This window comes from Aulostomus chinensis, chromosome 8 (assembly GCF_037954235.1).
Source record: "Aulostomus chinensis isolate RoL2024-O1b breed Wild chromosome 8, RoL_Achi_v1.0, whole genome shotgun sequence".
Taxonomy (NCBI): Eukaryota; Metazoa; Chordata; class Actinopteri; order Syngnathiformes; family Aulostomidae; genus Aulostomus; species Aulostomus chinensis.
In genome coordinates, this window is record NC_141327.1 from 29969764 (window position 1) to 30040685 (window position 70922).

The 70922-nt window shown below is 47.3% G+C and overlaps 3 protein-coding genes across 7 annotated transcripts; 1 reads left to right on the top strand and 2 right to left on the bottom strand.

Annotated features, from left to right (window-relative positions):
- Window positions 1-1810: 1810 nt before the first annotated feature.
- etaa1a (ETAA1 activator of ATR kinase a) lies at window positions 1811-6114 on the bottom strand. 2 transcript variants are annotated; one of them, XM_086210306.1, is made up of 6 exons: window positions 5772-6114; window positions 4874-5005; window positions 4428-4498; window positions 4211-4323; window positions 2609-3837; window positions 1811-2118 (listed from the first exon to the last, which is right to left on the bottom strand). In XM_086210306.1, the coding sequence occupies exons 1-6, from the start codon at window positions 5932-5934 to the stop codon at window positions 2030-2032; spliced, it is 1797 nt and encodes a 598-aa protein (XP_086066432.1). In that variant the 5' UTR covers window positions 5935-6114; the 3' UTR covers window positions 1811-2029. The 2 variants fall into 2 exon arrangements, with proteins under 2 accessions (XP_086066432.1, XP_086066433.1); XM_086210307.1 differs by lacking the exon at window positions 5772-6114 and adding an exon at window positions 5343-5757.
- Window positions 6115-8952: 2838 nt separating this feature from the next.
- meis1a (Meis homeobox 1 a) lies at window positions 8953-49402 on the bottom strand. Of its 4 annotated transcripts, XM_086212362.1 has the most exons (15): window positions 49068-49402; window positions 46793-47028; window positions 45353-45494; window positions 44668-44718; window positions 44488-44538; window positions 43970-44116; window positions 41054-41165; window positions 34523-34668; window positions 25698-25774; window positions 20327-20385; window positions 18117-18206; window positions 17509-17622; window positions 13417-13514; window positions 10122-10329; window positions 8953-9706 (listed from the first exon to the last, which is right to left on the bottom strand). In XM_086212362.1, exons 1-12 carry the CDS (start codon window positions 49077-49079, stop codon window positions 17564-17566), a joined length of 1182 nt encoding a protein of 393 aa, XP_086068488.1. In that variant the 5' UTR covers window positions 49080-49402; the 3' UTR covers window positions 8953-9706; window positions 10122-10329; window positions 13417-13514; window positions 17509-17563. The 4 variants fall into 4 exon arrangements, with proteins under 4 accessions (XP_086068488.1, XP_086068490.1, XP_086068487.1 ...); XM_086212364.1 differs by lacking the exons at window positions 8953-9706; window positions 10122-10329 and having other exon boundaries at window positions 13264-13517; XM_086212361.1 differs by lacking the exons at window positions 8953-9706; window positions 10122-10329; window positions 13417-13514 and adding an exon at window positions 15194-16290 and having other exon boundaries at window positions 49068-49401.
- A 3641-nt stretch (window positions 49403-53043) lies between these two features.
- On the top strand, window positions 53044-68619 carry spred2a (sprouty related EVH1 domain containing 2a). Its single transcript, XM_086210308.1, has 6 exons — window positions 53044-53291; window positions 61985-62159; window positions 62764-62932; window positions 63189-63253; window positions 65805-65960; window positions 67644-68619. Exons 1-6 carry the CDS (start codon window positions 53266-53268, stop codon window positions 68334-68336), a joined length of 1284 nt encoding a protein of 427 aa, XP_086066434.1. The 5' UTR covers window positions 53044-53265; the 3' UTR covers window positions 68337-68619.
- The last annotated feature ends 2303 nt before the right edge of the window (window positions 68620-70922 follow it).

Consider the following 70922-nt stretch of genomic DNA (forward strand, 5'->3'; position numbering starts at 1 on the left):
CTATCTATCATCTATCTATCTATCATCTATCTATCTATCATCTATCTATCTATCTATCTATCTATCTATCTATCATCTATCTATCTATCTATCTATCTATCTCTCTATCTATCTATCTATCTATCATCTATCTATCTGTTTATTTCAATGACAGAAAAAGTCACTGCAATCTCAAAGTGATGCTCTAACTTTCTCTCTCTTCTTGTCCATCAATCCCAGAGATGGACAAGAAGAGAGAGACCCTCCTCTGGAGGCTGGAGACCCAGGCTAGTTAGCTTAGCACAATGACTGGTGGTGGGTGGGAAGTGTTAGCATAGCTCCCCAGAGGAGGGTCTTTATCATCCTGTCTGTCTCTGGGGACGACGGAGGACAAGTGGGTGTGTTCCCTGAACGTCAGTCCAGTTCAACTTACTCTTATTTTACATTTCAACCGGAATGAAAACCTCAGCTGACCTTTGGTGACCATGTGACTGCGAACGGCAGAAAAGAGCCTCAGACTGAAGCTTGTCCTGCTCTTTATCAGCTTCAAACATCCAGACAGACGCCAACCTGTCCTATCACTCTCCTCTGTGATTGGCTGGGAATAATTCATGGAGGTCACTTGAAGTTAAGCCTCATTCTCAGGTGACTTCAGGTGAGCGACCGCAGCTGCAGAGAAACCGATCCACGAATACCTGGGTCCATGATGTCGTCGGAGTCACGTGGGTTCGCCAAACTGCATCAACAACCATCGAGGATGAGTTACGTGTCTCCTGCACAGGAGGACGGCCTGCGACAGACATGTGACCCGGTGTTTGCCGGCAGCGGCGTTTGTCAGTACAAACACGCAGAGCATTTCTCCTCTTGATGAAATGAACTGATGCCATCCAGACGACGCGTCTGCACAGTGGATGGAAAAAGCCATCATTGATAAAGAGCCGATAACACGCGGCTCCTGGGCACGGGCGGAGCCAAGTACTGCAGCCTTCACCTACAGCTGGACGATGCTTTGGCCCCACCCACTGAGGTTGACACAGCAGCTCTGCTCACGTTCCAGACTCCCACTGATAAAAGGTGACTACTTAAAACGACAGTGACAGCTCAGTGGAATGTCCTTCACAAATGGAGCAGAGCGAATCCTGGACGGGTTCTTGACAAAGGTGGCGTGATTGAACGGCGTCTGATAACATCAGCGTGTTTGTGATTGGACGCCGGTGACTCACCTCTCCGCTGATAACAAGGCTCCATTCACCTGTCGTGACCAAATCTGCTCCATCAGACAGCTGCTTCACTGTGAATGAAGAGGTCTGACGTGGACGAGCCGACCGCCTGGCTGCACAGGACAGGTGAGCCTCAGGTGAGGGTTCGCAGGGCAAAACACTCTTGATGGGCGGCGTATCGCTTTGAAGACGACATCAAAGTTGGATTTCAGAACGTTCTGATGAGCCAATGCAGAGCGACATTCACGGAACAGATGTGGTTAAACATGTTTGTTTCCTCTGTATGAATAACGGCGCTGACGCGGTTAGCCTAGCTTAGCATTGGGACAAGAAGCCCAGCTAGCACCGCCTCCAGATCTGAATTCAGAGGAAACAAGTCTGAAGCATTCCAGACAGGTGGGCGCGTCAACTAGAGCTCACCTTGTTGGACAGGATTAAAGAACTTAGCGTTTCCACTTGACCTGCATCCTGAGCTGAGTTCAGGCCATGAAACTGCTTTCTCAGCGTTGTGTGGAGGAAGGAGCTGCTGTGATGTCATAAGCATGTTTCCTTCTTTGATCTGTATAGAAACATCAAAGCAAACACGAGGAATGTCTTTTTTCTTTTTTTACTTTTAAACTTTTTATTAAAAAAGGCTGGATCTTAAAAACTGCAAGAAATCTGACAGGAAGTGACGTCGTAGTGCGTTTTCAGTTGAACTGTCACTTGTTTGTAGAGGGATTTTCAGCTCTGGAGGTTAAATGACCAATATATCTAAAATAAAGAGTTTCTGTCTGCTTTCACCCCCCAGTTAACGTGGGTTGAGTCACCCCAGTCTCTCAGGTCAGAGGTCAAAGTGTTTGAAGGGCCTGCAGCCGCAGTCGCCGTCTCTCCATGGCCTGCTGCTTCTTCCGTTCGATCTCGGCCGCGGAACATTTCGCTGCAGAACAAACGAGGAAGACCTGAGTTTTCAACTGAGACACATTTCTGAACTGAAAATCTCATTCTGAGCTGTGAGCTTCTCTCCTTCGTCTGACTGGTGGTTCGGGCGGCGCCCAGGAACCCTGAACCACAGTAGAGGTGCGGTGCATCTACATCATCACTCTGCTAGCTAGCAACGCCTCCCTGTGTTCGCCATCTTCCTCCCTGGGCATTTTTCTTCTACTTTTTACAATAATCCAACTCTGGAGGGTCCATGTCTGGTGCACCCCCCGGTGGATCCCCCAGAAGCACACAACAGTGCGCAGCAGGGGTCTCTCTCTGTCCGTGAGGCAGCCATCCTGGAGCAGGTCCTGTTGGACCGGCCGGCCCACCCCGACACGTCCCTCTAACCAGGAGCCCCCCCACCCAGGAGACCCCCACCCAGGACTATGGTGAAGGTTGAACTGGATTTCATCAATACCAAACCAAAGTGGGAAAAAACGTCCTACCTTTGTTGGTCACCATGGAAACCAGATTGTTTGTCTTGCTGAAGGTGAACTGATCTTTGTTGGGTCTTCCCGGCGGTGCTACAGCAGCCAATGGCGTCCTGCTGCTCCCCCGCGGCCACGCGGAGCTGCTCCTGGTTCCTGATCGGGAGGCAGGAGCAGCAGACAGTCCTGCTGCCGCACCGGTGACAGCTGTGGCTGGAAAAGCTGCCGGCAGCTGACAGGCTGCTCTCTGGCTCCTGTTGTCCCAGGCTCTGTGGGACGTCTGCAGAGCTGGTCTCTGCTGGGACGTATGACCGACAGGACGAGCCGGTGCGGTGGACACATTCCCTGCTCTCTGGATCTCGTTCTCCACGTCTTCACACATTTCACACAGCAGCTCGTCGTCGACCGGGTCGTCCCAAACAGACTCCGACGAGAAGAACGAGTCCAAGCCGTCATCCTGGAAATCGGAGACGGCAGGAGTCTTGTTGTTCTGAAGGTTACAGGCCACTTTTGTTTCTGTAGAAGACGGCGAGTCGCAGCATCCCGGGCCATCCCACTCTGGTCTCTGAGGACTGGAGCCGACTGCGGATGAAGGCGCTCGTGTCTCCTTCGGTTCAGAGTTCTTGTCCGCGGGTTTTGAGCGGGAACTGGAGAGAGAACGGAGGTTTGTGTTTGGGTTTTTTCTTTCCATGGAGATTTTAGGGTTAGACTCCAGATTATCGGTCGTTCTGTGTTTCACGTTTTCCTGGCTGGAGGCAGCTGAGCGGCCGGGTCCAACACCTGGAGGAACCTGCAGCCTACTTGGTTCTCTCTCACTGGGGGGTCTCTGGGTGGAACAGTGCTTGGGAACCATGACGTTCTGGGGATGCTGCGTCATCTCGACCACCAAAGAGTCATTCAGCAAATCATCGTTTTCCCAGTCGTCCTCGAACTCGTCGTTCGCTAAGGGGCCGCCAGCTTTCCCACAAGCCTCTTTAGAAGCTGACGGACTCAAACCTCCACTCAGACGCTGAGTCGGTCCGTCAAACAGGAAATCCAAATCTTCGTCCACGTGGCGACCCAGACAAACCTGCCCGTCCATCCCCGCTGGGACATCACCTGGACCGCCGTTCTCAAAGTCAAATATGTCCCCAGACAGGAGCTCTAGACTCTGCTGGTGCATGTCCTCCACTTCCTCCTCGTCCTGACGAAACATGTTGAAGTCAAACTGTTTGGCGAGTTTCAGCAGGTCGTCGACTCCGTTTGGCCTGAGAACAGAAAAATCTAGAATCACGCATCAACCAGTGAGGTTCAAACTCTGACGTGCTCGTCTCGCGTTCTACTTATGATCCATTTCTGAAACTTTTGATTAAACTGGATCTTTATTGGTGTTTTCTTGTCATTGATGATGGAAGAACAGGCCGACACTGGTTTATTTGGAATTTGATGAATGTCTGCTGATCCCGATGGCGTGCGGATGTTACCGCGAGTCCCTCGAGGGCGACATCACGTCAGGAAGAACAGCACAGAGCAGAGACGTTGGCTTCGCTGCTAACATCAGGAGAAAGCGTCCCGCAGCAGGTCGGGTCAGGTCCTGAAGTTTCTGCAGTTCAAGATCAAGAGTTCTACTTTTTGAAGTACCTCGGTGATTTCTTCTTGGGTTTTGGAGCTTTGATGTCTGGCGTGCAGGGGATGGCGGCGCTGTCTCCGATCCACTGCTGCAAAGTCGGTTCCACCACCTTTGGTCTGCCATGCTGCAAAGAAAAGAAAAGAAAAAATAAATAAATAAAAACACTGTTTTCTATTCATAAATGTTCTGGTCTGGAAGGAGAGGAGTGGAGGAGCAACGACCTCTGACCTTTGGAGCGATCCGGCTAACAATCTCAGAGATGTCGACACGTCCGACAGCAGGTTTCTTGCCTCTTTTACCTGACGACAGATGACACATACCCCACAGCTATCAACCCAGATAAAGGAGCTGCTCAGTGGATGCAGCACAAACCCTGAACCCATTTTCCTGAACTTTGATGAGCGGACACACAGAACAAAACCGCTGGACTAGATAAAGGGGCGGAGCCAGGATGGTGTGAGGCACCATCAAGAGAGAGAGTTCAGGAATCTGTGTCAAGGCTTGGGAATTCCATCTGGAATTCTGGATGGACTTGTGGATTTTGTGCATCGGGATCTGTTTTCTGTTTTTGGGCTCCATGTTTCATGAACGTGTGGGTGCTTCGGGTCGTCAGCCGCCAGTTTCCAGTGAATCAGAACCTGATTGGCTGCTGCCCTGGACACAATGCTGTTTACCGAGTCTCTGAGGTGAGGGAGAGGTGGCGTCCCAGACGATGTCCTGCTGGAGGTCTGAGTCGTTGTGGGGAGACTCTTCGCCAAACCCTCCCGCTGCCCTGGATCGGGGGATTCTGGTCGGGGTCTTAAACTCTGGAGAGGAAACACATCCGGAACATTTCACTGGCTGGTTCTGATCCTGAAGAGGAGCGAAGCGGGTGGGGGGTTGTCATATTGATACCCAACAAACTGACCCGTTGTCAAGTTATGGAGGTGCTACACTCCTCTTACTAGTACTACTGATATTACTAATATGTAATATTACTAATGTGAATACATCAATAATTCCTGCTTCCATTTACTGGGGTGAATTATAATCATATTGATTATTGGAGAATCAACGCCCCCCCCCCCCCCCCCATCCTCTTGTTACTTGGGGCCTAGTACCAGTCCCAGGTTTCCAGCCAGTTTGTTGAGCTGAACCACAAACCTGGATCTCTAATGAACACAGTTTTCTGTTTATTCAAGACTTTTCCAAACTTTCCAGGCCTGGAATGAGCCCCTTCAGTTTCCATGGAGAACATTAATCAACAGCACTGCAACTTTCTCCTGTCCTTTTTAGGCTGAAATCGTGACATGAAGGCGCAGAAGTTGTTCCACTGTGTTTCACGCACGTGACGTCAGCCCGGTGTCCGCCGAATCAAACGACGAACCTTCCGGTTTGTGGAAATGTTTATAAACTTGTAGTTTGACGTTAATTAGGTTCGAAGTTTATGAGACAACTCTTAAATCACGAAGACTGTGGACGCAGTCTGGCTCCGAGGTTAGTGTCGGTCTCCACGGACACGGAGGCGGGTGACAACGGTCACTCACCCCGACCACCGGAATCACGGACATGAAGGCAGGCAGACTGACTGACCGGGCTGCTGGCACTCGGGAGACAGAACCTCCGCCGAGGCTGCTTGTGTCTGCTGGGTCCGTCTGAAGGTTCGACTCAAGCGGTTGGGTTTTGCTGTGACTGCCGGCTCGTGGTCCTCCGGCGGGGGGCGGGCCGGAGCGGGTCGGCCCCGGTGTCCGTTCATGGTCGCCGGCAGTTACCGGTCGATCTGGCGGCGGACTGGACTCGCTGTTGTTGGTGAGACTCGTAAACATGACGGTTAAGCGAACTTTGAAGGTGGCGCCATCTTTTTTGTTATGACGCACTTCCTCGTTCCTCGGCTTCTTCTTCTTGGACTTCCGGCTAGGTTGATGACGCATTTCCTCCTGCGTTGTTTTTAATTGAAACCATGGCAGCTGCGCGGGAGATGCGCGACTCCAGCTGGAGTTTCTTTTATTTCTCGTTGCTTCTCAGCGACAGGTTCCTGCTGGCTTGAGAGTCAAGTCTTGAATACCAGTGAACAAGTACACGTGAATAAACTAGTCAGTACATCGAAGTACATCAGAACATGAAATACTAATTAATTACGTAATGTTTGCCACCATATTTATAATGTACTGATGAAGTGAGACATGAAATATAAACATGTTTGGTTCATTTGCATATTCGTTGACGAGCGTAACAAAGCTTTTATGTCACGTGATTTTCGCCTCTCTCTCTCTCTATATATATGTATATAATTTTTTAACTGAAATTGACTTTGTTCAAGTTTAGTCAGTGCAAAGTCCAAAGGTGTCAAGCACCTCCTTCTCTCCAGACGAAGGATGTTTCTTGGAACTTACCAAACTCTGAACAAGTGTCCTCGTGTCAGAGGTTGTACAGGAAGTTACTGGCGTCGTGAGGCTCCTTCAGGGGCCACAACGTCGGACTCAAACCTGTGAACCCGCGAGGCGGAGCGAAGGACAGCAATGGAGACGTGAGGTCGCTGGCGTGCAGCTGCAGGTGGAGGCCTTCAGCAGACGCCAGCAGCAGCGGGAGTTGTTTGGGAAGCTGTCAGCAGCGTCTCTCCGTCTCCTCCATCATCCGCCCCAAACGCTGGATGAGTGCGTCACATGACGCCGGGACCACCATCTATCCACCCTGTAACATGAGCGCCACTGCACCCCCCCCCCCCCCCCCAGCTCTGGAAATATGACTCCTGACTGTTGGTTTCATCTTTTGCCATCGCTGCATTTCATGGGAATTTGACAAGATAATAAAAACAGAGCAACGTCTCAGGGAGGAGACGGAGAACAAAGAGGAACCACGTGACTGAAGTCTGAGGGTCGTCTCCAGCAGCATCAGGCCCCGAACATCAGCGGCTCACTGCGTTTGACGTATTTCTGCCTTTTGTTCTCACACTAGAAGCTCAGGAAATCAAATCATATCATCATTGTAATAATAATGATAATAATAATAATAATGACGATGATGATAATAATAATGATGATAATAATAATAATGATGATAATAATAAGAATAATAATAATGACGATGATGATAATGATGATGATGAAAAAATAATAATGACGATGATGATAATAAAAATAATAATGATAATAATAATAATGATGATGATGATAATAATAATAAAGATGATAATATAATGATGATGATGATGATAATGATAATAATAATGACGATGATAATAATGATGATGATAATAATAATAATGATGATAATAATAATAATAATGATGATGATGATAATAATAATGATGATGATGATGATGATAATAATAATGATGATGATGATGATAATGATGAAAAAATAATAATGACGATGATGATAATAAAAATAATAATGATAATAATAATAATGATGATGATGATGATAATAATAATAAAGATGATAATATAATGATGATGATGATGATAATAATAATAATAATGACGATGATAATAATGATGATGATAATAATAATAATGATGATAATAATAATAATAATGATGATGATGATAATAATAATGATGATGATGATGATGATAATAATAATGATGATGATGATGATAATGATGAAAAAATAATAATGACGATGATGATAATAAAAATAATAATGATAATAATAATAATGATGATGATGATGATAATAATAATAAAGATGATAATATAATGATGATGATGATGATAATAATAATAATGATGATAATAATAATAATAATGATGATAATAATAATGATGATGATGATGATGATAATAATAATAATGATGATGATAATGATGAAAAAATAATAATGACGATGATGATAATAAAAATAATAATGATAATAATAATAATGATGATGATGATAATAATAATAATGACGATGATAATAATGATGATGATAATAATAATAATGATGATAATAATAATAATAATGATGATGATAACGATGATAATAATGATGATGATAATAATAATAATAATAATGATGATAATAATGATGATAATAATAATAATGATAATGATGATAATAATGATAATGATAATAATGATGATGATAATAATAATAATGATAATAATAATAATGATGATGACGATAATAATAATAATGATGATGATGATGATAATAATGATGATGATGATAATAATGATGATAATAATAATAATGATAATAATAATAATGATGATGATGATAATAATAATAATGATGATGATAATAATGATGATAATAATAATAATAACGATGATAATGATGATAATAATGATGATGATAATAATAATAACGATGATAATGATGATGATGATGATAATAATAATAATGACGATGATGATAATAATAATAATGATGATGATAATGATGATGATAATAATAATAATAATGATGATGATGATAATGATGATAATAATAATAATGATAATGATGATAATAATGATAATGATAATAATAATAACGATGATAATAATGATGATGATAATAATGTTGATGATGATAATAATAATGATGATGATGATAATAATGATGATGATGCCGTCTAGTAACTGAAGGGTCGCTGGTTCGATCCCCTCTTCCCCCAGTGACCATGTCCAAGTGTCCTTGAGCAAGACACTGATCCCCTCATTGCTCCTGATGGCCCTGTGATGGACTGGTGACTCGTCCAGGGTGAACCCGCCTCTCACCCAATGTCAGCTGGGATAGGCTCCACCCCCAAAAAACCCTTCACGCATAAGCCAAATAGAAAATGGATGGATGGAATATCGGTATTCAACAATTTTATTTGGAGCAAAGATATTGAAGTAATACTTCTCCCATAAAGTGTATTCAGTCGTCCCAGTACTCACTAACAGGTGCTTTGAGCTCACAAACACATTTTTCCCCTCTGGCTTTATCTCTTTGTGACTGCAGAAAGAACCAAGCACGTGGGCTCCATTTAGCTTGAAGCTAATGGAAGCTGGCAGCTAACAACAGCTAAACTGTCCAAAAGAACCACAAACTCTCCAGGTGGAACCATCAGGTCTACTTGTTCCAGACGCGGATCAGAGATTGGGACTGACTCCAACGTTTCTGGTTCCACAGCTGAAAGTTCAGCTGGTTTTCAGAACCACCATCTTGAGTTTGTTTGTCTTGTTTTGGTGAGTGCGGGTGTTTTCCTTGAAGCTCCAGTTTTTCTTCTTCTCTCTGCTGCGGCCTCCGAGCCGCGCCGCTGCAACACCACCAGCAATGTAACGCCCTCTTTAAATATGAAGATCCCCAAAATAATGTTGTGGACTGCAGTGAAACCTGAGCGCCGACACATGGAGCCGCCGCCTGGCTCACTGCCAGACGCACATATGCACGATGTTTCATGGACAGAACATCCTGCTGCTCTGAAGGAAACTGGGCTTCGCTGCTCTCGGAGGAACCTGAGTCGGGACGGACGGACGACCTGGTTTCCACATTTCAGCGCCAGCGAGGACGATGTCCTCCGTCTCTGGTCCGTCTTTGAAATGTGAGCCGGGACTCTGGCGCAGGCTCGTTCTAGAGACAGCAGATATCAGTTAATTAGCTCAGCGAGAATGGGACTTTAGGAGGTTGATGACACTGTGAAGCAGCAGGGCATCATGGGAGTTGGTGTCCTGCCTCATCAGCGCCATGTTAATGAATCTGACATTCAAGCAGAAATCATCTTCATGAACTTTGTGAGATTTATTAACGTATTGATAATCCCAACAAATGACACATCAGCTGATGTTTACTTGCTGAAAATTGACACAAAATTGAAAAAAATGAATATCAAGAGTTACAGAAAGGAACGACTATTTTGTCCTCAATCAATCAGCCAACTGTTTTCATGTTATTAAGAAGTCACTCTGCTCTGATGTTTTATCATAAAAGAGTGGAACTGTTTCCTGACTCACGTTTGTGGTTTTTCTCTAAGTTAATTAAAACTCACCAGAGGCGAAGCTGAAGCTCTGCCAGGGTGACGCCATGGCAACAGACTGACGCGCTCAGCTGGACACAATCAACAAGTAAATGTCCAGGTGTCGGAGTGACGCACAGCAGCACCATGTCACCGCAACCTCCTCCAGCACAATAACAACACACACAAATAACAACACACACAAATGTGACGCTCCAGACACTCTCTTCACCTGCAGGACCTGCAAACAAGGTAACACAACATCGATGAGCACCTCTGGAGCCCAACACAACCTTTCAAATCTAATTCAGGCTTTTCTTCTGATTCTTTTCTTCTTACCGCTACCGTTACCGTCCCATTACCGCTGTTACTGTCCCGTTACCGCTACCGTCCCGTTACCGCTGTTACCGTCCCGTTACCGCTGTTACCGTCCCGTTACCGCTGTTACCGCCCCGTTACTGCCCCGTTGCCGCTGTTACCGGCCCGTTACCGCTGTTACCGGCCCGTTACCGCTGTTACTGCCCCGTTGCCGCTGTTACCGGCCCGTTGCCGCTGTTACCCCCCCGTTGCCGCTGTCACTGCTCTCACGGGTAAACACTGGATGTTAAATCAGAGCCGGTCGACTTGCAGGGATCCACCTGGAAACGCGCAAACTTTTCTGTAGGTTTTCCTTGTTGGTTTTGATCTTTCACATTTCTGCAGAGGAAGAAGAATTCTAAACCCCAAGTATGGACATCACTGGGACCAGCGGGTTGTCGGTTCAATCCCCCGGACCGCCAGGATAAGTCTGGGTGGGGCAAGTGGTGGTGCCCCTCCACTGAGGAGGCTGATGGCTGCCTTGCACCTCGGTGACCAGCAAAGCTGATCAAGAAAACTGGTGGATCCCGTAATATCACAGTAACAGAGTATTTTCTTTGGACAGGATGGGATCTAATTCAAAACAGAGCGGAGATAAAAGAGGACAACTGTTGTAGGAAGATATTTTTAGCACGATTGAAGCTGGAGAGTGAAACTGTTCTCCCCTGTGAGTCTCTCCTACCAGATGGAGCTGGACAGGATCATGAGCTTGAAAGGAATCTGGTCGATTTGCTCCTCAGCCAGAGGGACGAAGAAACCAGAATTCCCAGTTTCCATCTCGCTGCTCCTCCATCCTCCCGTCAGACTTCCCTTCAACACCCTCTTTAATGCCTCCAAATGACTCCAGTTACTGTTTCATTGCTGCAATATAAAATCTTTGATGAATGACTTTGTCACGTCCAAGGCCTCACCAGCGGGTCGGCCCCCCTAAACTCTGTCAGATGGACACAGATTTTTGTCATTCGGGGAAATAAAAATAAAAGAATCCTCTTTGATCAAACAGCATCTCTTCAACAGGCAGAGGAAAGATCAGAATTCAAGATTGGTTCCTTTCCACACGTCAGTAGATTGTTGGTTTAACTCAACTGACAGACGTCCTGCAAGTGCAAGTGATCTAGTGAAGGAGCTTCTGTTTGCTTGTTTGTTTGCTGTTTCCGTGTGTGTGTGCGCGTGCATGTGTGTGTATGTGTGTGTGTGTGCGTGCGTGCGCGAGTGTAACATCTGATATAGGTGATCTTTGCAAGGTCGTGATCCCTCATCAAGCTGCATCCATCCTAGTTCCTGGTTGGAGGAAGTTCTCCAACCAGGAAGTGACAAATCAGACGAACGCCAGCGTTTGGCCAGACAGTCAGAAGACTGTTGGGGACTGAGAGGAGGTGCCAGAGCTGGTGAGTCTCCTCCTGAGGCGACGGCTGGAGACTCAGAGGCAGAACTCCTCCATAACGACTCGCAGACCAAATGGTACGAGACAAAGACCTGATGAGACGAAGGAGGAGTCTGACGGTTCTTGAAGGAGGATGTTTTAGAGAGCTAATTACAGCAGCCAATACATTGGAACATTTATCAGCCGTCTGTTTAGCCCCCAAACCTCCAGCAGCCGCAGGAATGCTTTCATTGCTGGAGTGTAACTGCTGCTGGCTGGTCTGTCAGCACTGGGCTGCTGACAAACAGCATTAGAGAGAACAGTGTCTGAACACGCAGCGAAGCAGTGAAACCAGTGGGCCGAAACCCTCCTTCTTCCCATGATGACCATGATATTTTGTTCAAATAAAAGCCCAAACTGTCCGCTCTCCTCGTCTGACAATCCCCGACGTCTCTGGCAGTTTCTCATGTCGTCCGCCAGTTCTTCCAAAAGCGATTATTGTTCAGATTTATAGACGAGCTTTACTAGGCAGCTGGGAATCGCTGTGCAATCACTGCGCTGCCATGAAACCCTGAGATTATTCTGCTTTGGCCACAACCGGCTTCATTCTGACCCAAGTTGAGACATTCAACCAATTAGAGGAAACTGCATGTCTCTACGATACCTCACGCTGCAGCTGCATAACTTTTATAGACAAACTTGTGCAGCGTTTCAAGAGGGGGGAGGGAGGGGGGGCAGGCGAGAGGCCTCGGAGGGGAGGGAAACTTCTCAGACTCTCAGGACAGATAGACAACAGTGTTTATTGAAGTCGTTTTCAGTCTGGTCTCAACAGTCTTGAGGCCTCATGTCAGTCTGGTTGGTTCAGCCTAGCTTAGCATGGAGGCCCAGGTGATCTCAGGTCTGACCCTCCACCCCGAATGTTCAACCGTCACGCCCAGTTTAAACTGCAGTTTCTGGACTTCTTGTTGATTGGCTGAGGTTCCAACAGTCATCAAAAGGCCAGGACGTTTAACAACGCTCTTTTCTCTTGAGGGTAAAACCCTGTGATATTTCACTAAAAACATTTATTCTGTCTTGTTTTTTGATTTGACACAGAAGTCAAAGCTGCATGAGACAAAAGTTGGTGAGTTCCTCAACGTGGGCGACGTGTTTGACGTCTGAGCTGCGACGAGGCTCCTGAAATGACACTGATTATGATGCCTTACCTGTATTTCCAGGTGACTGGAGGTTGCCCCCCCCCCCCAAACACACACACAGACACCTCCTCTCAACAATGTTTCGCTCCTCCACAACTCTGACACCCGATGCCTTCTCCTCTTGCCTCGCTCATGTGGGAACACATCTAATCCCTGCTGAAGTAAGCATTTAATTAAAGACAGTAAATTATCCAACTCTTTTTCCAGGTCCAGGGTGTGTGTGTGTGTGTGTGGGGGGGGGGGGGGGGGGGGGCTCATGGGGTTTGAAGTGGAATATTGATGGACCAGCAGGTCACAGGCCCAGACCTGGAGGAGGCATGTTCATGTCTCCTTGGAATTTGGGTCTGCACAGGCTAACATTCGTTATGTGAGTCCAAATTAGGAGTGGGATTGTTTAGACAAACCTCGTTACCTCGGCGCGCAGCAGGCGGGGTCATCCCCTGGGCACCAGCTCCCACTGCTCCTCAGGACCAATTTATCAGCATCTGTACGTATCTGCTGCATTCTTTCCTGCTGAGAGCACAGAGCGGAGCTAACCAAGAGCCAGCTGACACATATACACAGTGACACTCGCTAATTTCAACTTTACACACTCAAAAAGCAACTCAGCATGAAACCTGTTCCCTCACACATCTCAGCCCCTCTGAGGCTCATAACAACTGTTTAGTCCCTGCAGGCCAAACCAGAACCAGGCTTTACTGTTAGAACAGAACAGAGGCAAGGCAGACCTGGATGAAGGGGGAACGTGGTTACCGTGGTGTTTCTAGGTACTCTGCCTCCCCCAACCTGACCCATACGCAACCAATCAGAGAACTGAAGAGGTTCTTACTGTTGTCGCTGTGGACTACAATGATCAGCCGTCTTTGGGGGCCCCCTTCTAGCTCGGGGCCCCGGGATCGCTGTGATCCTGTGATCGCACTGATGGAAGTGCATCGGCCTCCAGAAACCTGGATGGTGGTGCAGCTGGTGGCAGTCGGACGACAGGCGGACGACAGCTTCTCTCTTCTCTGTCCAGAAATGTGAGGATGAGATGAAACCTCTCACACGCTGTGATAAAGTGATAAAGCGGCGTGTCGAGGACAGCGGCTGCGCCTACGGCGCCTACGGCGCCTACGGACGTGGCGTGACAACTGACGAGTCTGCAGCAGCTCTGGGTCTTTGATGCTTCCACGTCTGTATTGAAGTTCAACACAATGCTGAGTTTTGTTCTAATGTGACCTTTGACCTTAGTCAGATGACACCCCCCATTACATCATCATGATCATCACATGAAAGTGTTGTTTTCTGTGACCTGCGGCATTCCAGGCCGGTGGATGTGAGGGAAACCACTCCACCGCTCCACCGCCTCATTTAAAAATCCCTCATGTGATTTGCACAGTTGGTTTGTGTTGTTGACATCACGCCAGCGAGTCCCTTCAACCTCCAGCGCCACCAGAGACTCTTTACTTCCTCTTACATGTTGTTTTTTACTGCCCTTTTTGCATTTCTAAGTGAGCATGTTGGAGTCCCTGATGGGAACTCAACAGCCACATCACATTGAGCTTTAAAACCTGAGATGAAGGCAGTTTGCACAATCCCCTGAAGAGGGCAGTCAAACATGGGACTTGGACCTGTCAGTCACTTCGGGCTGAAGCTGAGGAGACACTGAGGACACGTGTTAGCTTTCATGTCTCCAGCTTCAAAAATAATCTCTGGCTGAGTAAAAAAATGTCACCCGGACCATTAAAGTCATCAGAAGAAGTTGTGCATCCAGAACAAAAACCCCTCGAGTCAGTAACCAAGCTAAATATCTGCCCCACATTAGGAATTAGTTTTAAGGGGAAGATAAATGATCTCTTTTGAGGCTGCTGGCTTTGAAATGAAGTGTATCTAGGAAACTCCCAGCAGACTGGGAGAGAAGAGCCATTGAGGGGGCCAACTGGAGCGCGAGAGGGGAACTAATCTCTCCATTTAAGAGTTTGGAGCAGATTTATGCAATTTTTTTCCCCTCAGTCAAACTCCAGGGAGGGAGTTGCATCAGAGAGCCTCAGGTCCGCAGGATGTGATGCAACGCTATGTGTGATTATTGTAAACCAAAGTGGACGCTGGAGCAGGGCCAGCTGCTGGAGACTCCTCCTAAAGCCAGAGTCACACGAACAAAATGATACATTGAATCACAGCTCAACTCAGTAAATGAAGGTTTCATCTCCTCTCACATGAAGGCCCCAAGCGCAGCACGCCGTGCCGCCATGTGCGACCCGCTTTGAAGGCCATCAGTCTCCATTAGCTTCACGCTAATATCTTTGTGAGGTCCACACACATATTTACACTTGAAAGGTAAAATACACTTCACGGGTGAAAACATCGTCTGACACAGAGGCACTCCAGCGTGTCACAACACTGTCCGTTTTTTGTTGGATTCTTGATGTGTCGTCCAGCCCCCCAACACCTGCTCACCTGCTCACCTCAGCCTCTTTAGTCGATATCAACATGTAACTTGGATGTAAAATTACTGGTCTTTGTCCTGCTGTTCCTTAAACATTCTGCACACTGGTCTTCACGCCGGGATTCTGGCGGGGAAGAGTAGTCCACCTCCACAGAAGCGGAGACGTCCCAGCACGACCACATCAGACCCTCCCCTCTTCAGACTCTCGCTAACGGAAGTCAAAAGGTGAATAAAACGGAGAAAAGGATATTTGCTTCACTTTTTTATTGTAAAGCTCAAAAGATTCTCGAGGGAGGAAAGAAGTTTATGAAAAAAAACACACAAACAGTTTATTGTGTAAAGGTCAGAGCGCTTGTGTCCACTCGTGTCTCAGTGCTCCGTCACGTGACCTCGGCCGTCCACTGTTAGGACGGGAAATACAGACATCAGCTTCAGTCGATGCAAGTTCATTGGTTGGAGAGGAGCAGCGGAGGCGGGCGCTGCTCTGCTGGTGTCAAAGTGTCCACTCTGGGCCTCCATAGCTGTAGTCCAGAGAGGAAGGAGCAAGTTACATCTGTTCATTGCAGATACGTTGCTTTCTGTCGACCCACTTGGCTTAGCGTCCCTTATGACATCACAGGAAGTGATCACGCCGTTGTCAGCGTCCTGGTTTCCTCCCAGGAGTCATCAGTCATTTCATCCTTCTGTCTTTTGTTTTTGCGCTTCAGAGCACACAAAGGCGTGTTTGGGAAAAAGGCCGCCAAGGCAGCTGCAGCAGACAGGCAATTCCTCACCAGACTGGCTGGGCGCTCTGAGGGGGCGTGGCTGAGGGGAAGTGAGGTGAGTAGGCGTGGGGTCCTGCTCCACGCCGGCCATGGAGGTCTGCAGGGTAAAGAGAGGGCAACACGTAAACAGGAAGTAGTAAAGTGAGTAGGAGACCCAAGATGGAAGCATTTCATCCGTCACTCAGAAGGGTCTGTGGCGGACCAGGTCCTGGTCTCAGATTTCTAATAATCAAGGTTCTGGTTCTGGCTTGGTTTCAGGTTCTCTTTGTGTTGGGGCATAAACGTTGCTCTAGCGGCTGAGGATGGTTTGCTGGCAGCCACGAACTCTGGAGACGAAACACGGTCAGACGGTCTTCGGTCTGAGTGATGCTGCTGTCAGCGGAGCTCCGCCTCATCCTGCCCCCGTCCTCCTCGTGCTGCGTTCACTGCTCCCGGCCCGCCGGCGTCATAATGAACACTGCTTACCAGGTAATTGGACTCTGTGTAATCGAATTAAGAGATGAGAGCGTCCCGCGTTGCTCGTTAGTGATCAGCTCATTCAGCAGGATCTCAGAGGATTAATTGACCTTTAAATCAGAGTGAACTGGTTTTAATTAGCGAAGAGGAACTGGGAGACACGGTGACAGGGCCGAGCTGTTTCACGTCATCTTCTGTCCTACTTCTTTGTCTCGTCACTCTTTTCTTCTTGTTACTATGCAGCAAATCTTTGCTTCCACTTGATTTTTTTCATTTAAAGCATTCATGTATAATCGCCACCATTAAACGTCCTTCAATGAACGCAGTTTCCTGTGTTCTATCGTCTTTACATCAAACGTCCCTGGTGCCTTACTGGTGAGGCACAGTCGCGTTGTAGCGCAGTGAACCAACGCGAAGCCTTGTGGTTGGAGCTCAAGTCAACGTGTTTGTGGTTGCTGAGCGTACACCTGGACTAAGAAGACCTGGATCATATCGGATGATAATCTGGAGAGTTTGTACTTGGACGTTTTTTTTAAACAGTTCTGCTGTTGTTAGCATTAGCGTCAAGCTAACCGTACGTGGCTCGCTCTTCCTGCATTTTGGAGTCAAAAGAAATGATGCAGGAGGGAAAAACCATCTTAGTGAGCTGAGTGAACCTTCCCTGAATTTATCAGCTCATCAACATTTGCAAAAAATATTTCAACAAACACGCTGGAATGTAAGAATCTGTTTCTCATGTTTGGAATTCTGTTGCTGTGTGTAAAGACTCAAGCACACAAGAGCCCTGCATGACTTCATGAGAATATCTCATATTAGTGTGAAGAGACTTGAGCTGTGGAGCAGCCAACGCGTCACTCACGCAGGCATCCTGGGATGGTGGGCGGGTCTCTGGCTGCAGGCTGGAGGTGGTGGTGCTACATGTAGTGCCACTGGCCCTCCACGCTCATCCCCATCCCTACACCACCCATAGGACCTGCAGGACAAACACATGGAGGCATGAAAGCTCAACACATGACCAGGAACACGTCTGGCTCTTCCTGCAATCTGGAGTCACAAAGAAGTGATGTAACATTTGTGAGCTCAAGACTCCGATTCGTGAGTCCTTAAAAGGCAAAATACACCTGGATGAAGTATCACTGAAATACTTTTAAATTTTCATGGATTCATATGGGATCAGCCAGTGAAGGCCAGTCCAAGCAGACCCACAACAGGTCCCCGGTTGCGTCCTGAGGGCCGCCGTCGTGCCTCCACAGTTACAGCCAGCAGCTCCACTGCTCACTGCGCCTGAGTCCTGAACACCAACCCTCTAAAACGGCTCTGACTGAAACCATCCAGTCATATTTGTTCATCTCTGATGATACTCAGTAATTTCCTTCAGATTCCTCACACTTTTGCTACAAGATGAACCTGCATCTGAGAGAGAGAGAGTGTGTGTGTGTGTGTGTGTGTGTGTGTGTGTGTGTTTACCAGCTGGTCTGATTCCCATGTGCGTCTGTCCATCCATGACGAAGCCTCCCATTGGCTGACCATCTGGCCCATATGCTCCCGCCTGGCTCACTACACACGGAGAAGCAGAGTTTTTAATTATCGGGTCGCCGGCCGTCCCACAGTGATGACATCACTCTCACTGTCACACTGTGAGCTGGAGGACAGTTTCAGCTGCTGTCTAACACACAAATATTCCTTAATGAAGCCATCAGCTCCTCGTCTTTGCCAAAGTCCATTTGACGTTTCAGTGAGACGTCACCATGGCAACTAGCTAAAGTAGTGGTGGACATTCATGCTCCCCAGAGGATTAACGAAGGATCCGGGTTTGAAATGAAGGTTTTGTTAATAAACTCCAATCAGCCCCGATCATGTGACTTTGCAGCTTTGTTTGTGTGTGTCTGACCAGCTGCTGCAGGTCAACTCCGATCCACACATGACCTGTGACCTCTGACCTTTTGGAACCTTTATGGAGTTCATTTCTGCAGGCCAACTAAGAAGAATGTTGTCTTTTATTGTTTTCATTGTGACATCAGATTAAGCCCCCCCCCCATAAGCAATGCCTTTTATAATACCCACAATGCTCTGTTTTCACACCTGTAATTCCTGAGGACTCAAAAACTGCTGACCAGACAGAAAAATGCGGTACACGGTCCCACAGGGGCCACAGACAGAAAATATTATTTGTGAACATTCAAAGAAAACAAAGCATCACTTTGAGGCCAGGCAACTTGTAACAAGTTCTATCTTGTGGCCACAAAGTGATCAAAAAGAGGAAACAACTTCAAAATTGTAGCCTAAAAAGAACTGAGGGAGCAGGTTTTATATACATATATTCTATATAATTACACACACACACACACACACACACACACACACATAAATAAGTACATATTTATACAGAAATACAAAGTTTATTTTCCTTTTGATATTTTCGAGCTGATATTTGGAGGGAGAAGAGGAGGAGGAGGAGGAGGAATGTGATTAATTAAAGATGAGGTGACATTAAATCAAATGTATTCAGCCTCCAGAGGAAATTAGCTCCTTTAAGATTCATTCAAAGAGGAAATAAATGGTCACATTCTTGAGACTAAAGTCTTCAACAGTTTCTCATCGCTGCCATTCAGCCGTGTATCGCTGCTTTTGTGTGGAAGTCATCCTCGGGGTTAATGCTAACAAAGCCTCGGGAGCAAAAGGCTAGTGGTCCTTTAGCCCTGCTCCTATTAGCTTTAATCCCAGGTTAAGATGCTGAATGGAGTGGTCAGTCAGAGCGATTAGCATCTTTGTCTGGGGCTAATCCTGCTGGGGTTTGGAGGCCATTCAATCCTGGAGTTTAAGACTCTCAGTTCACTTGAACGCAGCGAGCAGGCGAGAGAGCCAAAGACACAGCGAGCGGGAGGAAGTTTACCGCTCTGCTTCATAAACACTTTCATTCTTTTATCTCTCAGAGCTGCAGATCATCACCAGACCACATCCTGATGGCCGTGACGGCCCTCGTGTCCCATCATGCTTTGTGCCAGATGGTGGTGGGTTACGATGGTCGTCACGGAGCCATGTACACCATCGTGAGGTGGCTGCTGAGCGTAATTCCTGGCATTGTTTCTTAGTTTCCTCTTCTCCAATGAGAAGGGCTTGAGGGCTTGAGGCCCCACCCCCCCCACCCCCAAAAGCGATGCTAAGACTTCCCGTCCACTGCTATTCATTATGCTAAGCTAATTAGCATGGCTCTCAGCTCCCTAGCACAGCGCAGGGGAGAGAAGGGTTTCGGTCTTCTTGTCGGCTCCAGCACGAGCAGCAATGAGCTCATTTCCCCCAGAAACCTTTCAAGTTCATCTGAGACATCATTTTAACGAGAAGGTTTGGCCGTCATTGGTGCGACGGCTCTGGTCATCTCAGCTGAAGCTGCGGAGTCCGAAACACTGCAGTCCCTTTTTTAAAGATACAAACCTGGTGGAGGTGTTTCCAGTGAAGGAAAGATACTCTGAAATGCATGGAGAGCTCCTCAGTCCCTGTCCATCTCTGGAACGAGGGATGATGAGGGATCAAATGGAGGAAGAACTGCACTTTCAGACTGATGCTCGTTTGCAGGACTGCTGCTTCAAGACGTGAGGACATTGTGATCGACACATCTATTTTTTTCCAGCTTACGTGTACTTTTTTTTTTTTTAATCTTTAAAATGGCGATAACTTGCCTGCTCTGTTGGACTGGTCGATCATCGGCTGAACTATTCGCCGCCTCGCATTGATGAACCTGGCAAGAGAGAGCGAAGGGTGACTGAGACGTTTACAGTTTTGGAGTTTCATCTGTAGATCTGAGAGAAGCAACCACATCACAAAGCTCTGACACTCTGTGGGACATTGAAAGCCTCATTTAATACATGAAAATTAATATGAGATACAATAAAGCTGAAATATGAGTTTCATTTTCTGGTGATTATCAGAAAATCAGGATACATAAAAAACCACAAATACGGATGAAAAGTGCATCAGATCAACATAAAAACCTCATTTATCAAGCAGAATCACCAGCAGATAAAACCAGTGCTTTCGTAGTTTTTTGCAACATTGAAATATTAATAATTGACATGTAAATATGGACATTTTTCCTTAGGTTATTCAAATGTGAATGAAAATAAATTTGATTAAAACAAAAACAACAAAACAGACGACTTTTATGAATCCTTCATTCATTTACTTTTGATACATTGATATGATTTATGTGCTCTTCACTTTATTCTATTCCTGTCGGTTTTATGGCACCAGCGTAGCTGAAAAGGTGGTGTCCTGAATTTCCTTCTTGAGTCATCAAATATTTCTAATAAAAGCAATAAAAATGAAGCTACAACAGCGTTGCTCAGGGTTCCAATGGCTTCCAGTCGGTAAAAGTGTCTCATTTACTGCGGATCACAAATCCCGGTGTGACCCAGGATCTTTGCTGTGTTTCATGTCCTTTCTTTTCCCCGTAAATCAACTCTATCATGAAGAAATACAAAAATGCTCAAGGAGATCAAAAGAACCTCAGTTGTCTCACTTCATTCAGGGTGAAAAGCAGGTTCATGCAGAGCAAAACAACTGCTAGCGAGGCTGAACTCTCCTGACGGCGACAGGATGCGCGCCCCGTCTGACTGCACTCTTGAAAGCCATCATCTTGGTATGCATGACCTTTGACCCAGCACCCCCTGCGACCCCTCCCTTACCTCCCCCGTTAACTCCGTGTATTCCCTGTGCTGCCTCCCCTCCGCTCTGGTCTTCCTCAGCTGAAAGCCTTGTGAACCGCCCGGCGACCCCTCCTGACCTGCCTCACAGTTAAAGCCCCGCGGTTTCCCACTTGATTTATGTCTTCTCCACCCAGCCCTCCTCCTCCTCACCCCTGGGTGAGACGCTTACATTTCAGCTTGTACAGGGGAGGAGAGGGGTTGAAAGAAAAGAGGGGGACAAGCCGGTCTCCTTTTCAGGAAAACAAAAGCCACCGTGGCCTTTTCGGGGAATGAAAGAGGCGAGGAGGAAGAGGAAGGAGGATGAAGACTTGGGATGCAGAGGCCTTCAGAGCAGCGTTAAGGAGGATCGGCTGAGTCCCGGGTGGAAGCGTCACGAACAGCATGGAAAGACTTTTGGTAAACAAATGACATTTACATGGAAGGAGAGAAATGCTAACGACCTGTTGCAGCCATATTGGATGACAACATCACGCCATGATTCCCAGTCAGAGGAATCTGACTGGGCCAGCTTGTGGTGGCCAGGATGAGGAGGGTTAGCAACAACGCTACAGAGACACAGACGCCCCTTCACTCCCTGAACCCTGAGGCTCCTGAGACATGACCAGGAGGAGCTGCGCTGCACGGACGACAACATGAAGCCGTTTGCCAGGATGCAGAACGTCGGCTGCTTTGTGACAGCAACACTTTCTTTTTCTGACCGACTCCAGACACTCGACATTCATTTATTTATTGTAAATGATTCCAAATTATTGTTAATTCCTTACTGTGTTATTTGTTTACTGTAAATTTGTTTAAAAAAAGTTTAATTTCTTTTTATATTCCTTATGTTAGGCATTCTGTGGACAGCAAAGTAAGAATTTCATTGCACAGGGAGACATGTCTCCGTTCTGGGCTGATGACAAGAAACACTTGGAATCTGGAATCTTCAGGATTTCGGTTCCATGAGCAGACGTACGTGTCTTTGTTCTTGTGTTGTTTGAATGTTACGGTTCTGCCACCGCTGATGAAGGAACGGTGGCCTCCAGACAGCAGGACGCTTTTACGTGTTTCCGTCTTGAGCTCACTGAAGCGTTTCTGGTGCCGGCAGTCTCCGTTAGCTTCAGGCTACATCTACGTGGCTGGCTCTTTCTGCATTCAGGAGTCACAAAGAAGTGACGCAGGAGGGAAAACATCTCTAAGGACTCCTACTAACGAGCACTTGAAAGGTAAAATACACGTTTCAGGTGACAAACTTGTCTAAATGTGGAGGGTAGCTGGTGTCTTGGGGTTTGCTATGTTCACTCTACAAAGTTGGGCTTTCAGTTTGAAATAAAGCTGCGCTGCTCAGACAGTTGAACCCTGCTGGCGCATCAGTCACTAGCCCCTCCCTCTGAGTCACTCACAGGTCAGAGACCCCCCCACCCCCATTACTTTAAATAAACCAGTCCAGCTGTTTGCCATGAAAATACCATTTACACCAACTTCCCACAGCCCCCCCCCCAGCCCCCCTCCAACAAATCAACCCAGACAAACTCCATACTCCCTCTTCTCTAACGTTACGAACATTTTAGCAACAACTATCAGGAACAGATCTGATACCTGAGCAGCGTCGATAGGAACACACACCACACACACAAATGCCTTCTGAATGCAGACTTGATCCTGGACACGTCCACGTCCACGTCCACGGTGGGATGCTCCTCCGTCAAATATGGACACGTAGCTGACACGCTGCTAGCTCCGCCTACAACCAATCAGTTCTTCTTCACTTCTCTGAAAGAGCGGAAGCGCAGCAGAACTTCCTGCTCCGAGCTCCTTTCCCACTGGGAGGGATCAGACACGTACTTATCAATGTACTTCCAGGACACAGCCAGGAATTTCCCAGCACATTTCCAATTTCCTGGTGTGGACAAACTTGGGCACTGAAGCTTTTCCGATGCGTCTGTTTACGCATGAAAAATTGACTGAGGTTAGATTTTACCGGCATATTTAACTAAAATAAATGGAACGCGAGAAACAAAACAAAATCATGTATTAAATTGTCCAATCCAATATGGCTGCAACGGGACGTTACCATTGTACATATCTTCTTTCTGTAGGTGAATATACTTTCTATCATTTATGTTTATTTTCATGTTCATTCTGCGAATTCCATGAGTGACACCAACAGCCGGAGTCAAATTCCCTGAATGTTGTGAACATACTTGGCCAATTAAACGGATTCGGATTCGGATTCGGATTTGGATTCTAAAGCCATTTCTGGAATTTTAGGGTTCATATAAAATTTTCAAAAAACTTTTCCAGACCTGGAAACGGCAATTTTACAAATCCAGGATTTTTTTCATGGCCCCATGAACTGCGGTGGCCTACGAGCTCACTAACAGCTGCAAACATCTGGCTTACATGTAATGGCAACAGGATTAATTCAACCCCGAGTCACATGACCCTGCAGAAGACACAAGCGTTTACCGTCTCCAGCTCCGTCGGCATGGTAACACAAAACCGTGAGCACGGTAATTTGCCAATGCGAGTGAGCAGGATTCACCTCCTCCACCGGACACCGAGGACCTTCAATAACTTTTTGCCGTTGAAGCCACAAATTCAAACCTCTGCATTCAAGCAGTGACGCTCCTGACTGGAGCAAAGATATAAGATAGTAACCATAGAAACGCCACCACTACCCTCCGTGAATCTTGCTTTCCTGTGCATTTATGACATCGAAAATGACACGACAGCACCACAACAACTACAAGGACTCGGCACTCACTCAGTGGTTGTTTTAGGAGTTTAACGGTGCAAACAGTGGCTCGTTAGAGACAATGGAGCCAAACAGGAAGAGGCGGTATGACACTTCAGGGCAGACACAGTCAACGATGTGGCATCAGACGGGAGCAGCAGCGTGGCGTTGCTGAGAGCCCTCACAATAACTTGAACATGAAGAAACAGGCTCATCGATGACCCTCATCCCTCCTCAGTTCCTCCTCACTGTCACAGCTTCCAAGGCCACAAATTAGTGCTCAGCTTTTGACTGCTGCTGTAGTTTTGGTCGTGAACGGCGTCCCGCAACCAACACAGCGACTCACCCTCGCCACGGCTGAAGACGTGACGAAACAACAGCTGAATGTTGCTGTTCAAACCACAAAGACTCCAAATGAACAAGTGTGTTTGAAGATATATGCAGAAACACACACACACACACACACACACACACACACACACACCAATGTCCCAGCTTGCTCATTTACTCTGAATGTGCAGAATCAGGGAAACACTGCAGGCTGCCCCAGAGGCGTTGCCACGGTAACAGCCAAATAGTCAGGACTGGCTGATGGCTCCAGTATATCAGCCCCCCTCCGGTCTCGCACGTCTGACGCCAAGTTCAGACTGGTATGAGAGACATCCCCTCATGTTGGGTGTCGTGTCTTGAAAGCAAAGATGAAACTTTATAAATTCAAAAGATTTCTTTCTGACCACCGACCGCCATCAGCCTCCTCAATCCCACCAAGACCCTCGGCGTTCCTGATCCAGATCCGGTCCTGAGCCTTTGCGTTCCTCCTGTCTCAACACCATCATTTTCTTTTATTAACATCAAGCTGAAATGAAAAATGTGTTTCTAAAAACCTTCTAATGTAGATGGTTGGTCACACTGTTCACCTGTTCAACAATTAATGACCCAATTTTTTCTCAAAATGCAATTATTTTTCTCTTTGAAGAGCAAAATATGACCCAGGCGTACAGAAGCAACCACTCACACCACCTGTCCAAAACCCACCTGTCAATCAATCCTGAACTTGTGCATCTGTCCACAAGCTAAGAGACATTCGCTAGCTGGCAAAAATGAACCCTCTGCTTGTCTCCCACCGCTTCCCGCCTCGAACTCTGCTTCTCGTTACTGTGGTTACGGCCCCGCTGGCCTGAGGTTGTTCACATTGAGACAGTGGGAGGTGTGACGGCTCCAGGTGAAGCGAGAGGCATTTCTCCAATATCTGCCTCGCCTTGACACTGCCGTCCTGTCAGAGTATTTGCTACGTCTCCAATCACAGTCCTCCCGATGTTATTTACCACCTTCACGCACAATACAACACTCAAAGTCCTTCAAAGCCTTCAAACTGTCTGCTAGTGTGAAGCGACGGCAGCAGGAGAAGTCGACGTTTTCCTGCTTCGACCTCTCAAAGTTCAACACTTGAAGATGAAGTCTACAGGCCTTCAGTGCTCACGAGCACGTAACCAGCCAAGATCCAGGACACTGAACTGAGCCGAGCTTTTGTTTCAAACCAGGAAGCGTCTTCCAGGACTCCGCCTCCAGCCTCCCGGGCTCTCGTAAGCCACTCCTCCTCATCCACCCCGTGTGTGTCCAGTGACTCACCAGTTGTTGACCTGCAGGATGGTGAGGCCAGTGTCCTGCGCCAGCTGCTTCTTCTGCTCCTCCGAAGGGTACGGGTGCTGCAGGGGGACAAACGGACTCATTAACATGCCGGTAGAACCTCACAAGGTCGTTTGTTGTTGTGGGCCTGAAAGTTTCTGCTAATTAGTGTCAAAGGAGGGAGGCGGGGCTAGACTCATCAAGAGAATATGAAACAGACTATAATTAATATGGTAGTGGCGAGCCAATTAGAGAAAGAAGCCAAGTGGAGAGAGCCTGTTAATTGGTGTGTGTGTGTGTGTGTGTGTGTGTGTGTGTGTGTGTGTGTGTGTGTGTGTGTGTGTGCGTGCGTCTCCATGTAGATTTAGGACAAACTTGAGTTCTACAGTGAGGACATCTTGGTTGGTCCCCATCATCAAAGCCCAGGTCGAGGGCTCGGTTTAGGCGTGAAGGGCGTTTCACTGCTGGAGAGGCCGTCCTTCTACACACCGAACCGTTTATGCAGCAGAGCTACAAATATATTTGAATGGAGGACTAGAAAAACTACAGTAAGAAGAATGTACTAGTACTCTTGAGTTCCAAGGCCACTTTAACTGTAGTATCAAAACACAGCAACTGCATTCAGTACATGATGCTAGAAACAGGAGAAAATTATTGTGGTAGTCCAACTACAATCAATTAATATTGGGTTGAGCAGAGAGCCAGAGAGAGAGAGAGAGAGAGAACTGCAGGTTTTTACATCATGATATAAATGGAGAAATATTTCTGGTACTCAACACTAGAAATGAAAAACCATCTTTGGAACCATCTGCAGCCACGATGAGACACTAACATCCGCTTTGAATAAACAGTTTGAGCTCGCAGAGCGGAGAGGAGTTCGCCAAAGGTCATGCAGCTCTGGGAACAATCAATCATTTTTCGCTGCAACAGCTGACAGCCAGTGAGAGTTGCCTCATCTGTTGACTGGAACCAGCTGCTGCAGAGGCTCGGCGGCACGTCGCTGCCCGTCCCTGACCCACATAACCACACTTTCAGGGGTCTTTTCACAACTCTGAGTGCTGCTAAAGTTAATCAAACTGCAGATCAGGGCAGAACATCACAAACGCCGACCACATGGTTCAGAACATCTGCCGCCATCAAACCATTAGAGGGAACTAAGAGCCGCCCGTTCCAACCAGCTACTTTAAATTAGTTTTTCCATTTTGGGAGACTTTTTACTTTCCTGTCTACATTTTAGAGGGAAAATATTCGGCCTCGTGCAAGAACCAGTGAGGATGAGACTCGCTTTAACTGAACCTTCACACCAGGAGCAGTGAGACCTCCAACATTCCTCTGACGACAGCGCTCCTCTTCACCTGGATGAAGGAGGCGGAGTCCAGTTTCATGCTCGTGTTCTTTGATTCGTTTGAAGCTGTAGTGACGGAAGAAGTGCAGACTACTTAACCTAAAAGTAGAAATACCCAGATGGAATTCCACAGTGGTAAAAGTACAGGTCTCCATTCAGAACTCTCTTTTGACAAAAGAGGTATTTCAGATTGAGTTGACTTCAATCAAAAGCACACGTTCTCCACGTTCTCCATGTTTGTGAGCTCCAGCGCTCCCTGGAACCACTGACCTCTAAAGCTGCTCTGACTGTTGTGTCCTCCTGAAGTTGTCAGGTTTCACCTAGATTTCTTTTCACTTTATTTTCTACAGAGTACCTAGTAAGTAGTGTATTGGCAGTAAAAGTAGAAAGTACTCAGAGGTGAAGGAGGAGAAGAGAGCAGGAAGGAAAAAGAAGGTGAACGCGACCACAGTCCTGAGCCCAGCATCCGTCCACAGGACCACCCCTCGCTTCCTACCTGTTGCCTTTCACAGTAGAAATGCAAGTCGAGCGGTGAGGACGAGGGGAAGTACAGCAGGAAGGTCACTGCAGCGTTCACCTCATCCAAACTTGCTGAAACTGAGGGATTTACCACCACAAAGGTGGCTCGCCAAAGATTCACCACATCCTCCTCACCAGGAAACCAGGACTGAGAGTCTCTGATGTCCTCTTCGGGGTAGCTAAGAGCGCCATGTTTCCCTGAGATCTGATTGCAGCTAATTGGCCCAAACTACTTCCACTTTGCCACAAAGAGCTTTTATCACATTTTCATTCTTAGCGCAGGAGCCCTTCCCCAGGAGGCTCTTTAAAGTGATACCTGATCCATAAAGGGTATTCAAGTACTCACTAATAGGAGTCTTGAGCTCACAAAGATGTTTTTCCCCTCTGAATCACTTCTTTTTGACCCCAGAATGCAGAAAGATCCAGCCACGTGTGTTGAGCTTGAAGCTAATGGAGACCGGCGGCTAACAGCAGTTAGACTTCCAATTTGGAGCCGCTGTGAACGAGCACACAACTGAAGTTGTTCAAGTTCATTTGTTTTGTCTATGCCGCCGTTAAGAAATGAGGTTTAGCTGCTGATAATTTAGCCGCTGCGAGCTGCTACACAGGAGAGAAACCAGCCATCAGCAGGTGCTCTGTGGGGATTACGGGTGCCAGGAAGATGATTGAATAATTATTGTTGAAGCAGAATGTTCCAGGACTGCTTCTGTGACGGTATCCGACTTACTAGGTGTAAACGTGATGCATCGCTAACATGCTAACATCTACTTTCCCTGGAGAGAAAATAATTTCAAAAATGGCCCAACAGTTTTACAGAGCTGATCAACATCCTCAGCGTTGGACTTTGGTTCTGTAGCGTCAACAGGAGTGTTTTTATCACTCATAAACAGAGTCAGAGGTGAGCAACACACACCCTTCACTGCAGCGTTACACACCTTGAACACACACTTGTACCTGCTGAGTTGTTTCTTAGTTTCCCTGTAAACCTGTTAAGAGGCTGTAATTGTAACTCTGTGTGTGTGTGTGTGTGTGTGTGTGTGTGTGTGTGTGTGTGTGTGTGTGTGTGTGTGTGTGTGTGTGTGTCTTAAGCCACTTTCAGGGATACAAACCAGACAACACCAGTTAATTAGGGACAGCATGTTTGGGTCAGTTGTTAAGCGTAGAGGTGGTTTAGAACCGCCTCCGTGGCTCCGCCCCTTTAGGACACCAGCATTTGGTAGACTGGTTCTGAGGGAAGAGTTGATCTTGAGCTCAGGTCACGACCCAAGTAAATATTTTAACACATTAATGATGCAAAAATCAATTTGTTTCTAATAAATCAGTACAAAATGTCACATTCATGAGTCCAGGAGAGATCATTTTAAGTTCCTCCAAAGAATTAAGACTCTTTCTGCTCTGTCAGCGGCATCGGCTGCCTCACAGTGATGCTCCGCCTCCTCTCCTACCACGCCATTGACATCACATTCTGTGCTCCACTGCATTCCTCCACAGTCGCGTGACCCAAACTCATCCCTGCTTCTTAAAGAGTGAACATGGCCGACTCTACATTAACATTTGCCTGACGTCACCTCCTTCCTTCACGTTTGTGGCGAGCAGCGGCGAATGTTTGCATGCGTTAGCACCACCGCTGGGACAGTGAACAGTGAAACAGAACTCTTATCTGTTTCTCTTATTTTATGTTTTTTTTGTTTGTTTGTTGGGCATCAAAAATAATTTTTAAAATGTCACTTGAGGAAAGTCTGGATATTTGTTTGAAACTGCAGGGGATAAAGAGTCTACGTGCGTGTTCCTCCAGGACGCTCTTCGCCATCACGGTGTTGAACGACTGCCAGGTCCTTTCCAGCCAAATAAAAACACTGCACGATAAAACCCTCGATTAAGATTTAAAACTGAAGAAAAACGTGCGTCTCATCATGCGTGAGGTGGGAGGATTGACAGGAGAACTGACCACACCCCCTGCCAGTCAGGCAGTGTTCAAAATACTCGGGGCAGGTTATTAGTTATCGAGGTCTCCAGGAATTTCAGGGAGGACACGATGAGACCTTTATTTCAAGAATAAAGAGAAAATAAACCCTTTGATCTTTCTCAAAAAGTGTTTTTTTCCAGTGTCTTGTCAGCAGCTTCCCTCCATCTGTCCGTCGGCTCGGCTTCGCTTGATTATCTGACGGACGCTCATTTACGCTGTCAGGGAAGAAAGGCTGCACCGTGATGTATGTGACCACATGCTGGACATTTCTGGGTGTTATGTATGTTGGGCTGGAGGGTGGGGGAGTGGGGGTCAATAAAAGCGACCCCCACAGAGAGCTGGGCCCCGGGGACCTGTCACAGAGGTAATGGATGATGTTTTCACTGCAGGGTGAAGGAGCCACAGAGCAGCCTCCCTCGCGTCTGATCACAGGGGCCTTTATTTTTAACCAAACCCAGAGCCGCTTGGATACGGAGGTTCAGATCTGGTTACAAGACTGAGTCCCGCTACAGGACTTTTATCCAGATCCAGATCCAGATCCTCAACGCTAACCAGACACGGGAAACTACATCAGACATTTTGTCAATGAAAAATTTAACTTGCATCACAAACGTGTTTTGTATTTCAGAGTGAAAACTGATTGAGAAACTTTTATTCACCTTCCGCTTCACGCCGAAAGGAAACGCTGGAAATCTTTCTCTCTGAGCTGAAAATGGTCAGGTCAAGGAAAGACTTCCAATTCTGATATCCAACCTTTAGAACAGCTTTTGGTCTCCATGCAGTTCCAGAAAAAGTGATTTTTTCATGCTGCTTTACTGCAAACTGGTGACTTGAAGCTCGTTCATATTCACGCGTGTGCGTGAACATGCTTACACCTTGGGAATTAAAAAATACATTCACCAAGTCACTTCTCACGTGATTTCAATTTGGCGTGTTCCTTAGTAGCAGGTACCACGTAATGGCGTGCATCAGTTGGTTAGTACTGCTATGAAACGTGATAACATGATGGAGTGGAGCAGGAACGAGGCCTGAAACTCGAACATAAACGCTCCTGGTATAACGTCTGGTTCCCTCGTCTCCAAGTCAATGACCAGAAATGAGGTGTGGTTACCAGCAGCTGCAGGTGTGTCAGAAGACCTATCAATAAATATGATGGAGGGGTGGAGAGTCTTAAAAACGGGGGTTGCTAACAAGAGTCTGAAGGAGCCTACAGAGGCTGTGGAGGTCACCAGTGGTGGTGACCTTGAAGTCATGTGACCCTGGTGTAGTTCCTTCCTAGGCTATCGTTAGCTTAGCACTGCTAACGTAGCATCCAGGCTTCCAGCATCATCAGAGGGTTCATTAGTGAAGACGATCTTGATGAACTGAACCTGGAAGATCATCAACTTTTGTTCACCAGAGCTGATTTACTGGTTCAATCACCACAATCACATGGAGCGATCCTATTGGCTGCTGGGGGAGGAACCAGGGGATGACCACTTCCTGTTGGTGGAGGAACCAGGAGACGACCACTTCCTGTTGGACTACACACACACCTCGTCCCCGACATGACCACTTCCTGTTGGACTACACACACACACCTCGTCCCCGACATGACCACTTCCTGTTGGACTACACACACACCTCGTCCCCGACAGGACCACTTCCTGTTGGACTACAAACACACCTCGTCCCCGACAGGACCACTTCCTGTTGGACTACAAACACACCTCGTCCCCGACAGGACCACTTCCTGTTGGACTACAAACATCCTCATCCTTGTGGTGCTCTTAATGTATCAGGGCTAAACTATTTTAATGGTGGATAAATCAACCAACCAAACAACAGAATGAAACATCCCTGTTAGCGTTAGCATGGTGGTGTCGTAGCAGCCAGCAGCTACAGTTTGGTTCAGTTTTACTCACTGTAAGACTGAACCTGCTGGGTCACAGCTCCGTTGTGTACACAACTCAAACTCACAACCATGGTGCAGGATGCGGACAAGCTAGCAAGGAGGCTGAAGACTACGGGTGCCTGTGCCCACTTCCAGCATGTCACTTAAGGTGTCGGAGGGCGAAGTAAACATATTCGTCCATTCATCACGATCATGTGTTATTATGAAGTTGTCCAGTATCATCATGTCTTTTGTGTGTGTGTGTGTGTGTGTGTGTGTGTGTGTGTTTGAGGGGCGTTGATGGCGGCTGAGCACATGTTGGTGCCTGCATGCCTCCCATCCGCCCACATCTGCAGCTCTGTGACAGTAAACAGCTGCTGATGGATGGATGGAGGTGTACCAGTGACCTGTGACCCCTGACGGTTGGAGGCCAGGGGGCGGCAAGGTCAGCGCCGGGGCTTCCTGCTAACTCATCTGTCCCGCTCGGCTCAGGAGGCCCATTTCTCAGCCAAGCAGGGTTGAAGCTTTCCTCTGTAATTGTGGCGCTCACTTTGAAGTTCCTCTCGTCTCTTCAGGACGGAGGCGGGTCATTTTTTTAAAAATTCAGACGCTCCGTCGTCTCAGTGCCGGGAAGCACTTGGAGGTGAAAAGTCCTTCCAGCTGTTCTGAAGGAGTCACATGTGTGATTTCTAAGCCAAAGCAGGTCTTGAATGAGTTGGTGACTGTAAACAAGTGGCAGCACACGCAAAAAACCAAAATACATCTGTGAGCGGGAGGGAGGTCAATTACACGCTAATTACTCCAACAAGACGATGCCTTCCAGCTGATTTTTGCACCGTTACATGAAACACTTTGTAACATAATCATCAAAAAGCAGTGTGTGTGTGTGTGTGTGTGTGTGTGTGTGTGTGTAAACAGTGCATTGGCTTGCGGTTCGCCTTTACGAGCTGTGGCTTAGAGGAGGCAGAAGGATTTTCTCTGCGACTTCAGGGGAGGCAATAATACAGCCGACACACACACACACACACACACACACACACACACACCAGAAGCTCCGCCTCCACCAGGTTGGGAGCGTTATTGCGGTCCGAGCAATGAAGCATTAATATCAGTGAGATTTCTAAATTCAGCCACTGAATCCGTCAGCATGCATCGCCGCAGCAACAGAAGCATCAAACTGGCTAATAAGAGATAATAAACTCCAGCTGCTCCTCCAGGGTTCAGGTGGACTAAAAAGATTCATCACACAGAACTAAAAAAGCGAGCATCAACAAGCTTGAGAAGAATTTCTGCACTTTTTTCTTGCATGCATGAAATTTCATTTCCTGAACTGAATTTTGTTGTGAGAACTGAAGACAGAATGGAACGGACTTTCACACAAATGAACAAAAAATAAGTGAACATTTCAATTGAATCATGCTGAAGAGATTCTTGATCATTCAGATTAAAATATCAAATAATGTCATTCAAACTTTACATTTTCTTTCTGCTCACAGAAAGACAGATTTAGTTTTTTTGTCCAACTGCACTTTAAATCTGTTTCAGGGTGAATTCATATTTGTGTCAGAAGCAGAGACTTCCTCAAAGACTGAACATGGTGGCTGTTGACCTCCCACGTAGAATAAAAAGAACCACAAGTTCTTCTTTCTGTAGCTGATGGGTCTCCCGTCAGCGTGATGTTACGCTCTCATCAGAATGACGGTGCTGATATGTGCCAGCATGAAGACGATGACTCAGGCGTTGTTGGACAGTATTTCTCCGCTGATGAACTCAAACGGAAAACAGAAGATTCACCCACGTAGACCCGCCTGCATGGCGAGGAGGGAGGGGGGGACGGTTTAGGCTGAAGACCCCCATGGGCCTCTGTTTAATTGATAAACATTATAATTTCTGTGATTTGTAAAAGCGATGCCTTCATAAATGACTAGTTTGACGATGACGTGATCTCAATCAGACCGAATCGCTGCAAGAAGGTTGGTGAAGTTGGTTTTTCTACCTGATGAAAAGCCACCTTGGTGGAGCCTCTTTAATATCCGCCACAGCTGAGCTTCATTTGCTTAACTTTGCCGCCATTTTGCTTCATTTGGTGATCCGCTTTGTTTTCTTAATCCTGCATCAAATGTTCTGTTGTTGCCCTTCACACAACCTTCACCTCCCTCCCTCCCTCCCAGGCACCAGCGTCTCCTCCCCCTCCCATCGTTCGTCTCACCTCCCATCTGCCGCAGGACTCTCTGTCCTCCAGGTTCAGCTCGGGGTCCTGGCAGAGGCCGCGACCCCCGCAGAGCACCGACGCATTTAGCCTTTCCATGTATGGATGACGGCGGGGGGAGCAGAGAGGCTCCACTGGCCTCAGACAAACCTGAGTCAGCCAACTCCTCCCACCGTTGCTGGCCAGCTTCTTTTTACTTTCACGCTCGCAAAATCACTCGTTTCCCTTCAGGTTTTTACACCGAACACAACCATAAAAGTGACGATGCAGGCATCCTGAATTCTGTTCCGATAAATCTCTGAGGGGTTCTTGAATGTTTTAATTCTTAGACAACGTCCAGGCCACAAACTTTTAATACTGCTAAACTACACAAAACATAGAATTATATTTTACAACAAAATATTTTTCACATATTTGGACAGGGTGAGCAAATAATTAAAAATGATTAGAACCAAATATTCCCTGCAACCAAGCAAGCCCTATTTCTCATTTAACTGTTACAAAACTCTTTCTTCCTTTTTTCTCCATACATTTTTTTCTTAAAAATACTGATAAAGAAACTAAATTCCTAGATTATTCCCATTCTAAACGTGTCAAATTCTTCGATTTTTAATGATGAAAATATCAGAATCAGCAGTCAAAGCCTCACAATGTTGTTTTGAGACCGTTTTTCACCTCTTTAATTCCCAGGATAACGACTTCCCATGCTGGCGCGCCGGACTTCACGTCAACCAGTCTTTGTCATCAAATCAACAGCAAGAGGGAGACTGAAGTTCTGCAGCTTCCTGGAAAGGTTGCTGTGACGTCACGTCACTTAGCACGCCAGTGGCACGAGAAGCATTCAACGCGTGTCACAGAGCAGCGCGTCCACTTCAAAAGGAAAACACAGTAAACCAAAAAGCAATCCTGGACGTACCGTCAGGTGCTGGAACAGCCAGGCTCTCAGGATGTTGGTGGCCACTTTGGGGAAGATGCCTCGTTTTTTGTTGTGTAGTTTGTCTTTGTCGGGGTCGTCGTCGTCCCCCGTGCTGGGCGAAGCCATGCCGTTATCAAGACAGTCACCTGAACAGCACAGAAGACAGGAACGTGCCGTCAACATCCTGGGTTTTCCTGACATACAGAAAACCCAGCTGGGTCCGCACAGAGAGGCCGCATGAGAGGGATAGCGAGGGAACTTCAGGGTCAACGATGGTGGCTCAGCAGAGTACCTCACCATGGCAGCTCATGTTCCACGCCTAACCTGCGTGGAGCAAGGTAACAGTAACGCACAAGCCCCACCCCCTGACCAATCACCACTCACAAACAAGGAGGCTGACAAGCTTGTCCATTGACTTCAGGACGAATGTGATGCACAACCCTTGTTGCTATGTGAAGGTAAACAGAGGCAGTTTTGGAGAAAAGCATATTTTCAGATTTTTGATGGAGCTATGCTAACCCTTCCCACCCAATACCATCCACCGGGCTAAGCTAACGACTGTGGTCTCAGCTACCTAATGCAATACAGAAGAGAAACGCATCCATCTTCGAATCGATGGGCAATAAAGAGCATTCTAAAAAAAACTGGGGTGTTTCCTTTCCTTCAAGTCCCCAAATCCACGATTAGGAATTAAGAGATCAGGCTCATTCCTGCCAATCAAACTCTGACGTGGAACTCACTGTCAGAACTTCTAGACGCTCCGAAGTTGTTCTGCAAAGTTGAAGCTCTAACTTCACTGAAAGGGTTCAGGACTGTCACACTTCCATTTGGACACAAATCTGCTTCATCAGACGGGAGTGGAGCGCAGCCAGACCTCCAGCTGCTTCTGCTTGCTCGCTGTCGGCTGCTGGAGATTCAAACATTGCTTACACCTCGCCAGCTCCCCAGTTAACCTCCACGGCCATGGAGCCAAATGTGGTTAATAAGAGACATTTTTGGAAAAACCTCAGTGCAGCAGGACCTCAAATGACTAACTTAGAAGCTGAAGCCAAACTCCCCGGAATACTTGGCCGGCACTTGGTGTTAATTTGCCATCCTGGAGAACATAAACAGAGAAACAAGTCCTCGGCATAAAAGGCTGTAACTCTGTCACTCTAAAATGGCCTCATTGTCATGTGAGAGTTTACGGAGTGAGAAGCAGGAAGGAAGGAGGACGAAGGGAATCAAAGGACAGGACTGTTCACTCGACAATGTTAGGAGAGGGTTCCACTCCCATTAGGAACTTTAATCAGAAGCCATTTTGACATGTAATAGTAGCTGGGAATGAAACACTGCTAGTGGACCAACCCCGTTTAGGTGGAGCAGGGCCCTGTGGGCCCTGGTACTGCTGGGTCACTGGAATACATCAAACAGAATTTATCACTTGACAGGCTAACTTCGGGATTAAACTATCTTCTTAATTGTTTACAATTGTTGGCGGTGTGCAGGTTAAAGGTCAAGGTTGCTGTGACAGGCACAACTGTGGTGCAGTATTTCTGGTTCCACCACAAAGCAAAACCCCAAAATGTGACGAGACACTGAGTGGCTGTCATTTTGTTTTTTTCTGGTTGAGGAAAGTTGATGACTTTTTTAAAGGGTAAAGTTCCGCACACCGTCACTTTAAACCAATCACAACGGAGGAGAGGCGGGACATCTGCATCACCACGGACATCAACGACGACAATGGCCGAGCTTGAGAACCAGACCATGGAGCTCGCCACGATTCCTTGCATGGCGTCTCCAGCTGGGAATGCAATGCTTGGGTGAACGCAGGTGCTCGGTGCCTTTTCCTTCGTAACACCCACAGAACAGGAGGTCGTTCTTGTGCTTACAGGACACTCACAGGTATCTCAGATGAAGATTTGAGGGCTACTTAGACCTAAATGGTTTAACGCAACTGGGAAAACTGGGCCCAGTTTGTTGGGGAAGAACCTGACTGGCCTCGACACCTTGGCTGAGACAGAACTGATCGCTCACTTGTGTCTGAATCCCTGCAGCAGCGTCCAACATCTGCCGGAGAGATGGAGGCCAGGCGAGCGGCGGCCGCTGCAGCAGCACATCAGTGCACATTGTTCTCTGATGACACGCTCGAATGCTCAGCCGTCCACATACTTCTGGCCCTTTTTGAGCCATAATTCAAGCCTCCATTTTTTTCATCTGTTCTCTCAAGCTCAGTCCTTCACCCCTCTCTGTATATTTATTCCGAGTGACCTCAGCAGTGAAGTCACCTTTATTAGAGCACTGGATTGGTTGCTATTCATCTGACCCCTCCCACCGTCGCCAGCCGAGGAGAAATGGGCCGTAGTGGAAATGTGGTGGAAAATAAAGACTTGCTCTCCAGTGAGCTTTCTTCCAACAGACCTCAGCCAATAAAGCTTAGAACAAACAGTTCTTAAAAAGCGCAGCGATGGAGGAGGCAGGCAGCAGAGCGACCAGCCAAGAAGAGGCAGAACAACGGCTGCAGGATTTCTAGTAAACTTTTCTCTGCCTGTCTGTTACTGTGCATTTCAGATTAAATACATGAAACAGAAAAACAGACCAACTTGAGTCTGAGGATGACAAATAGGCAGGTTTGGGTTGGAAACTGAAAAATACTGCTCGGTTTCCAAACTGTTTCAGTTTCAGACGGACCAAAGCTGCATGTCTGTTGGCAGGATGCGTTTGAGGGGGAATCGTAACTCTGGTTCATCAGCATGCAAGGCAACATGGTTGATTTTAGAAGTTGTTAACCTGATGGCTTTGGAGACGCGGGAGAGTCCACGTGCTGAGCGGGAACCTTTGGTGTTCCTCCTCAGTTCCACTGCTCTCAACACACCAATGCGCCTCTTCCAAAAGTCAGTACAATATCGTTACATGTCTGAAGGTAACTTTTGTTGGAATACTTGAAGTGGACCCTTGTGACATGATGGGACAATCAGTGGCCTCCAGGTCATCTGAGTTTGGGACCCCTGGCCTGGAGAATCTCCTGTCTTCTGAACACTTTTCCATACCGATCATTGATGGAAGCATGGACTAAACAGGATTTTATTTTGGAGACATTAACTTGTAACTGACACTTGTTACTAGAGAGGGAGCTCATGAGATTACATTTACGAGCGGGTTGGAGAACATCGGGAGGCTGGCTTTCGTGGATGTTTTATTTGTCGCTTGTTCCTCTGCTGCCAGTTGTGTCTCTGCTTGTCATCTGACATCCGTGCAGCTGCTTCTGATATTTACGATTGCAACATGAAACTTTGTCTCAGTCGTCCTCGGCCGTCCAGTCCTCACACTTCTTTCCGTTACCCACAGCTCCTCCTGCTCTCATCAGTCTGCAGGTTGTTGTGACATCGCGTTGTCACAAAATATTAGCAGGTTGCGTTTGGACCTCTTTTTCTTTCGAGAGCAAAGGAGAGGGAGGCAGCGTGTGGACGGAGGGGTGTCAATAAGCCTCCGGGAGCTCGCGGTTCAACCTAATGAGGCCGAGAGCTTGTTTATAGAGTTACGCATCATTTTTATGATTATTTCCACCTTTTCAGGCTGTGCTGCTCTGCAGAATACTGCCTCTGCTCAGGTGGAGCGAGGCCCTTGTCCACTGCTGACTCTGGCTGGGCTTGGAGCTCCCGCTGCAGGCTGCCGGGGTCTGACGCCCTAACCTTGGCCTGGCGCTGTTAAAAACACTGAGGAGAAAATGAGCCTCATTAAACAGGCGCAGAAAGCGCTGTAAAAACACCGCGCCCGGCAGCTTTTAGTGGGTTTTCTTAGTTGAAATGCAGCATTCGTGTCACAGTCCAAACCCAGCAGGAGGGCGGCGGGGCGGGCTGCAGGGTCACCAGCTTGAATCATCATGGCAAACTGGGCTGGGAAAGCGTTTGCTCGGCGCTCGTAATGGGCAGAAAAGTACAGAGAGCCGCCACATTACTACAGCGCTGCAACTCGCTGGACGTGTAACCAGCAACCACAGAGAAACATGAAGTGCTTGTGTTCAACCTACGTATGCATCTTTGTGCTGTGTGCACCAGGGTGATGTCACCACAACCTCTCAACACGGCGCTGCATGGTGGTGACCCGCAATGTGTTACAATTACACACGTTAGCATGGAAAAATGTGAAAGTCAAACTATTAGGATCAACAACTAGGGATGAGTCCTGGACTACTCACCCTTGCAGAGCTCAACAGAGACCCGCCCACCTTGGTTCTGGATGGTAAAATCCTGTTCATGTTCTCCATAGAGGAGTCGGTTATTAGCCATGCTGTCATAACTATCCGAGGTCGACTCAGCACCAGCGAGCTGTAAACAATGGTACATTTCTAAGAGTTTTATTAACGATGTCATGGAGAATTACTACACTACCCACAATCCCTGAGTACCAGTGGCCTCCCTGATTACCACAGAAACGTTTACCGAACCCCTCAGTCAGCCATTTTGACTTTCAGTTCCCACCATCATTTGGGAGAAAGTAAAACTGTGTTTCTGCATCCAGGTTCCTAAGAAGAACATTTAAGTACTTTGATTTTATAATATTAAGTTTACAGGTTTGCTCGCAACAATGAAATGAAGTTATGTTATACGATCCTGGGAGGGAAATATCATTTGCATTGCCTTATGGGACGAGTCATCCCTTTTACTCCAGATAATCATGTCCACAGTCTTGTGCCGTCACCATTCCTCCTTCCCTTTATTCACCAGCTACACACTAAAAGTGTCTGTCAGCCGTTTACCTGACCTTCTCAGCGCCAAAGTGACTTTTACTCTGAAAGGCGCTGAGAGTGGCGAGAGTCAACCACAACATCTCCAGACGGCTCAGCTCTGTCTGAAACTCTGGGAAGCTGCGGCGGTGCTTGTGGGGGGGTTTGGATCCTGAGAGCATCTCCACATCAGCTGGTTCGCTGAGGGTCAAACAGGCGAGGTAGAGAGGTCCAAGGGCTTGTTTCAGTTGGCTCGTAACACCGGCGACTGGCCAGAGCCCAGCAGCGTGAAGGCGAAGCAGCTGCTGTGTTTTCTACTGGATCTGCACGAGCGTGCGTTCACAGGTCAGTTACATCACATCTTCTTCTGAGGAGGACCAATGTTTCAGCCTGGAAATACTTTACTGTGAGCTCAAGAGACAAACGTCCACTCGAAGGTCATGACGCCTGCACGGCGTGAAACTCCATGTTTACAAAGACCGACTGAGACGGTCGCTCAGTGTCAGTGAGCTGAAAACCAGAGGATTCTGCTCACCTACCGATTGATCAGTAACCTGACGCGCCAGACGGTTTGATGGAGTTCGTCAGTCAGCAGAAAAGTGAAAACATGGTTTCCACGGAGAAAAGCCTTCGGTGGCGTTCTACGTCCTTTCAGTTGGGATGCACCTGGTGCCAGAGTAGCATCTACGCTAACCTCTTCATTGTTGTTTTGAACCAACGATGTCAATGTCATCACACCTGAACCCCGCCCCTTTCTCCCCAAAGGATGCTGATTGGCTGAAAAAGCTTCTGGTGAGGACACAAACGCATCACTAGAAGCCTGACACGATGGGAGACGTGCGCTTCACTGCATCTTCACCCGTGAGACAGAAACAGAGACTCTTCAGTTTACTGAGCTGGTGATAAAACACTCAATTGGACAGAATTCATGTCAACGCCTCACACGCACCTGGGCGACTACGCCGGCGGAGGTGGAGCCGACATCGATGGGTAGAATGTTAATGTCAACCGACCCGCCGGACCGGTTCAAGGTGAAAGGCGAGCAAATGAAAACGCAGCATCCCTCTGTGCAGACACTCACCCGACAGACAAGCCAACCCTTTTTGTTTGTGCGGTCAGCACTTTTATAAATCTCTACAATTTTCCACTCAGTTTCATTCAACTGAAACAGCTTCGCTGTATATGTGTGTGTCCTGTGTAACTGCATTTTCTGTGTATTTACCTGCTGAATACATGAATGGATATGAACCATTTTAACGGGTGTTTACACGGCGTGCAGCGTTATTTATCTTTCCCTCAGCGAGCAGGCACCAACATAGCCATCTTTGTGAGGACCAGTCGGAGTCTAGAACAGGATGTTGTGAGAAAGTGGTTCCCACCTTCAAAGAGCAGTTTGGGAGATCAAGACTTGGTTTTAAGGCTCCAGCCGGGTTTAGGCTCAGTTTAGCGTAAGGATGGGAACCAGGCCATCAATGTCCTCTCAAAGATAGCTGTTGGCCCGCGTGTGTGTGTTCTGGGGTATAAAGCTCCCTTTCTTCCTACTCGGCTCGGCCTCCACGTCGTCTGTCAGCCTTCATCACCCTCTCACTGCCTCCTTTCCCTCCACGTCTCCCTTTATTTCCAAACTGCTACATGTTGGAAAACCTTTGCCACCCTGAATACACACTCACACACTCTCTCCACACATGAATTAGTGAAAGAAGGAACCCCACACACACACACACACACACACTGCAACATTCATAAACAGGCACCAAGACACTCCAAGTCAGTCAGATAACTCGACTCCCAACGTCCCTCCTGCTGACCGAGTTTGATCATCTCACCTTGCTCGCTGCTGTTGTCGCCGCTGTGAGACGTGTGTCCACCGCTGGACGGTCCCGGCGTCCCAGTGGACCGGATAGACACTGCGTCATCGTGGTCTCTGCTCCATGAAATCTGCAGAGGGGAAACCAACGGAGACCAGTGAGACTCAGAGGCTGACATTCACGTCTGGTTGAGGTCTCCTGCAGTCTGGTTCCTTGGCTGAAGGAAATGAACAACGTGAAATGACCTTAAAAGGAAACACCAACTTTTTGATAAATGGAGTGGGACAAAAAAAAGAAAGAAAGAAAGAAAGAAATTAAACAAACTTTCACAATACTTGATTTTCATGAATGGAGTTTGGAACTGATGAGCTCCAGCAAGTCTGACTGGCAGTTTGTCCTATTGGGCTACAAAAGTCATCCTAGCCTGAATGCAAACGTGACCGTTGTCATTTTCTAACAGGGTTCTGAATTCCTTGCACGTGCAGACGTTCTTGAACTCCTTCAACATACAAGTATAAACTTCTGATAGATTAGGATTCAAAATTCAACCCTTGTATCATTCATGCGCCTTGATCTGGCCAGCTGGCTTCAATGTAGGTAAAATCCTATTCACTGAAATGAATTAATTCAATTAATAAAATTGAAGTTATTGAAATAAATTTCACAGGTGAACTCCAGACTGAAGACATCTGACTTTGTCCAATGGAAGAAAAGGTCAATAAAAAAAAGCTCCATGCCATTAGGAATAAGCTCAGCCTGGATCTCACTCTCACGCTGCCACTGCCAAACTGATCTCACGCCAAACAAGAGGAACCCCCTAAAACGCTCCTTTACGAAAGAAAGGCTGGATGGGTTAAACAGACGTTCTGCACACGCAGGGGAACTCTGAACATCGGGGTTTTTCATTTCAGCGCCAACATTCATCCTGAAACATGACAGACGCGACACAGTTGGCGTGTTTTTATTTGATGGAGGTGAAGTGGAGCAGGACTGAAGATCTTTACTCAAAGAACCTCCAGTCCTGTTAAAATGCTCAAGTACTTTTTGTGTTAATATTATTTGGCGTGTGTGCATTCAGTGTTTGATCGGACTCAAGTTAAATCCGCCGTGAACAGAGTTAGAAACCGGTGGAATGTTTCTGGGAATACTGCTCAGTGGGAGATAATCAGGAAGCACGACGATCCCTGTTGACTGGAACTGCACACCAGCATCTTGGCTGAAGTCTGAAAGATTTAGATCTGCGATGCACAATAATAATCGACAAGTCATCGGTTCCGGCGCGTTCTCGGCGTGTAAATATCACATAAACTAGCTGCTCAAATGTTTTCCTTTCGTGAAGAACTGACAGCAGATGCCAGCAACATTCCTCCTCACCCACGACAGAGAGAAAACACGTTTACGTGGGGCCATCAGGTGGGCTTCCCCTCGGGGCTCCCGTAGGTTGTCTACACGTTTACGTGGGGCCATCAGCAGCGTTCTGAAACGTTGATGAAGTAAATCTCTGACGGGATCAGAGGAGGCTGCGTTCAGGAGTGAAGCCTCCTCATGAGCTCAGTCACGTCTCCACACAACAAATATTCTCATTTGACCGGCAAAACTAAAATCCGTGGTTAAAAAAACACCCACCCACAGACCGCTGGTATGAAATCCATATCAGCAGAAAACCTATTTTCTTACGTATCGTCACTGTTCGTGCTCCCAGTTTACTCACCGTTACAGAAAGAATCAAATCATGAACATCATTTCTCTCAATTATTTCTCTTCAAGTACAGAAATAAATTTGAATGCTTAATCCTAGAAGACAGAAGAAGAAGAAAAAGAGAGAAGAGTCCCGCCCACAGTGTTTGATTGGCAGGTGTGCAGACGCCTGATATCTGCGAATGCTCCACGGCAACGATGGCGACTGAAAAACCCCAAGGACCAGCAGGATTACTGGTTTATAACCCAACAAATGAAGGCACCAGCAATGGGACCAGAGGTTTGGGTTACTGGTCATTCAACGCCAAGCTGCTCCGCTTCACTCTTGTTGGCGTTTCAAGGGTTAAAAGGCTGTCAAGTGGCTGCTGAGAGCTTCACTGCGAGGCGGATTTAAAGCCAGACGGCCCGACTTTTCACCTCTTTTATTTCTGCTTCTCTGGGAAAAGAAACGTCTCTGTGAGTCCAAGAGAAGAAGAAGAAGAAGAAAAGGAAGAAGAAGAAGATGAACGCTCGTGTGTTTGATGCGTTCAGATAAAACCGCTCAGCTCCGACTGACTGGCTTCCAACAGCAGACGTCTGCTCATTCTTGACTTTCTGGGGATTTCATCACTTCTGCTTTGTTTAACAAACCCTGCAGAGCAGCAAGACTGTGACTGAAAACTGAATAAATGACTGAAATTGACGGTTGTTTCTGCATCTTTCAGCCAAATCTCAAGGTCATCGCGGCAGAGATCTTCCTATTGTTCCTCCATGAACCAGGAGCGCCGCGTCGATCAGGTAGATCATTATCAATACAGCCATCAAAGCCCCACAAAAACCACGTCAGCACAGCAGGCTGGGCTCTTTCTGGTCGAGGCCTCCCTCACTCACTCAGGGACTGACGCTCTTCTTCCCCACATCATAGCTGACCGCTGCATTGAAGGAAACACTCATTTTTCTGCACTTCTACTGCTGAAGCCGGACAGAACCAAACTCCTGACGAGTTCAGACTTGGAGCAATACTTCAAACTCAAGCGTGTCTGTCCTTCAATATGTTCTCACTTCTTTCTGACTCTGGAATGCGGGAAGAACCAGCCACGTATACTTAGCTTGACGCTAACGGCTAACAGCAGCTGAAGTACTAGGAAGGGAAAACGCCTCTTTTGGCTGAAGAATCACTTGAACTGCTTTTACTGCCTTCCGTGAATGTTGAGCTCAACTGAGCAGACCTAAGTTGGTAATCACGCTGCTGCTCACCGGATCCAGGTGGTTCCCTGACGACCTGATGAAATCCTCGCTGTCGGACTTGTTCCCGTCTCTGTCGTCTATCACCAGGTCGATCGGCATTTTCCCTTTCAGGCAGCTGATGTATCGATGACAGAAGTTATCGCAAAGCTCGTGAACCTGCCAATTAAAACAAATGTAATTTTGAAAAAGAACAGTCGGCTCTTCCCACAGAAATATCAGTACTCTGAGGTATCCCGGGAAAATTTCAAGCAGCTGTTAAATAAAGACCCCGTGATGTGAAACAAGAAAGAATAAACACAGCGAGGGTTTGATTACAGGACGTCCAGGTTTCTGTGAACCAAATAACATTCAAAATATCGACAATTTTAGACGTATTACTGGAGTAACAGAGGATTACAGTGGTTTTAGATGAGGATTAGGCCGGGATTAGCAGCGCATGTTGACATCTTTGCTTTAATCTCATTACGTTAGATTAAACAGCATCTGCCGGTTGAATCAGAGTCTGATAAATAAATAGGCTTTCTGACCTTCTCCAGCTCCAGGAGGTGGAAGCGCAGCACTTGTATCGCCTGGATCATCTGCAAAAAACAAAACAAAAAACAAACAGTAAAACTCATGAAAATAAGGAGCAAACATCAGCCTGATCATTCCAGTCACCTCTGACACTCATGCTGGAAAATTACTTCAACAGATTATGAGTGACTCACCAAGTTATCCAGCTCTGGATTGGATGAAAATAAAGGCTTCTCTGATCTGACCTACAATTAGGAGAAGAGATTCTTGAGAAGGGTGTCACCCTGAAACAGTTCCCACCAGCAACACTCGTCCAGTTTCCATCCAGATCTGTCACTCATGTTGAACAAGTTTTCAGACAATTAGCAACTCTATGTGCATTTCCACCCACGACTGTTAAATATTAGGTGTTTGTTCATGGGGATCAGCAGCAGGGCGGCTAATTAGCCGGTCTACCGCTGCAGAAGAGGAGGGCACGGCGAGATGACATCATTCAAGAGCGCCAGTCAAATGAACATGAATACAAACAAAAGAAAACAAACAACAGGAGGATATCTAACTACAGGTCATGTCTCCTCTGACTGCAGAAGTTATGAGGATTAATAACAATTAATAATAATAATAATTAATAAATAAAATAGCACAACAAACAAGCTGGAGGCTCCGGAGCACCCTCTGCTGGACTCGCTACGTAACATCAGTCTGCATTTTATGTGCTGTAAAAAAAGTTGTTTTTTTTTGTTTTTTTAGCATCAGCACAGATTGAAAAACTTATACCTCAAAATGTTACCGTGGTGACGGGCTGATAAACCCGCTAGGCCCAAAAACACGACATGCTAATTTCATCGGTTCCAATACAATTCAAGGTTTTAACTCCACCTGCTTGGAAAAGACGGCAATGTCCTCGTTGAAGGAGTCCGAGGAGCAGACGTCTCCTCCGGCCACGCCACTCTCTCTGGGTGTGCAGGTCGCCAATTCACATTTTTCAAAAATCAGTGCGAGCAGAGGGAACAAGGGATGTCTGGAGAGGGAGAGAGAGAGAGAGAGAGAGTGTCACACTCTTCCGCACGCATCCTCCCACCTCAAAATGTCTTAAAAGTAACTAAAACCTACACTCGAGACAGTGATAATTAGCCGTCTCTCGAGTGCTCCTGTCTGTGGATCCGTCATAGAAACAGCATCACAAAAGTCCTGAATGATCAAAGCTCATTAACATGAATAAGAGTAAACGTCGCTGCATTTCCCACTAGGTGGCGCTCATGTCTGTGGTGCTGTGCACTGCTCGGAGGAAAATTCTAACAGTGAAACTCTGATTTCGCCAGGTTGTGTGGCGCTCAGCAAGATTTATCCACCATTTTACAGCCACAACCGTAACAACAGCGGAGCCGGTGACGTGAGCCTGTGCTGATTGTAGTACACGTCACTGCCACCAGGTGGAGAGAGGAGCAGTGAACGCCAACTTGAAGAACAAGACGCCGCATGGACACGCCCACATTAAGTTCCTTGACGTGTTTTTACTAAAGGAGACAACCCGCACTCACTTATTTTAATTAATCGCACAAAGTACTAAACTTAAGAACAACAGTTGATCCAACTTTGAGAAATAACCTACGATGAACCAGAGCACAAGCTGAAATATGTACAGAATTGATGTAATGAACCAATTCAAAAACAACCAAGAACACAAACTTGAAAATGAGAGAATTTCAACAATATTTGCTCTGTCACAGTGACGCTGAATGACCACGGCTGATTGTGGCACTTCATAACCTCCAGGAGCCTCTTCCCTTCATTTATTGTGATCTTTCATTCAAGAAGACACAAAATGTTTGAGACATTTTTGCAACAAAGAGTCCAATGTGCACGATCGAAGGCGTCTGTATCTTTTGACTGACATGTTTTTAGTTTCGTTCATTGACCGTCAGGTATCAGACCGTCGCAGATGATCGTGCAGCCATGGAGTTTCTGCACTACAATGAAGCACCCACCCTGACCAGCAGCAGTTTACTGTCCTGCTACACACACTTGCGCTTCCTGCTGGTGCTGTCAAAGTATTTCATTTGTTTTCCTGTGTGGGATATTTTTCCCTCCACTGGTTCCAGCAGAAGCCTTTTCTGTTTTCACCGTCTTGTCACAGAGCAGCAGGATTCACTTTGTCGTCCTAGAAAATAAATCAGGTTGGCCCGGCCCGGCCCGGCCCGGCCCGGAGGTGAAAGGGTACGTTGACCCAAACACTGAGCCTGAACAGATGAACGAACCAGGAATCCTAAAACGAGACTTTCGTTTGTTTTATTTCCTCAACAGTGGCGCTCGTCATACCCATAAATGGCATCTTTGTCCCTCTTGACCGCGTCGCCCGCTGTGGCCGCCACACTGCTGCTGCTGCTGCTGTGGCTGGACTGGGAATACTGGTGTGGGGGGTACGGACCAGTGGTGGCAGTGGCAAGGTGCACGGCATGCAGGGAGCGGTGGTGGTGGTGGTGGTGGTGGTGGTGGTGAGGGTCTCCGTACACTCCACCCGTCCCCTCCAGCCCATAGTGGGCCAGGTCTTCATACTGGAACGCAGAGACAAGCAAGACATGTGTGACCTTTGACCTCTAGCCAACAGGACTTCACCTGAACGTCATCAATGTCGGGCAGATTTTAGTTCAACTGATGTTGATGTTCAAACCGACCCTTTGACCATCAAAGGGCGGTTAAGACGACGGCATGATTCGTTTCACTGACGTGAACATGACGATGATCAGAAGACGCTGAATTTTACCCAACAACAAAACAAAGCTACCAAGTCGTCACCAGGTCAACTTAGCATTGGCGCTGACATCACAACCTTCGTTCAACCAAATATCAACGTTGGTGGTCGGCGGTGATCGGCCGTCCTACAGGAGACGGCGCGTTAACCTCACCGGAGGTCAAATACCTTCAAACGCCACCAGTGTGCACGAAACACAAAGACCCTGAAAAATAAACAACGAGGAAAAGTGCAGCGACCCGATCAACAAGTTCGCCGTTCTGCTCTAAAACAATATTTCCCGTCCGCCACTGCGATCTGAAAATAATCTCAAGGTGAATAAAACGGCTCAGCAAATGAGAACTCAAGACTTAAGAGTCCGTCCAGGGTTCCCGTTTTACGTCAACGAGATCAGAAATTCAAGGTTCGTACCAAAGAAGGGGTGTAAACTTGAAACCCCAGACCTGGAAATACAAACCAGTTTCATGATTGAGGGCGTAAAGACTCAATAGTGAGTAAAGACTCAATAGTGAGTAAAGACTCAGACGAGCAGGGCCTGGATGAACTGTGGAGAGGCCGACTTTGATGCGAGGCTGCGGTCGCATGAGGAGCGGCTGCTTCCTTTGAAACCTTCATTTAACATGGATTTTCAGATGTAACTTAAAAAAAGGAGCGTGTCCATACAACGCTGAAATTTTACTCTCGAACAAGACAAATAATTAGAAACAGAAAAAAAAATTCTGACGTTCTTTTAAAACTCCTGCAAATCTACAATACACAGATGAACAATTTATAATCTCTCAATTCCCTTAAATAAATTAAATAAAGAGAACCAAAAAAAAAACTAAATCACCAAAACAAGTTTGATTAAATTAAGTTGTTTTTTTTTACTTTCCTTGAGATTATTCCTCCAATAATTTAATTTTCATTAGCTGTCATTTGCTTTAAACGCTGCGTGTCTGGACGTTATTTCACTTTTATTCTTCCTCTGGTGATTTTTTTTGGTGTGCGTTTCTATTTAATGAAACTCAAACGCGTCACAACTTCTGTTCTAAAGTTTTTTTAAAAGCTCTGATTAAAATGGCGGTTAAATAAAATTTCCTGCGCCTCTGATAATTCCAGCAGAAGCTGCTGCTCGAACGCGTTTTACTCTTCTCGCTTCTATCAGCTCGGCTTGGAGGGGTTTTATCAGCCGGGAGCGGACGCGCCGTGCCGGCCTCCGCCCGCTCCTCCGCCCGCCGCGCCGCAGCCGCCGGGGCTCAATTCACTTACATTTGATTTTAATTTCACATAAACTTTAATTTCTGCTTTACCAAGCAGCGGAATATTAGCCATTGAACAACTGAAGGATTATTTTCTAGACGAAATTAAACACATTTTGATGCTTCCAGGTTTAATTTTAGTTGCTGATTCAATGTGTAAAAAAACACAACAAATAATCAGTAATTTATGAAAAATTTTGGAAAAATAGGAGGTGCGTTTTAGCTGAGGGTTCCCTCTGCTCGGTCCTCGTGGGCTGAACGGATTTATGTTAAACTTCCACACACGAAATGGGTTTTATTTCAGCTCGTGAGCTTTGAACATTTCGTTTTAAAAACCTTTCGAAAACAAACCCGACGCTCTGAGCGGGTTTTTCACGCGCATCGGCACCGATTTTTATTTTTTCAAACGGAGGGAGAAAAATAAACAAAGAAATGTGAATTCCTAATTTAGCTTCCACGCGTGTATCAGGTTCCTTTCGCATTGAGACGACTTGGAGCGAAGTTTCTCCTCCACAAACCAAAGTCAATCATTGAGTTCAGCTCCGAAAAACTCCGAGCTGAACTCAAACCCGCGTCACCGACACAACTTGGCTTTACGCACCCGCTGCGCCATCAGCCGCGTTTCTCCGCCCGAAGTCCAGCTGACTCCTGCGGGGCCAAACGCACATCCAACTCCCCGGTACCGGAACGCTACTCGGTTAATTCCGTGTGAAATCCACAGCGAGTCCCGCCGCGGGGACAAACGCGCAGAACCCCGCAGGCTCCGCGGGACCGACAGCTCGGCCAGACGCCGTCCCGTTCCCGGCTTCCAGCTCCCGGCGGCTACACCAGCACTCAGCAACCGGGCCGAAACTGATCCGGTTACATCCAAACCGGAGGGTTCGAGTGACGCAGACCCGCCGCTGCGCGTTCCAGCCGCAGAGGTGCGTTCAAATACCCATCACGGCTCCGGCCGGGTGAGCGGGGGGAGGGGGTGAGGAGGAGGAGGGGGGTTGGGGAGAGAGACGGTCCTCTTCTATCCTTGCTTAAAGGAGCAGAGACTCCTCCGCGCGCCCCCGTAGCTTCCACAGGACGCACGCGCGCGCTCCACCGAGAGTGAGGGAGGGTCAGGAAGGATTCTCAAAGATTTGTGATCACGTTTTCAGATGGGAAGTCCAGATGTGCTCATCTACCCAGGCAGATGTGCAGCTTCTGAAGCAGCGCGGACGAGGGCTTCACCTCCTGGAGGTCCTGGCTTTTAAAATCCAGCGTCTGACCAGGAAACTTCTGAAAAACCGCCTCAAGTACGGCCGTCACTCTGATTGGTTCAGAACGAGTTGTGATGTCAGCAAGTCCTGGTCATTGACGCATCGGCCCAGGATGCTCTCTGCTCTTCGTCAGAGCAGAAACGTCGACTCATTCAACCCTCACATTTAAGCGCTGCAAAGAAAAATAAGACTTCTGGAAATTCCGTGAGTTTTCATGAACATCGACAATGTTAGCAAGTTTCACTGCCACCGCTGTGGCTGCAGTCACCAGATCAACACCGCAAATCGACCGCCAACACGAACCCATCATTTTTCTTTCTACCTCCAAAATTCAAACTGCTGCATTGAGACACGTCCAAGCTAACCTTTGACCTTTGACCTTTGGATGACAGATCTCCACATCCTGCATTTTTCTGCACGCATTCTTTTGAACTTGAGCCAGAGAAGCAAACTCAGGACCTCCACAGATGATCGAAATCAAAGGAAGTTCAAATGTTGGAGATGAAATAATCTGAAGGTGCCATCGAGGCGACGACGGTGAGGACCAGCAGACCCGGAGACATTACAGCTTGGACTCGTGCGCCACTCAGTGTTCGTAAGGCGCCATTACAGTCTGACGTCATCAAAGCTGCTTCCTGGACACTGTTGGAGGGGAAGAACACAAATACTTAAATCTACACTTCAATTAAACAGTATGAGTTTTACCTGAAGTTTCTTTTTTTAATTTTGTTACAGATTCATGTGTTAATGAAATGCTAAAAAAAAGCAATGAATGCACGTGAAGACGTTTCAGGTGGAAGAGCTTTAAATCAAGAAAAGTCACCTGTCAGTCCAAAGACGGCAAACAGAAATCACATGAGAATCTGTTGCGTCACAGATTTGAGGTATTTTCAAACATCCACTAGGTGGCGCTACAAAAACCACTCACCCCTTCATGAATGCTGTTGCTGTACATCATGTGAAGACAAGACAGTGTCTCTAATGAAAATGTTAATCAGCCCCGTAGTTTTGGTGCGATCAATCAATTTCTATCAATCATCAGTTCTGAAAACGTCACATTTCACTTCCGTGTTCAGAATCGGAGAGCATACGACACCATTTCTACACATCTTACATTTTAAATTCTTCAAATGAAATACTTGACCCTCCCATAGACGCTACCGAACAATAAACATCAGCATGTGTTTTCAAACCCTGGCACATGACGACGCTGCGGCCAAATCACCTGAGCGAAGCTCCTCTGAGGTCCAAACTCTTTGTTTTTCATTCGTATTTTTCTCTCTTCGTCCATGTTGCATCTCACTGCTCCCTTCCACTGAGCAAACCTTTACTTTGCATTTGGGTCCCACTCACTTGTCCTAACTTGATAGGGACGAGGGTGGTTCAACGGTCCAGCCAGTTACTCGTCACCGCCTCCTCCGGTACAAAGAGGTACTGCAAGACGGTGACGCTCGGCACTCACTAGTTAGCATCTTAGCTGTCATGGGAACCTCTGAAAACACATGAACCGCCTGAACTTTCGTTTAAAGTCACTGTGAGGGCAGTGGCACGGTATGATGTCCCAGCGGGCCGAGGAAACCTCGGTGAAGTTACCTGAGGTCCGCACCGGTCGTCCCTCCACCAGTTCCAGGTAATTGGAACGACCCCTGAGCCGCAGTGGGCCCCTAATGCCGGAGTCGTTGTAACACGAGAATCCAGACTCTTCGACAGCACAGGGAGACCGATTGGACTTCGGTTCCGCCGTCAGCTGGTGCTGAGAAGTTAGCATTCAGATTCAGAAACCTCGCTGTACCTCCCGTACCTGCCGCCCACGGGGGTAAATAAAGGTTTCTGGACCTGAATTCACCTGTTAGCAGCGCGGCAGACGCCCTGGAGCGATATATGCTGCCCCCTACTGGCGTGGAGGGGGAAGAGACGGAAGATGGTCACTGATCACCGATACCAGGACCAGGAGGCCCCTCACAATGGGGGTGGCACCAAGTCCAGCACTCTGAGACTGGACACCAAGAGGAGTGAGGGAGGCCGAGGACTGCTGATGGTCAGAGCTTCTGACCAGGACCAAACCACCAAGGTCCAGGACTTCATCAGGAGGATGCCCCCCCCCCCCCCCAAAGATTAACTGCTGAGTGAAACCCTCAGGCAGCAGGAACCATCATGGAGGGACGAGCCCCTGCAGGGCCGGAACCACCTTTGATAACCACCCTGATACCAAGAGTCCTACCAGGGGCTGGAGAGGACAGGACAGAAGCTCCACAAAGGCTCCACTCATGGTAGCACAGGAGCAGGACCTAGACCCCAGGAGCAAGTCGGGGTCTAGGTCACCATATAGAACCCCAGGAGCAGGCCGGGGTCCAGACCCAAAGCAGACATGGAGCAGATGTGAGCTGTTGCAGTAGCGTGTCATGGCCAGCAGGTGTCACTGCAGTCGCGTGTTTACCACGTGTGGCCGCGGTAGGAGCTTCTGTTTGGAGCAGCGCTGATGATGAGGCGTCACTGGACGGTTCAAGTTTTAATCAGTGGGTCAGGAAGTGACATCATAAATGGCGTTGTTGTATTAAAGTATTAAATCATTGTAATGTACTGTTAAATCATGCTGTAGTTCATGAATAGACACAAAGTGTCTCCCCCACATTTAACTTGTTCCCACACTTTATTTGTGACCTCCAAATAACTTGTTCCCACAACATAATTAACTTATGACCCCTACATCTAGATTTGTGACCACCAGATGTAATTTATTCCCACAATATAAATAAGTTGTGGCCACAAGATGAAAAAATAACTCGTTCCCACTCTTTGATTCATTTGTGGCAACAACATAATTTGTACCCACTGGTTTGCTAACACTCATGTTCATGTACTTCATCTACAACTAACTCACTGCTGCTGTGACAACTACTTCTACTGGTACTATTACTACATCGGCTACTTGTACCTCTATCGTTACAAGCGCATAATTCAAGCTACTACCATGTTTCTGGTTAAAGTGCCGCTTCCAAAAACGATCATTGTTTTATCTTAAAATAATAATGATCTGGATTTTTTTTATTGATGTTATTATGATATGGTAAAAGCTCGTGACTCTGCGGTCCTTCGGGTGTGACGTCATCGCCGCCGCCTCCTCCTCGGTCCTCCGCCTGCTCTCACTCGCTGAATCCAACATGGAGTAAGGAGGAGATGGGGCTCGTCCGGGGCCATCCTCACCGATACCAGCGCACCATTTTCGGTCACTGCATTCCAGGCCGAGCCGGCGGGGGCGGAGGAGGAGGAGGAGGTCGAGGCAGCGGAGGAGGAGGACGACGAGGAAGAGGAGGAGGAGGAGGAGGAGGAGGAGGAGGTCGGATGCGCCTCCTCGGATGCGCTCAAGAAGAAACTGGGGAGTGAAAGGAGAAGAGGAAGAGGAGGAGGACTCGGCGGGGGCATAATTACCAACACAAACCGGGATTAGAGAGCCGAGCAGAGAACGGGACGGAACCGGAGCCGGAACCATGAAGACACCGCACCGTGCAGCCGCGGCGGGAGCTCATTATTACCGGAGGTGAAACTGGAAAAATGAGCGAGGACACGCGCCCAGACGAGTGAGTACCCCCGTTATTATTCGCCGTTTTCCCGTTGATCGGCTCCGTGTTGAGTTTCGAGCATCGATCACATGGATGAGACTCTGGATCGGTGCGGTGATGGGGGGGGGGGGGGGGGGCTCTTCATCCTCCTCTTCATCACCGTCCTCCTCCTCGAGGCCGGGGAAGGTTAAGGTCGCGCGGGACATGAGGGACAGCAGATGTTGATGGAGGACCAGACGTGTCCTCGTGTCCTCTTGTCTCCACCCTCAGCTGTCATTCACCGGGAAGGGCGAGTTTGTGTGTGTGTGTGTGTGTGTGTGTGTGTGTGTGTGTGTGTGTGTGTGTGTGTGTGTGGTGGGGGGGCTGCTGCTGCTTCTCAGCTGCAGACTGATGACCCCTGAAACCGAGGCGGTTGTGACTCATCATCACAGGTGGTCAACCGTAGACTAACCTTCAGGTTTCACAGGTGAAACCGCGCTGATGTCAGAGGCTGAAGCTGATTGGACGTCAGTGAGCGTCTGCTGCCGAACCTGAGGCAGATGTTTGCTGCTGCACTCATCAAAGATGTCAGAAATGACATGCGTCTACAAAAGTATGGAGTCATGAGTTCCTGATAACTCTGTCTTTGTGTTACTGAACCTCATCAGCAGAACTCGGCTTTGATAAATGGAAGTGTGTCACTCACATCTTCATTCGATTCCTAAAAAATGGAAAAGCTGCATTTTTATCCCTGATCAACTTGAACCAGATTTATCAATCAAATCAAAGTTTACAAGTATTGCTGCTTGTGTAAACATACAGATTCGTACCCAAACTCCATTACCCAGGACTCCTTTCACCTGAGGCTGCTTCCTGAATGGCAGCAATATACTTCTCCACCCGCCGTCCATCACAACCTCGTTCACGGAACGTCTCTGGAACGTCCTGAGGGAAGTTCTTCAAACCTCCACTGAGCCTCGAAGAGGAAATGAGCAAATTTTGGTGGTCAGTTAGCCGTCACACGTAGTTTTCAGAGATGTAATTGCTCTTTGGCTCCAACTTCCTCCATTAAGCACTGAAATCCCACTTGTTCCCCAACCAACCGGCTGGTTGTCTGGAACAGTAAATTCAATCATTTTGTCAGTTGTCTTCCTTGTTTCGGGGGCATTGTTGAATGTTGTTTCCAATGTTACCAAATTGCCGCCATTTTGTTCATTCCAGCTCATCCCAGATCATCGGACCCCTCCGCCTCTTCTTTGCCTAAGTTTTTAAACTTGCTAATAAGAGCTAGGATGCTGCTGACACATGAGCATTTTCTTCTTTTATATAGTTTTTAGTTCGTTGGCAGTCATCGAATGGCATTTTGGATGTCAAAGTTGGGGGCGAACCTTTGTGCTGTGGTCCGTTTGTGAGGCTTGGACTCGTCGTCAACAGCTCAGGACATGTTGGAATCCCCACCTGCGGCCAACCTGAGTCTTTGTGGAGGGTGACGAGCAGGTAACCTGAGGAAGCAGGCTGACTGGCTGATGCTGTGCACGCCCCTGCAGGTAAACACATGAGTCATAGAACAGCGTGCAGCCTGATAATGGGCTCCGCTCGTGACGTGTTTACCCAAACCGCAGCACGACAGCGCGGAGCGGCAGGTACAGCAGCGGCAGCGCAACCCTCGTTTATGTCCAGCAAGGGTTCTTTATCCACAGAGGAGAAGTTGATGAAAATGTTGATGCACAAGTTCCTGGCTAGGTTTCACCTCTTGGCTGCGCTAACATCCAGGTGTGTCTCCACAGACAGGTGTCTCCTAGACTTCCGGTGCCCCTACCATGTTTGTCCCACGTCTATGAACTGAATGTTTTGAGCTCCTCCCACTGGCCCAAAAACCCGTTAACGTCAGGCTTTTGTCTGCAGTGGAAACAGGTTTAATCAGTATTCACTCCCAGGTCACGTGACCCTGCAGCAGACAAAGTTTGATTAAAAATGATACAAACACAAATCAGGGTGAACACAGTGAATGTGTTGTTACCCAAACTTGATGAGCAAATAGTAACCAGTAACCACAGCAACAGGCCGCCATGCTGCGCTCTCTTGGTTCTTTGCTGTTTTCTGGTATGTTGACTACATTTGTGTCATTGAAAGTGAAGCCAACTGGCAGCTTGTGAGAAGTACTGGAAGCTTGTGAAAAGTACTGGCAGCTTGTGAGAAGTACTGTTGTGAGAAGTACTGGCAGCTTGTGAGAAGTACTGTTGTGAGAAGTACTGGCAGCTTGTGAAAAGTACTGGCAGCTTGTGAAAAGTACTGGAAGCTTGTGAAAAGTACTGGAAGCTTGTGAAAAGTACTGGCAGCTTGTGAGAAGTACTGTTGTGAGAAGTACTGGCAGCTTGTGAAAAGTACTGGCAGCTTGTGAAAAGTACTGGAAGCTTGTGAAAAGTACTGGCAGCTTGTGAGAAGTACTGTTGTGAGAAGTACTGGCAGCTTGTGAAAAGTACTGGCAGCTTGTGAGAAGTACTGGCAGCTTGTGAAAAGTACTGGCAGCTTGTGAGAAGTAATGGCAGCTTGTGAGAAGTACTGGCAGCTTGTGAGAAGTACTGTTGTGAGAAGTACTGGCAGCTTGTGAGAAGTACTGGAAGCTTGTGAGAAGTACTGGCAGCTTGTGAGAAGTACTGTTGTGAGAAGTACTGGCAGCTTGTGAGAAGTACTGGAAGCTTGTGAGAAGTACTGGCAGCTTGTGAGAAGTACTGGCAGCTTGTGAAAAGTACTGGAAGCTTGCGAAAAGTACTGGCAGCTTGTGAGAAGTACTGGAAGCTTGTGAGAAGTACTGGCAGCTTGTGAGAAGTACTGGAAGCTTGTGAGAAGTACTGGCAGCTTGTGAGAAATACTGGAAGCTTGTGAGAAGTACTGGCAGCTTGTGAGAAGTACTGGCAGCTTGTGAAAAGTACTGGAAGCTTGTGAAAAGTACTGGCAGCTTGTGAGAAGTACTGTTGTGAGAAGTACTGGCAGCTTGTGAGAAGTATTGTTGTGAGAAGTACTGGCAGCTTGTGAGAAGTACTGGCAGCTTGTGAAAAGTACTGGAAGCTTGTGAAAAGTACTGGCAGCTTGTGAGAAGTACTGTTGTGAGAAGTACTGGCAGCTTGTGAGAAGTACTGTTGTGAGAAGTACTGGCAGCTTGTGAGAAGTACTGGCAGCTTGTGAGAAGTACTGGCAGCTTGTGAAAAGTACTGGAAGCTTGTGAAAAGTACTGGCAGCTTGTGAGAAGTACTGTTGTGAGAAGTACTGGCAGCTTGTGAGAAGTACTGGAAGCTTGTGAGAAGTACTGGCAGCTTGTGAGAAGTACTGGAAGCTTGTGAGAAGTACTGGCAGCTTGTGAGAAATACTGGAAGCTTGTGAGAAGTACTGGCAGCTTGTGAAAAGTACTGGCAGCTTGTGAGAAGTACTGGAAGCTTGTGAGAAGTACTGGCAGCTTGTGAGAAGTACTGGCAGCTTGTGAGAAGTACTGGCAGCTTGTGAAAAGTACTGGCAGCTTGTGAGAAGTACTGGCAGCTTGTGAAAAGTACTGGCAGCATGTGAAAAGTACTTGCAGCTTGTGAGAAGTACTGGCAGCTTATGAGAAATACTGGAAGCTTGTGAGAAGTACTGGCAGCTTGTGAGAAGTACTGGCAGCTTGTGAGAAGACTGGCAACTTGTGAGAAGACTGGCAGCTTGTGAGAAGTACTGGAAGCTTATGAGAAGACTGGCAACTTGTGAGAAGTACTGGCAGCTTGTAAGTAGTACTCACAGCTTGTAAGAAGTCCTTGCAGCTTGTGAGAAGTACTGGCAGCTTGTGAGAAGTACTGGAAGCTTGTGAGAAGTACTGGAAGCTTGTGAAAAGTACTGGCAGCTTGTGAGAAGTACTGGCAGCTTATGAGAAATACTGGAAGCTTGTGAGAAGACTGGCAGCTTGTGAGAAGTAGTGGCAGCTTGTAAGTAGTACTGGCAGCTTGTGAAAGTTCTGGCAGCTTGTGAGAAGTAGTGGCAGCTTGTAAGTAGTACTGGCAGCTTGTGAAAGTTCTGGCAGCTTGTGAGAAGTAGTGGCAGCTTGTAAGTAGTACTCACAGCTTGTAAGAAGTCCTTGCAGCTTATGAGAAGTACTGGCAACTTGTTAGAAGTACTGTCAGCTTGTCAGTAGTGACAGTAAGTAAGAAAAAGTCACAGTACTATAGAGAGTAAAATGTAGAAATGTCAGTGTTGTATTGAATTCTGTTTCCTGGCGTTGTTTCCGCTCACCTCTACCAGTCATCATCTGATATTAACCTGACACCAACATGACCTCTGACCTCAGCCAGAAACTGGACACAGGAGTACAGGCTACTGGGAGGCAGAATACCAGAGCAGGCTTAAAGTACAACAGCTGATCCACCATCGGTGAGCCGGTGCTGAAGTTGCTGCTAGCTGCAGCGCTAACGAATCATGGGAGTCTTGAGGAATCCTAGCATTTATTCACTAAGACCCTGACGAGCAGCAGCATGTTTGACAGTGGCGCCACTTATCCCATCCTGAGTTGTTTTACTTCAGACTGCAGCAGCAGGCAACTCACAAATACTCACCGTCCCATGGCAGCACGTTAGAGCGTATAAAAGTGCGTTTCTGTGTTTACGTACTGTAATTTCCCAGTGTAACAGTGAAATATGATGATATGCCACTCTATAACCGGCTATATTAGTTTTGTTTAGTATCTGATGAAACTCAGAGAGAGCTTTTTAAGAAGTTAGCGTCTGCCTACGCGCACACACACACAGCAGTATTGATTTGATATTGATTTTTATGGTTGTTAGGATGATGAAAAGAAACTGAACAACATCAGGATGCTTTCTTGAATAGTTCCTGTAAAAATGTAAAAAAAACTCATCACCACCATCATTTGTCACCTTTAGGTGACATCACGGTGTCAGGTTCATGACATCCAGCTACAAATAGAAGAATTAAAAACAGACCTGCATGATTTAAAAGCTGCGATGTGACGCGATGACCCAGCCAGGACCGCTGTGGTGGTCAGGTTCATTACACTGTAATATCAGGGATGAGATGTGTTTGTAGTCCAGCAGGAAGTGGTCGTCTCCTGGTTCCTCCAGCAACAGGAAGTGGTCATCTCCTGGCTCCTCCCCCAGCAGCCAATAGGATCGCTCCATGTGATTGTGGTGATTGAACCAGTAAATCAGCTCTGGTGAACAAAAGTTGATGATCTTCCAGGTTCAGTTCATCAAGATCATCTTCACTGATGAACCCTCTGATGATGCTGGAAGCCTGGATGCTACGTTAGCAGTGCTAAGCTAACGGTAGCCTAGGAAGGAACTACACCAGGGTCACATGACTTCAAGGTCACCACCACTGGTGACCTTTAATGACCTCCACGACCTCTGTAGGCTCCTGATGCTTGCTAGCACGTTCTAGTATGACACGTTAAATGTCAATTCTAGTTCATAGACCTTATTTCAGGCATTTAACCAACAACCCACTGACTTGGCGACGAGGGAACTGAGATGTTCAACCACGAGAAATTATTTATGAGTTTCAGGATTCTTTTGTTGCCACCGGATCTTTACTGACGAGTCAAGACGCCTTTTGACCTACAAATAACCAAAGTTATTTTTACCTCTGATTGTCCAGCTACACCTGGACATCATGATGTTCATGAGTTCGGCATAACGTGTGTGTGTGTGTGTGTGTGTGTGTGTGTGTGTGTGTGTGTGTGTGTGTGTGTGTTGGGGGGCAGTATGCATACCTGCTGATCATTTTCCTTGTGGCTCGCGTTCACACATCCGGTGAATAAAACAAACAAGAATACAAAAAATATTGAGGTCAGTGAGGCCGCCGCTGCTGCTGCTGTTGTCGGCTTGGCGAAGAGCACAGTGGCTCTTTGTGATGGGTGAGCGAGCAAGTGAGGGAGGGAAGTCATTGAGAAGTTTGGCAGCGTGCGAGCCAAACACCATCTGTGCTGCTCTTTGCTGATCCAGACCTCCGAGCAACTACATTTTGTACGCTGATGATGATGATGATGATGATGATGTGTGTGTGTGTGTGTGCGTGTGTGTGTGTGTGTGTGTGATCAACAACACATGTGTTCTCATGGGAGCATCATGTGTATTTATGTCCTCAGTGTGTGTGTTTGTCTTTCATGATGATGTAGCAAACAGACCACCAGAGGCTATTATCTGGACGCACAGATGTGTGTGTGTGTGTGTGTGTGTGTGTGTGTGTTGCTCTTTGTGTAAGTGCATCCACACACTGCTATTAAAGTTCTCTAAGCAGCCGTTTCATTACTCTGTCCTCTGAGGATGTGGCTGTCTGAAGGGGTGAAGTGGGGGGGGGGTTTAACTGGTGGTCCGTCGGCCAAACTGGGCATACTGGTGTGTGTGTGTGTGTGTGTGTGTGTGTGTGTGTGTGTGTGTGTGTGTGTGTGTTTTTGTATCTGGGCTAATGTTAGTTTTATTTTCAAGGAAACTCTGGAGCGGCTGATCTTGACGTGGATGTGACATGTAATGGAGTCAAGTCTACTAAACAGCATAAAAGGATTTAAGAACTACAAATCATATCCACACTCCAAGTGGGGGGGGGGGGGGGGCGCGTTTGTAAGCAGAACTCAAATCATGACAACACCATTTTCCAGCTCCTGCGAGGTTCTGCAGTTCTTAACAGGCAGGTGGAACTCACCAGAACACCTGGATGGAGATGTTCTCCACAGCAGCCATGATGAAGTTCCACAGTCATTTAGTAGAATATTCCACTAAATAATAACAACAAGAGTGTAATAAGAATGAGCACAGTAGACAAGCATGCAGTAGCATCGTATCACACACACACACACACACACACACACACACACACACACACACACACACACACACACACTCACACACGGTCCAGGTATTTACTAGGTTTGACCTGCTCTTCCTCCAGTTCCTCAGGGGTGACGTGTAGTCGGTTGGTGTCCATTGTTCAGTCTCTCACTTGGTGTTTGTGTCAAAAAACAACCTCACATTGAAACTGGAACTGTGCTCTGATGTCACAAACCAGCAGTAGAACCTCAGCAACAGCTTTAAATGAACCGCATGTACACACACGCACGAGCGTCATGTGACAGAACGGCAGTTTGAACACAATCATTCATTTTCACATCAACATTCATTTTGTTGGTGTTTGAAAATGGAGGATCTCTCATTTTGTAGCCAAACTCCAGTATATCGTCCCTCCACTGTGTGTGTGTGTGTGTGTGTGTGTGTGTGTGTGTGTGTGTGTGTGTGTGTGTGTCACTGCACGCTGCCGGAAAATGCAGTGATGACTCATGCTACACACACACACACACACACACACACACACAAGTGCCATCTGTTTGACAGGCAGGCTGAATCACACAGTAGAGGGAAACTCTGTGTGTGTGTGTGTGTGTGTGTGTGTGTGTGTGTGTGTGTGTGTGTGTGTGTGTGCTCGAGAGAGAGGGAGGCTGGAGACGAGGCAGGCAGCATCGGGCCTGTTAGGCTGTGGCGTCGGTAGCAGCACAGCTCGGCGACCTGTTGAGACTGCTGCGACGCCACGGTGGTGGAAACAGGATGTACACGAGATGTTGAGGACAAAAGGCAGGAAGAGAGAAAGGACGAGGTTTGTCCTTCTGTTTTAATCCCACCTGACTTTGTCTGCATTTCACCTCGACACTGTTTCCTCTGAATGTGAGGATTTGGTGATAGAGCAAACAGACCACCAGAGGCTATTATCTGGACACACAGGTGTGTGTGTGTGTGTGTGTGTGTGTGTGTGTGTGTGTGTGTGTGTGTGTGTGTGTGTGTGTGTGTGTTCACAGGTGAGTAATTCTGTGAGCAGGCTCATGATTGGAACATGACATGAACTGGCTCCTGATTGGTTGGTCTGAATCCTGCATGTGGCTCTCCAAGTGTTGACGTGTTTGAAGTTTTCTCGTCAAACTTTCATCAGATTTGATTCCTGCATCATGGCCAACAACACCAGTGGGAGGGTCCCTCTGCTGGCGGCGCACGTGAACACATGGGGCTTGTGGTCGTCTTGGCGCTACTTGATCCGCCTCCACACACCTGCACAAACTAAAATATATTTAGTGCTAGTTGTGACTCGGCTGTGGTGATGCTTCAAGACACCTCATTGTATTTGACTGATATTGGATGTGTGATATTCTTTGCAATGTCATCCCTCTCATTTTCACTGAAATCTATGAGTGTGTGTGATGCTTGCTGGGATCTGTATCAAAAATGTATTTTGAATCTGAAGAAGATGATTCGTAGGCAGAAAGTCACGGCAATATTTAATTTGAAGGGGTATTTTGACAAAATTAGCACCTTCTGCTGGTTTGAAAATGGCAGCAGACCAAATTTTGATTAAATTCCTGTCAGTTGTGAGGCCCTGGTCACGGGCAGAAGAGAGTGAAAACAGCCTTCTGTGTTCCAGAAGCTTCTGTGTCATATGAGGATTATTAATGATAAGATTCACTCATAAAGATAAGCTCCTCTAAAGCTCTGGTGTCGCTCAGCAGACTAACAGGCTGAAGAACCTGAGTCCTGGAGGCTGCGTCTTCACGCATGCGGGTTGGCGCCCTGGCGCCCTGGCGCCCTGGCCTGCTGCAGCCCTCGCCGCTCTGACATGGTTCATTTGTGTCTCTGCCCCTTAGAATGATGACAGTGGTGGGAAGTCAAAGGTCACTGTGCTAGCTGATGCTAATTGTCTCTTGTTTGTTGCAGTGACAGCTACATTGTGCGCGTCAAAGCAGTGGTGATGACCAGAGATGATTCAAGCGGCGGCTGGTTGGCGCAGGACGGTTGTCTGAGCAGAGTTGGAGTTTGCAGGCTGCTGCCGACTGAACTGCTGGGACGCAACACTTTTCTCATCCATGGAGAACGACTCAAAGACAGGCAGGTCAGTCCAGCACGCCGCGGTTCCGATGCCATGTTTTTGGTTCTGCTTCAGCGTCAGTAGCAGAGTTAGACGCGAAGAATGACTTCTTTTGTTTTTTCGTTGCGTCAGGTCACAGTCTTCTTCAGCCTGGCATTTTGCACAAGTATTTTCAAACCTGTTTGATGGTTTAAGTTGCAGACTTGTGTAAACTGACCTTTGTTACTTTCTGATATTTCACCCAGAACGTGTATGTTACCTTTTGAGTACCAACTAATATGTGTCCAGAGCTCACCGAGATGTTTTCCCCTACTGCATTACTTATTTGTCACCCCAGAATGCAGGAAGAACCAGCCACGTATATATAGCCTGATGCTAATGGAGACTGATGCTAAAAAGAACTAAACTGTACACAAACGTCGGTTTACAGACTCTCCAGGTTGTCTGGTATAATCAGTAATCCACCAACACTTGGACTGGAGAAACTAACAGTTTCAGGTTCACTGCCCGCTCACACTGGTGCTGGACCGCTTTTGTGGGTTAAGAGAAAGACGACCGTCGATGTACTGTCCCGCTGACCGGCTCCCCTTCAAGTGCTGATGGCTGCAGATGTCTCATCTTATTTCAGGTGATTCTTGAATGCTTCCTGAAGAAGGATCTGGTCTACACCAAGGCCACGCCTACATTCCACCACTGGAAGGTGGACAACAGGAAGTGTGGTCTGACCTTCCAGAGTCCAGCCGATGCCCGAGCCTTTGACCGTGGGGTGAGGAAGGCCCTGGAGGACCTGACAGAAGGTACTCTCGGGAGACAATCTGCTGCTGGGGATTATGGGTAGAGAAAAGCCAGTGTACTGATGTTGAAGGAGAAGTTCCAGAAACAAACACGTCTACCTGCAGGTTTAAAGGGAGCAATTATGCCCTCTAGTGGACAAACAAGTCCTGTTGCCACAGCTCCTTATACCCTCAATACTAGATATGCCAATGTAATACCAAGTTTATTGATCTGACACATGACTTGTGGAAGGATCCTGAAGTCATGTCTGTTTTTTAGGGTCGACCACCTCGTCATCAACGCTGCAGAACGAAGCCGAGCTCGGCGATGACGACGTTTTCACGGTGAGCAGCAGCTGTTCAGCCACGAGTGATGCTGGGATGTGTGAAATATCTGCTAGTTTGAGGCCTCGCTGCCATCACCAACGCGCCATCGCTCACTCTGCTACATCACTTTTACGACACGAGTGACTGTGACCTTGATGGAGGAAGTTTGTCTGTCCAACCTACGCACACTGTCAGTCTTTGTTTTATGCCAAAAATCAGAGTTGCTCACTCGCACTCGGCCATATTTCCACTCACGTGGAGTCTGTGTGAGGAGTGCAGGTACATACGTAGAGGGGATGTCACACCCTTCTGAAAAACAAAAGTTCAATACACAACACAAGGTTCTCCCTCTCCTCCTGTTCAGGGTGGTGGGGGTGGAGCCTATCCCAGCAGCCTTCCCCCTGGACAGGTCACCAGTCCATGGCAGGGCCAACACATAGAGACAGACAACCATTGGCTCTCCCAGCCACGCCTACGGTCAATTTAGAGTCTGGATTAACCTGGTCCCTCTTGATGTCTTTGGACTGTGGAGGAAGCTGGAGTACCAGAGAGAACCCAGCAGGAACAGGGAGAACATGGAGACTCACCCAGAAAGACCCCGTGCTGCAGCCGGGGCTCCACCCACAACCTTCTTGCTGGAGGCCACAGTGACGGCCACTGCTCCACCGGGCCACCCTGTATACAAATTAACACCTTCATTACTTTAAAGAGGCAGCAGAAAGAGCCTGAAGAGACTTTTTAATCAGTGTATTCACCTGTGACGTTTATATCTTTAATCAGCAGCACACAAGAGTACGTCGCTCAAATCGTGCAGAGATGAAACACGTTAGACACACCCACTCAGCCTGTCAATGACATTTCAAAGTCCCGATAAATTACCATCTTTTCTGGATGATGTGTAGTGATTTTGGGGGGTGGAAGACAGCAGAGAGAGTGAAAGCGACGGACAAAGAGAGAGAGCGAGAGATCAGCTGATGGCGTAGCTGTAAATAAGTCTGAATGTGTCAGGACACATTCAGGACACAGTGTGTGTGCTCACCTGCTACTTAGGACGGACTGGAACAGCAGGTGTGCCCAGGGCCTGCAAGCTTGTCCTGTAGAAGAGCTGCACTGTAAATGTTGCATTATGAAGCTCTGTAGCTTCTGTTGATATGTGGTCTTTTGGAGTGTTAAACAACAAAGAGCCTGAAACAGTGAGGCGAGCCAAACTGGATTTTGTGAACCGTTCACACTGTGGTTACCAAACTTCCTTGACCCCCTGCAGAGGCGTTCTGGCTGCACTTACACCTCTGCTTTTAAAGGGACCAGGTTGGGATGGAGGTCGTCTTCCAGCTTCCCCCTGCGTTGTCTGGTTTCAGATTAGAGACGAAGCAGATCTGCACCTTCAGCTGTAGAGGAATCACATGAATGTTTACAGTCATGGACCGAGTCAGCAGAAAGAGCCTGGAGAGACTTTTGGGTTTGTCTTGTATGATCTGAGTGACCTCACAAAGCTCAAAGCTCCACATGAAAGCATAACGTCAGCCCCCCCCCCCCCACACACACACACACACACACACACACACACACATATGCACACACCCACACCCCTGTGAGGCAGGCTGGGATTCATTTAGCAAAGAGCCAATAAAAACATAAAGACTTTACAGACATGTTCTCCGCGCTGTTTTGGCTCTGAAGGCCTCTAATTTGTTCCTCTCGTGTAATTGCACACAGAAGTCTGGGAGATGGGAAGAGAAGCTCATGTGGCTTCTGAGAGGAACTGAGATCCTCCAGCAGAACAAGGAACAAGTCTCAGTTTGTCATCTTCACAGCAAACCTTTGGAGCCCAAAACCAACCTATGAAAGATCATCCATCCATTGTCTTCCGCTTATTCCTGTTCAGGGTGGTGGGGGTGGAGCCTATCCCAGCAGCCTTCCCCCTGGACAGGTCACCAGTCCATGGCAGGGCCAACACATAGAGACAGACAACCATTGGCTCTCCCAGCCACGCCTACGGTCAATTTAGAGTCTGGATTAACCTGGTCCCTCTTGATGTCTTTGGACTGTGGAGGAAGCTGGAGTACCAGAGAGAACCCAGCAGGAACAGGGAGAACATGGAGACTCACACAGAAAGACCCCGTGCTGCAGCCGGGGCTCCACCCACAACCTTCTTGATGGGGGGCCACAGGGAGGACCACTGCTCCACCGGGCCGCCCCTATGAAAGATCAATGAGATGAAAATTTTCAAAGGTTGTAAAAGATTTTCAGGTCAGCGGTTGCTGATCTGAATCAGAGTATTTCGATTGGTTGAGTTCTACAACAGAAAATACAGAATAAACCAGTTTCTGTGAATAACGTGTCATGTTCCAGTTATACAAGAACACCAGTACAACTACCTTTGGATAGACGCTTTACAACGACAGCGTCGCAGCTCAAACATGAAAAAAAATTCTTTGTTCGTAGTTTTGGACTCATCGTTCTAATGATTCTGTTCAGCTCTACAAGTGCAGCGAGAGCGAAGCGGTTCCACCAGGTGTTTGTGACATCACTGCTAGAACGTCTCACCTTGTCGTTCCTCGTCCTCCAGACCGCCACCGACAGCTCGTCCAACTCGTCCCAGAAGAGGGAGCCAGTCATGCACTCGCTGGCGCCGCTCAACTTCTGTGAGCCTCGCCGGCACCATTGCATCCTGGGACATTTCTATGAGCAGCACCGGCCATCGGATCACTACTTCCTGGAGCAGGTGAGTCAGTAGATTATCTGGATCACCTTGATTTGGTGGAGGTGAAATCCAGTAGAGCAGCATCTGTAGGGGAAGTAGACAACAAATAAATGACACAAGCACAAAGACAGAGAGAGAGAGAGAAAGAAAGAAGACTTTCTGTATGTCTGAGGCGGGGGATCGAGTCAAGTCAAAGTTTGTCTCCATAACACATTTAAAAACAACCTCAGTTCACCAAAGTGCTGTACAAGCAATACAAATACAGAAAAAAAAATCCCCGGTAACATAAAAAAAGCAATAAACACGAGGTAAAACATCTATAAAACGAGAGTGAAATGAACTGCCTGCACAACTGAAGCCAAGCTCGACTGAAGGCCAGCGAACAGAAGTGGGTCCTCAACATTGAAATAAGAAATCTGAATGGTCTGAGCAGCTTTGATGTGAGATGGTAGGCTGTTCCATCTTTTTGGGGCCCCCCTCTGAAAAGGCACGATCACCTCTGTTTGAGAGCCTGGATCCAGAAATGTCCGATCGCAATCACTGATGTCACTGTTGTAACCATAGAAAAGGTTGGATTCTACAAATGAAATGATTTCTGTTTTGTTCTTGTCCAGCTTGAGGAAATTCGCCTCCATGCACGATTGCTCATCTTTAAGACACTTCAGCAGAGCCTGCATGGAAACATGGCTGGCAGTTTATACAAGCAGAAAGATTTGTAGATCATCTAGGAAGCAGTGGAAGGAAGTCTTTTCCTTTTTTAAATAGACCCAAAGAAAAGCATGTATAACGTGAAAAGGATGGGGCCCAAGATGGAGCTTTGAGGTACTCCACAGCTAAGCGGGGACACAGTTGAAGAATGCTGGTCTTGGCGGGCAGAGAAACTCCTGTTTTAACCGGCCACCATTTTAGGGCTGCACCTGTCGCACCTGCACACAAGGGCCGATGGAAATGGGCCTGAAGTTAGACAGAACGGAAGGGTCAAGACATCCGACGGGAATTAATAAGGCAACAGTATATGGGCCAAAGGTATTAAAGACATGGTTGAGAAGAGCAGGCAGGATGCTGTCGAGGCGGCAGTCACTCTTTCAGTTGGAAAGTTGAGAGACACCAGCTCAAATTTCTCAAAACCTACTTGGCGTACAGGAGAAACAGTCGGATCTGAGGCTCGAGGAGAGCAAAAAGACCTGGAAGCTGAAATCTTGTCTTTAAAAAAATATACAACATTATTCACAGAGTGTAGGTGAAGGCACAGTACAGTGGAGTCAGGGATTTATGAGTTAGGAGTGTTCAAAATCAACAGATTTGTTGCTGTTGTATCAGTCAGAAATGCCAATATTCAACGTTTAGACCTGATTTGACAGCAGACAATCTTTCAGCACTCTGACGGGACTCTGCTACTTCCGGTTCTGTAGGGGAAATGTTCCACCCAGGCTCAGTGGTTTATCTGGTTCAGGTCTAAGAGAAGCTGGAGATGCAAGGAGAGGAATCATAACAAAGATCTTTTGTCTTATTCTGACAATAATGTTTCAGTTACAGTTCGGGTTGCATCCTTTTTCTACCCACAATGCATTGTGTTGCAGCTTGTTTCTTATCTCTGGTTCTCTATACACTCTGGTTCCAGTCCTTACCCTCGGGGAGGACCATGGTCCAGTTGTGTGGTTCCATTTATGGTTCAGGAGTGATGTCGTCCCTGTGTGTCTGCAGGCGGTGCACATGTTCCCCCGTCACGTCAGCTTCCAGGTGGAGGAGGAGGAGATTGTACGCATCAACCCCCGAGAGAGAACATGGCTGACCGGCTACGAGGACTACCGCCACGCCAACGCCACAAGAGACAAGCTCTCCCAGCCTGAACACCCGGACGCCTACGTGCACTTCACCAAGAATGAGCCTCCCAAGCACGACTACAGCTACCCGTACCCGCTGAGCTGTGACGTGCAACGAGGCTGCAATGGCAAACCTGGCTGCCTGGAGCCTGGCGGCGGACATCGAGCAGTGGTGACAGTGCAGCCCCGAACCCTGCAGTCCAAAGGCAAGAGGAGGAAGGAGGACGGTGAGCGCTCGCGCTGCGTCTACTGTCAGGACATGTTCAACCATGAGGACAATGGGCGGGGCCGCTGCCAGGAAGCACCGGACCCCATCCAGACTTGTATCCGGCGGGTCAGCTTCATGTGGTGTGCGGACAGCCTGCTGTACCACTGCATGTCAGACCCGGAGGGGGACTATTCGGACCCGTGCTCCTGTGACACCAGTGATGAGCGCTTCTGCCTGCGCTGGACAGCACTGGTGGGCCTGTCGCTGCTGGCGCCGTGCATGTGCTGCTACGCCCCCCTGCGAGCGTGCTACCGCTGCGGTGTCGCTTGCCGCTGCTGCGGCGGCAAACACAAAGCAGTAGGGTGAGGCGTCGTGATTGCAGCAAAGACTCATGGGAGAAGGAGGAGAAACAGGAGGTCGTTGTGATTTTTACATTTATTCTTTGTTGTCGTTTGTCTGGTTGCTCCAAGTTCCAGATGGAGGAGAACACGTGGAACGGAAAGAAAAAAGTTCCGTGTTTTTTTGTTTTTTTGTGACGTTGGGGACCAAACGGCTTCTGATTCTCACAAAAACTGAACAAAGAATATTCATTTCTAACAAGTTGTAAATGTATAATTTTATAACACACACACACACACATATATATATGTGTGTGTGTGTGTGTGTGTGTGTGTGTGTGTGTGTGCGTGTGTGTATATATATATATATATATATATATTCATATACGTGTGTATATACACAGTATATACATGTATATTCACACACATGCATACATATGTATATATACATACAAATATGTATAAGTGTGTGTGTGTGTGTGTGTGGGTGTGTGTGTGTGTGTGTGTGTGTGTGTGTGTGTGTGTGTGTGTGTGTGTGTGTTAAACAGGGACTTTATATTTTTACACTCTTGTGTTTAAAGGCTTGTTTCTGTCAGTGGGGTGTGAGGTCAGTATGAGTTGGAGGGAAATGCAGCTCACCGGCACGCTGCTGAATATTTATCTGTTCAAAAGGTATTTTAGTACACACTAATACTTCAGAATACCATTTAAAAGGTGGCCTAATTATTACATGTAATCAAAGTTAATATCGTCCTCAGCTAGAACCAACAGGTGGTTAGCCTAGCTTAGCATAACAGGGAATCAAACTACTTTTCTGCTTGATCAAGAAATAAACGAGATAGAACCTGTTTCTAGTTCCTAGCTTCTAGTTTTGTCTTTCCTGTTTCCCTGGTGTGGAGGTTTAGGTTTCTCTGTTCAACCAGGAACCAGGAGGTCTGGACAGGAAGACCACAGTTCCTTAGAGTCTGTAAATGTCACCATCATTTGTCCACCGTTGCTGTTAGGAACCAAAAATGTGACTGAATCTTAATGTCTTTCATTTTGGAGAAGTCTTTTTAGCGCAGTCGTCTGATGGCGTCAGAGCCCACCGGCTGCTTGCATTTCTGACCTGTTTGTCATTCATAGTTATTCGTTTGTGGATTGGAGGTTTTTAAAAAAAATAGAATGACAAAACTTGTCATTCCCATGTATGATGTCATGGCGATGTGAAGGCTGTTGAGAGATTCATGAGTTAATTAATCACTGAAGCTGCTTACTTCGGCCAAAACACCAGAATATAACATTTACAGCGATTCCCGACAATAAAGGAAAGCAACAAATTTTGCTTGTCAAAGTACTTTGAAGGTGATTGATAATTAGTTTGTTAACTGCTTGAGTTTATTGTGCGCGTACAACAATTGAATCTGCATTTTACGACTTTGTATTTGCAGTTCACCCAAAGCTAAAACTGACCAACAAAGCGCAGCAGCACCCGTAAACACAGACGTGATGAATGTGTGCAAATGTGTCCCAGGAGGTCGAGACGGCGTCATCAGAGGAATAAACTGAGACGCCAAAATGTTCATGTTCCTCGCCGGTAACACCGGCGAGTCTCTGGTGCTTTAGTCTTTTTTGTTGTGTGTTTCTTTGGTTTGTCTTGGGAGGGTGCGTGACTGGAGTTGCAGGGTTTTGCGTGTTTTGTGGTCGCTGCCGTGTTCCTGCTAAGCTGGCGGGGAAACGGATGTTTACAGGCTCTCGAGTTGGTATCAACTCAGACTGAAACCCAGTCACAGAATCATGAAGCTGCTCTGCATTTCCAGAAGTGAATCATCAGGTTTTACTTTGAGTGCCACAAAAATCCAACATCCCACTCGCTTTGGATCTGTGGTGCTTTTTTTTAACTGGGGGAGTTTTATTTACATTACTTGGATTTCATACCATGTTTTTTATAAACTGCGCGTAATGGTACGTTCAAGGATACTCGGAGAACTTTTCTGGAAAGCATCTTATTGTCCATTGTCCTCAGAGTGAGATGAGAAGACAGAGCCCCGTCTCAAGGGAGCTGAGACCCACGCTAGTTAGCTTAGCACAACGAGCGGTCGTGGGTGGGAAGTGTTAGCAAGAGTCCCAATCCACCTTTACACAGTACAGCTGGAACCACTTTCAAACTCAGCCACAAATGTAAAAATGAACAAGGTTTTATTGATTGACTGTAAATGACCTCCGTGCTCCACCAGCAGAACCTCCATGACCCACACCTGTGAGCGCGTCCACAGACCACAGATCTGGACCATTTTTTAATGTTTTACCCGTAAAAAATGCAGAGAGCAGAACCTTCTGTCAGGACGAGATCTCACAGAAGCTCGGCTTTCAACGTCGTTAAGCTTCGCCGAAAGCTGAGCTGCTTCCCAGTTTGAAGGCTTTCTGATGTTCCTTTTAGCGAGCTTGGAACTGATAACGGCCAGGGTAAAAATTCGGTTGGAAAAGCTGTGAAACATACGGAGAGTTTGTTGTCGCAAACATGCTAACAGTCTGCGTGCTTTTCTTTCTGCCGGTTCTTGTCAGTCAAGCCATCGAGAAGATTCATGCGTTTATTTTTCTATCCGTGGCGAGGAAAGTGAAGGTCACAGCCTCT

Coding starts and splice junctions, on each gene's coding strand:
- etaa1a (XM_086210306.1), bottom strand. CDS start 5,934: ATGAACGGACACCGGGGCCGACCCGCTCCGGCCCGCCCCCCGCCGGAG. Junction 3,838..4,210: donor CCCAAGAAGAAATCACCGAG/GTACTTCAAAAA, acceptor TTCTGTTCTCAG/GCCAAACGGAGTCGACGACC. Junction 2,119..2,608: donor TTCCATGGTGACCAACAAAG/GTAGGACGTTTT, acceptor TTTGTTCTGCAG/CGAAATGTTCCGCGGCCGAG.
- meis1a (XM_086212362.1), bottom strand. Junction 44,117..44,487: donor ACCTCCTGGAGCTGGAGAAG/GTCAGAAAGCCT, acceptor TTTAATTGGCAG/GTTCACGAGCTTTGCGATAA. Junction 41,166..43,969: donor CAGGGAACCACCTGGATCCG/GTGAGCAGCAGC, acceptor TCCCCTCTGCAG/ATTTCATGGAGCAGAGACCA.
- spred2a (XM_086210308.1), top strand. CDS start 53,266: ATGAGCGAGGACACGCGCCCAGACGA. Junction 62,933..63,188: donor CCTGGAGGACCTGACAGAAG/GTACTCTCGGGA, acceptor TCTGTTTTTTAG/GGTCGACCACCTCGTCATCA. Junction 65,961..67,643: donor ATCACTACTTCCTGGAGCAG/GTGAGTCAGTAG, acceptor GTGTGTCTGCAG/GCGGTGCACATGTTCCCCCG.